This window comes from Rhinichthys klamathensis, unplaced genomic scaffold, assembly GCF_029890125.1.
Source record: "Rhinichthys klamathensis goyatoka isolate OS25496 unplaced genomic scaffold, OSU_Roscu_1.1 h1tg000436l_1, whole genome shotgun sequence".
Lineage (NCBI taxonomy): Eukaryota > Metazoa > Chordata > Actinopteri > Cypriniformes > Leuciscidae > Rhinichthys > Rhinichthys klamathensis.
In genome coordinates, this window is record NW_026606932.1 from 1133844 (window position 1) to 1205932 (window position 72089).

General features: G+C 40.0%; 2 protein-coding genes across 2 annotated transcripts; one reads left to right on the top strand and one right to left on the bottom strand.

Annotated features, from left to right (window-relative positions):
- Positions 1–3295: 3295 nt before the first annotated feature.
- cimap1b (ciliary microtubule associated protein 1B) lies at positions 3296–9118 on the top strand. The gene is made up of 6 exons (XM_056235987.1): positions 3296–3408; positions 6387–6593; positions 6688–6789; positions 6876–6997; positions 7066–7206; positions 8990–9118. The coding sequence occupies exons 1-6, from the start codon at positions 3297–3299 to the stop codon at positions 9080–9082; spliced, it is 777 nt and encodes a 258-aa protein (XP_056091962.1). The 5' UTR covers position 3296; the 3' UTR covers positions 9083–9118.
- A 31170-nt stretch (positions 9119–40288) lies between these two features.
- LOC130071281 (outer dense fiber protein 3-B) lies at positions 40289–52078 on the bottom strand. Its single transcript, XM_056235983.1, has 6 exons — positions 51966–52078; positions 48717–48923; positions 48521–48622; positions 48313–48434; positions 48101–48241; positions 40289–40417 (listed from the first exon to the last, which is right to left on the bottom strand). Exons 1-6 carry the CDS (start codon positions 52075–52077, stop codon positions 40325–40327), a joined length of 777 nt encoding a protein of 258 aa, XP_056091958.1. The 5' UTR covers position 52078; the 3' UTR covers positions 40289–40324.
- Positions 52079–72089: the final 20011 nt, after the last annotated feature.

Sequence of the window (72089 nt, forward strand, 5' to 3'; positions counted from 1 at the left end):
TAAGTTTACGCAAGCTTTTTTCACGTCTGTGTTTTTTTTTTTTTTTTTTTTTTTTTGACAGTGCTAGCTAGTTTGTGTGTCTTAGCTCATGGCTTTAACGGCATACTGTTGTACGTCGCGCTGTTGGAATCCTCCATATCTATGGGAATCCTCTACAATACAGCCACACTTTTACACCATTTAGCTGTCAGCATTTTAACTGTTTAACCGGGACAATTTCATAGTGGTTGGTGTAAACCGGACGTCTGATCACCCTACTAATAGCCTACCCACAGCGACATTTAATTGAATGTCAACCTCCGGACAACTTTGCACTTTGATAGAATTAGGCTAGCCAGCCAGAACATGATGGATTTAAACAATGGATTTGTCTTCTCAGTGGATGTTGTTTTCCATGGATTTTGACCATGTTTAAAAAAAAGAAAGAAGGTAAGCTGCGATCTAAGTTATATCTGCTGGGTTGGTTTGTGTGTGTGTGGTAATGTTTTCTCCTCGCCAGGGGAGGTGTATCGCGAGGCGTCCCCAACCCACTCGTGTTGTTTTCTGTCAGTGAGTGGACCATCAGTAGGCCTGTGGCACGAGAAAACGTGTAGCTGCTAGGCCTAGTACTAGTTAATAGTATCCAGGCTTTGATTTGTGGTGTCTTACAGCTGGCACACCATCTATTGTGTAGGCTATTTGCGGATTAGGAACAGGTGTGTTTTGTGTGTCAAGTAGCCTAGTTTAGCCCAAGTTTGCATCGCTAGCTAGCTAACTAGGCTACCAGTCTCCTAGCTGAATTTCACAATATCTGAAGTAGAATTTTTTTCTTCATGTATCCATATCATCCTTACCTTGATCTTGGTGTTTGCGTTTCAAAGCCATCTCCACCATAGTTTTCCCGCGAGAATAGGACATTCTTAATGCTAGATAGAAAATAAACACTGCAACAATTTTATTTTCACTTTATTTATGTGAATGCGTGTGGAAAAAGTGCTTCAATTACATATAGGCATAACACCGTAACTTCAGCGCGGCAAACACATTGCCGGTGGGTAATACAAAGGCAGAGTGCCTTAACTCCACTGTAACTTAATAGCAGCGTTCTAGAGTGCAGCGGAACAAAGCTAAAAGACTCTAACTGATGTTAAGGGCTTCTGCCTTTGCTTTCCCTCTGCTTTTGGAAGTTATGGCAAAAACAACATCTTATTTTTAGCAGAAAAGAACAAAATTGACGCAAGATATTTTTCCACATGATAAAACTGATGTCCATTGTTCCAAATATGGCAATAACTCATTTTGACCAAAATTGAAGTTAAGGTCTTTTGCCTTTGCACGGCAGTATAGTTATCTTATCGTCCTTGATGTGAACGGGCCTAAGTGTGCCCGTGTTTTCTTTATTCATTCATAATTCACTCATTCATATTTGCATGCACGTTAGTTGGTTTAATATTTTGTTATCTTTTGTAATGGAATTCACACGCATTTTAAAGGGATACTCCACCGTTTTTTTATATTAAACTATGTTATTCTCTTATCTAAGACGAGTTGATACATACCTCTCTCGTCTCAGTGCGTGCACTGAATCGCTCTGTCGGGCGGAGAACTTTGAGAGCAGTTAGCTTAGCCCCATTCATTGTATATGGGCCAAACAGAGATGAAGTTAGAAGCGACCAAACACATCCACGTTTTCTCTATTTAAATATAGTTACACGAGTAGTTACACGACCAAGTATGGTGACACTAAATAAAATGTGGTGCTTTTTATAAGCGGGTAAAATGGATAACTATAATGTATGGCGGAATAGCACTTATTGGGAGCACTTCGACTCGGCGCTGTAATATCTTCACTCGTGAAAAGTCCTCTCCCCCCTCTCCCTCTCCCTCTCCCTCTCCCTGTCATTTCCGTCAATAGAACCAACGTGACCTGCACGCCTGCAGTAGCCTAGTAGTTTTTTGTGCAGAGTTGACGGAGGGAGAGGGAGAGGGAGAGGGAGAGGGAGAGGGGGGAAAGGACTTTTCACGAGTGAAGATATTACAGCGCCGAGTCGAAGTGCTCCCAATAAGTGCTATTCCGCCATACATTATAGTTATCCATTTTACCTGCATATAAAAAGCGCCACATTTTATTTAGTGTCACCATACTTGGTCGTGTAACTACTCGTGTAACTATATTTAAATAGAGAAAACGTGGATGTGTTTGGTCGCTTCTAACTTCATCTCTGTTTGGCCCATATACAATGAATGGGGCTAAGCTAACTGCTCTCAAAGTTCTCCGCCCGACAGAGCGATTCAGTGCACGCACTGAGACGAGAGAGGTATGTATCAACTCGTCTTAGATAAGAGAATAACATAGTTTAATATGAAAAAACGGTGGAGTATCCCTTTAAGTGTGGCTTAAGTGTCCTAATAATTATATGGTCACTGCAGGCAAACGTTTTATGGTTGTAACTTTGAAATTGATGTGTTTTATTTAAGTGTTGTATAAGTAGTCTGTAATGGTCTATAGACAAGACAGTATGTGTATTAAACTTCTCTAAGGAGAGCATTTGTTGAATTTGGTTTGTTTAATAATTAATTATAGGCTACTGCACGGGTTACAGTGGATTGGCATGTAGAGCAGCTACTCGTGAACTTCTTGCCATTGGAATGTCACTCAAACTGACATCAAAGAATCACCAAGGCGACGGCGTCATAGAGATGCAAAAGAAAACAAGTATAAAGCTTCAAAAACAGTTGCAAGTCTGATCAGAGCTTTTCGGCGGCTTTATTTTACTTTTAGATGTCAATAATATAGTTATTTCGCGCAGATATTGTAATATCGCAATTCGATCGTTCTTATCTAACTAAGTGGAACTTTTTTTGTAGGAACGTGGTTTTAAACGAATATTTCTTTACAAAATCATCCGGAGATCGAAAAGTCTATTAAACTCACGCACTTTTGAATATTTTGCACTTAAGGTAAGTTATTGTGTTTCCTTAGTTTGTTGTATATTTGTATGTTTTGTTGTAACGTTATCACAATACGGTTAACGTTAAGGAACTCTATGACATGTTTTGACTATTTAATCAAATTAAATTAGAAATGCAAATTAAGTGCTTGTAACGTTAGCTGCCTAAACTACAAAAAAAGTGTCATACTGTGTCATCAAATCTACCATTTTGTAAGAGTAGTGAAGTTAAAGGCTTCTCTGTCTTTGCATCATAAAATGCAAATATTAATGTGTTATTGTTTTATCTAGGCTAACACGTGTAATGTTTTTTTTCTTAACAAGTCATTTTTGTAATTCTATAAAAACATTTTTTAAACAGACATCATGTCACCTGTGGATGTATGGATGGGTTCTTGGAGGCCCCACCGGCCAAGGGGCCCCATCGCTGCAATGTATAACAGTCCAGGGCCAATATATTCTCTCCCAGGGGCAACTGGTAACTTAATCTCTCTCAATCTCAATCTCTCTCTCTCTCTCTCTCTCTCTCTCTCTCTCTCTCTCTCTCTCTCTCTCTCTCTCTCTCTCTCTCTCTCTCTCTCTCTCTCTCTCTCTCTCTCTCTCTCTCTCTCTCTCTCTCTCTCTCACACACACACACGTTTGTTTCACTATTAGTGCGGACATCTCATAGACTTACCGTAATTATGTTTTCTATCACCTAACACAACCTCTATTTGTAAAATTAACCATCATAGAAACCTGTGCAAATCACTAGATTTAAATATAAACATGATTAGGTTGATGTATAAGCCCCTTTAACTATGAGGCGCCACGTAGGATTTCAATCAAACTTCGCTTATCAATACATGCATAACACACGTGCATATACACCTATAAATTACTCGCATATACATGTATACTATTGGATGTTACAATATACATATATGAAATACACGTGCACACTAATATGAAATTCATACCAATACATATTATGTTAGTAATGAATGCATATAAACTTGTGAATAACTTGCATATACATATAAACTTGACGCACGCATACACCTATAAATACTCGCATATATATAAACTTCCATGCACATACACCTATAAACACTCGCACATACATATACACTCGCTGCACACAGACACACCTATACACACTCACATACATATAAACTTCCATGCAGACACACCTATAAACACTCGCACATACATATAAACCCGATGCGCGCATACACATCCATAAAACACACGCGCATACATACAAAATAAAACGTGGATGCATGCTTAAGTGGGGAATATAAATGTATATGCGAGTGATTTCATATGTGGATGTGCGTGAACTTTTCAGTGTAAAAGGAAGTCATTTATTCTTCTTCTTCTTTTGGAGTTTTATGGCGGTTGGCAAACCAGTTAAAAGGTGCATTTACCGCCACCAACTGGACAGGAGTGTGAAGCGTCAACACAGGGGGCGGAGAGATATCACGCAACACCTGAAATAAAGCTTGCCACAAAGAACCTTTCTTTTACTGTCTATGCAAAGAACCGGCGAAAGTAATGATCATGCATGAAACATTTGAATGGTTGATAAAGTTCATAAATCGATGCAGACTCGCCATCTTCGCAGTAGTGAACGCGCCTATAGAGAGAAATGCACACTTCATATGAATTAGCCACATGCAGAAGCAGAGAGTAGCCAATTTCTTTTAGTTTTTAATTGTTTTGTTTAAAAGTACACATTTCAAGCTTTCTATAGACATACAGGTCTGTGATGCAAGTAGTTTATACGCTGAGTTTCGGTTCATTTACGCACTCCAGTTCACGCGCCGGCGCCTCCGTGTCGTGATCACTGTCCACTCTATTTGCTTCCTATTTATTAATCCAGACAAATTTGTTTATGAAACATTGATTAAAATGAAGATACAATTTATACAAAACGAAATTTTCAAGCACAGCTAATATTCGAAGATCGATGGGTATTATTTGATTATTATTTGAAAATCGCAGCCCTCCACCACACACATGCATATATAGGCTACTATAGGCTACACACCAGAGCATGTGAGCAAAGCGGAGTGGTGTGACGCTTATAAGTTAAAAAACTTAAACATACGTTTCATATTTATGTTTAAATAATATAATGTTTTTTTTTATTATTTCATCTATGTTGATTATATGAAAAGGGAACCGCATGAGATGAGTAAGATAGGATCATAAGATATAGGCTATCGGAAAACATTTGGAATGGGTCAGACATGATTTTGACCACTTACTTAAAGTTTTCTTTTGTAGACAGCCTTTCTTTAAAGTTTATTTCGTTTTTTTATAAATAGTATGTTCATTTTAATCAATGTTTCATCAACAAATTTGCCTGGATTAATAAATAAGAAGCAAATATAGTGGACAATATAATCAGGACACAGAGGCGCCGGCGCGTTCACACTTCATATGAAGTGTGCATTTCTCTCTATAGGGGCGTTCACTACAGCGGAGATGGCGAGTCTGCATCGTCAACTTTATCAATTTATGAACTTTATCAACCATTCAAATGTTTCAGACAGTAAAAGAAAGGTTCTTTGTGGCAAGCTTTATTTCAGGTGTTGCGTGATATCTCTCCGCCCCCTGTGTTGACGCTTCACACTCCTGTCCAGTTGGTGGCGGTAAATGCACCTTTTAGCTGGTTTGCCAACCGCCATGAAACTCCAAAAGAAGAAAAAGAATAAATGACTTCCTTTTACACTGAAAAGTTCACGCACATCCACATATGAAATCACTCGCATATACATATACACACAACTAAAGCATGCATCCACGTTTTATTTTGTATGTATGCGCGAGTGTTTTATGGATGTGTATGCGCGCATCGGGTTTATATGTATGTGCGAGTGTTTATAGGTGTGTCTGCATGGAAGTTTATATGTATATGCGAGTGTGTATAGGTGTGTCTGTGTGCAGCGAGTGTATATGTATGTGCGAGTGTTTATAGGTGTATGTGCATGGAAGTTTATATGTATATGCGAGTATTTATAGGTGTATGCGTGCGTCAAGTTTATATGTATATGCAAGTTATTCACAAGTTTATATTTCATTACTAACATAATATGTATTGGTATGAATTTCATATTAGTGTGCACGTGTATTTCATATATGTATTTTGAACATCCAATAGTATACATGTATATGCGAGTAATTTATAGGTGTATATGCACGTGTGTTATGCATGTATTGATAAGCGAAGTATGATTTAAATCCTACGTGGCACCTCATATTTAACTAGTGAGGACATTTTACGTGATATTAGGCCACACACACAATAAACACAGTAAATCAGGGGCTAATGGGGTGAAAGGTTGGAACGATTCTAAGAACACTCAACAATTTCTAAATGTTATTTTAAAAAAGGGTCAGGGGTCCAAAATACCTAGCTATTGCCCTGCAGTAAATCTAAATTTTGTTTTTTTTCTTTGCCCTTTATAGGAATGAACAACCATGACCCGCAGATGCAAAAAGGCCCAGCGTTTAGCTTTGGCAGGCGCCTTCGTGACTTGCAGGCCAACTTCTCCCCAGGGCCCGGATACCTCCTCGTTCCCTCCAACATCACCAGGGTGGGTCGGGACGGAACCCCTGCGTACTCTGTCTGCGGCCGGCGAAAGGATATTCAGCCCTTCCAGACCCCTGGCCCAGGTATTTCACACAAGGCTTTGTAGCTGTGTGCAAATGTAGAACAATGTAGAACATGCACAGTAAAGTTCAACTGTCTTTTGATTTTTTTAATCAGGCAGTTACTCACCTGAAAAGGCAATAAAGACCACCTATTACTTGGCCCCTGCGTTCTCCCTCTCTGCGAGAACTAAATTGTTCCGCAATGACCAAACACCAGGTAGATTCCTACAGATATACACAGCAATACTACTAGAACAGGTATGTTTCCCATGCGTTAGCAGACGTTCATTATCTTGTCTCCAGGTCCAGCTGCGTACATGCTCCCCCCAGTATTAGGGCCAAGAGTCGTGAATAAAACAGCCTCTCCAAATGTCTCCTTCAGCGGTCGTAGTCCTATTGGCAGCTTTCACGAAGATTTACGGAAGGTGCGGACACATTACAGTATGTACCTCTTAGTATGTATTTGCAAAGATGATAACAATCCTTTTCTCAGACTCCAGGCCCAGGGACCTACCAGATAGTAGATTCGTGTGTGTACAGACACAAGGCCCCTCAATACAGCATGACTGGTCGCAACCTCATGCCTGGGGACACTACCAAGAAACCAGGACCTGGAGCCCACCATCCAGAAAGGGTCTGTACTTATACATTACCGGTTGAAAAGTTTGGGGTCAGTGAGATTTTTTATTAAAAATGAAAAATCAGCATATTAGAATGATATCTGAAGGATCATGTGGCACTGAAAGCTTGAGTAAGGATGCTAAAAAATTTAATATATGAATATAAAATGTTAATATATAAAATAAATTCAAATAGAAAACAGTTATTTTAAATTGTAATAGTTTTTTCACAATGTATCTGTTTTCAGTTTATTTTTTATCAAATAAATGCAGCCTTGGTGAGCTTAAGAGAATTCTTTCAAAAACAAAAAAAAAATCTGACAGACTCCAAATTGTGAATGTGTCATGATGTGGGTTTTGTGTCTTGTCTTGTCTTTTCATGTCCAGTGGTTCCCTGACCTGTCTATTAGTTATCCCAGGTGTTTCTTATTATCCACGCCCCCTTGTTATCCTGTTAGCTCGTTTGTACTTGATTATTTAAGCCCTGTGTTTCTGCCCTAAGTTTGTGAGTTGTTGAATGTTTGATGTCAACGTTGGTCGCTTCTTCTGAGTCCTGTATCCCAGTCTGAGTCTTTGTCTAAGTTTGTAGTTTGTCTAAATAAAGCCTGTACACTGCGTTTGGATCCAGCCTCCTTCCCGTGCTTCTACCGCACCATATTACGAGCGTTACAGAATGGTAGTGTACTGTATATATATTCCGTTTTTAGTTTAGAATTGCTCTCTACTAAAACTACTGTTGCTTAAAATAACAAGAATTAGTATACTACAACTGTAAAAAAAAAGGCCCCCTTGTGGAATCTAAGCGTCAGATATTTTACTGTGACTTTCTCTCTCCTACTGGAAGAAGCCTCGCTTCACCTGGACTCTTAGCCAATCACAAGTTGATTCAGGATCGCTGCGCGCGAGTATTATTCTGTCAGAGGTTTTGTCAGTAACGCTACTAGTGTACGCGAACCGCACGGACTTACAACCCGCCTTGATTCAACTGCTTTATTCTGTGTGCGTCTTTACAAGTAAGAATCTGTATTTTGTTGATCTTTTACCGGCATTGCAAAGGCTAGATTGGTAGTGTTTCGTCTGTTTAGTATTGCTAAATGTAAGCTCAGGCTTTCCTGCTCAGCTAGTCTTTGTGTCGTGATGATTCTTTCTATTGATGTATAAGTTGCCACTCGGGCATTATTCTTTGGTTATACATTGTAAAATACCAGTTAAACACTTTCTGTGCATAGTTTGTAAGCTATCGCGGCGATATTTGCCTTCAGTCCAGTTAATCGGTTATAGGGCGCGCGCCTCCCGCATATACACTGGTCATCACGTGACACCTTTCGGAGCGGCTTGGTTTAGTTATTTATGTGACCAGCTGAGGGAGTCATTGTATTGCGAATGGTTTATCCTTTGTCATTGTTACAATTGTAGTTGTTTAGATCTACAGAACAGCCTTTTTTCATTCTGTTAATCCCAGTTTCGGTTATGTTAAAATATTACTGTATTTTATTCCTGCTATATTATTAGAATAGGATACAGTTGATACAAATAGAGATTGTTGCATGATAATCATTAGTTTGCATTTAACTAATTGTTTGTTTATTTCTTCTATTTGTTTTCAGAACCACACACACACACACATACACCTCAATGTACATTCAACCATGCAGTTGTAAATCTAATAAATGCTTTCAATGAAGACATCTTGTGTGATTCTGACCGATCACCCGCTGTGAGCTCTACCTAACGATCTGAATCAAAGAAGCCAGTCATCTTCTGCACAACAACTATTTTCTTTGTCTTTCTCAACAGGTTACTTTCACAAGAGCCAAAGCTCCCAGCTTCTCCTTTGGAATTCGTCATTCTGAGTACATCGCTCCCATAATTGTGGATGGTGCTGATTAAACAGATCCTTTCTGTATAATAAATTCAGTCCAACAAGCTATAAATTCAGTCCAACAGACTATACAGTCTGTCATAGCAGGTCTTAATATCACTAATATACAACTTGAAATGTTTCAGTAAAAAAAAAAAAATTGAACTAAGTCTACCCAGACTAGAATTTTAACACCATATGCAAGCAATACTGTATGTAGACACTACACACTACCGTTCAAAAGTTTGGGTCGGTGACATTTATTAAGGTTTCTTATACTCGCCAAGGATGAATTTGATTGATCAAAAATACAGTAAAACAATAACATTATAACAAATTACAACAATTTAAAATAACTGTTTCTGCTTTGATTTTAAAATGTCATTTATTCCTGTGATGCAAAGCTGAATTTTCAGCATCATTACTCCTGTCTTCAGTGTCACATGATCCTTCTGAAATCATTCCAATATGCTGATTTGCTGCTCAGGAAACATTCATAATTATGCCTGTTCATATGGTTGCCTGTTCAGTTTGGATGCTGACTGTGTAGGTAGCAGACAGCAATGCAGCTCACTAGGTTTTTGGAACAGAGCTAAAATGGCACAGAGGTGGGAAGCAGCACTGATGATTACTGTGTAAATCAAGAAAGAAAGTAAATCTTTGAATCAAGATACCTCGTTGTTATTGTCACTTTATTATCGACTTGGTGCAGGTAGCTACAATATTTACATAAATAGTGCAGTTGTTCATTGTTACAATTCTTTTTTTTTATATATATTTTCTCCATTCTCAAATCTTACTCCATTCATGACAAAATAATTCAGTTAGTGAGCTTTATTTACAAAATAAAATGCATTCTCTGAAAACCTTAAAGTTGCACGATGTAGCCTAAATAGGCTATGTATGTTTGTTTTTTTTGTTCAAAGTAAACGAAATTTGAATAATAAGTCAATACACCATCAATTGTTCTCCCAAAACGCGTTTTTTCTTACCCTGATTCACTATGGTAAGCCCGTTATAAGTGTTTATATTAGGCAGAGCGAGATACTTTTCACGTGAAATCGCATACTAACGTCACTTGTCTGAGTGTGCTACTTTGACACATTTGGTAGTGGCACATGTTAGTTTTCTTTTCCTTTTTTGTGGCATACGTTAGTTTTGCCTCTTCTTTTTCTTCTTTTTTTACATTTTTAACTTTCGTTAGTGTGTTGCTGTTTGAGTATGGAAAAAAAATCTGTGAAGTTACAAAGCACAAAGTCACTCCAAAATGAGTTATTCTCTATATTAGAAAACACAGTTTCTGTACTCCCTGAAACACCTTGATTGTATACTTTGTATAGTCTTGAGTTTTTTTCTGGGAACATGTCACAATATTCTATAATTCAATATTCTATAATTCCCACCTAAGGCAGAAAAAAAAGGGGCGAGGTGTGGTTGAGTAGCATTAGTAATGTGTTGTTGCCATGTCAAAGAGATGCTTGCTGAATTCATAACCGCATACTATAATACTACTCGTACTATTTTTACCATATCTTTATATGGCAGAAATAATAAGAGTAGGCTAGTATGTAGTTCCGAATCCATCCATACATCCACATTCAGAACCACATACTAGCATACTATGTTGTGACGCAGTGATGGTATGTGGTGTGAAATTGACACATGCTGCGTCCCAATTCGCATACTATCCGTCCTAAATAGTATTCGAAAATAGAATTAGTACGTCCCAAATCATAGTATGTTGAAATGAGTGTCCCACAGAGACCCGGATGGTCTACTATATCCGGTCAGAATCCGAAGTGCAGATCGATCATAGACAGTATAAGAAATGGACAGAGCTATCTCATTGGAACTCAGTTGAGACAGTTGAAGCCCATTTTTAGCGATTTTTGAGCACTTCCGTTCCTGACGCGCAGACTCAAACCGACTCAAACTAAGCTTGATGACGTGAGCAACCTGTCTGACAGACGTTACTCTTCTAGTAGCTGTGCGTGAAAATTGCCAACGTTAATCTTGCAGAGACCGGGAACTTGAGCAAAGAGTTGTTTGGCGTGAGTGAGCAGGAGTAAGTATTCCGTTGCTTTTATGGACTCATTATCTATGGGCTTCTCCCTTGACGGGGCGTCCCCCCGATTGCCTGCGAGCTTCTCCTCCGGTCTGTACGGTAATTTCTGTACAGCGCGACAGAGAGTCGCGTGGTTATGACGCAATCGTTAGCCTATTTTTACTAAAACTGTTTCTACGGGGCCATAATGTAACATAGAAGGTAATGGAGCACTTTATACATTGTCGTGTTTCTTTAGAAATAAATAATGGACAAATGGAGTCTTTAAACGCCTCAGATGTAAAGTTATTCGCTGTCAAAGTGACGCCAAAATGAATGGGAGTCAATGGAAATGCTAACGCAAGTGAAGTTCTGCTACAACATGGCGGCACCCGGCCGGCTTCAACTTCCGGTCGATGGATTACCCCCTTGAGATCGATGCGCACTCTAACGGCTGATATTGCCCACAACCCATCGCGCGTTGGACGAGGATTCGGTTAGAACTACAAACACAAGTGAAAAGTGTTCAAAAACTACAGACATGGAGGACGCCAGAGTCCGACGGTTATGTCAGGGTTATGTAGAGAGGTTTAGACAAAGGGGTTTGAGCGATTAATTGTCAGTATCTAACCTGACGAAAATGTATTTATTCAATGTTGTCCACATTATATTGCATCTGCAGCAGCATTGTGAACTTTTGCAAAGATACGTTTAGCCATTCACTTTTAAATGCATTATTATATTCAAATTCCAAACACATGAGGAGAGTCTCCGCATGAAAGACCCATGACTGGCAGATGAACGTGCGACAACAATTCTCTCCGAAATGGTAAGAAGTTATATTAGATTGAATGGAGGATTTTAACTGTGACGAGATGATTGACAGGGCAGTTTACGGTGACAGGATGCACGCGACAGATCTGTCCGTTAAAGATGACGAAGTAGTATGTCCCAAAGCTTGCCTACTCTTTTGCTACACACTCAAAAGTATGTACTTTTTCTTCACAAAAAGAGTACATACTTTTAGGGCGTAGTATAAGTAGGCGAATTGGGTCGCAGCAACAGTTATGGTAAGGGACGTGACATTTACAAAACACACTGAAGCGGCTGACCAATCACAACACACTGATCCAGCCGACTAATCGGAGCACATTGCGCTTTTCGGAAGAAGGGGCTTCATTGAGACAGGTACAAAACAGAGCGTTACTGACAGACTGGGAAGAGAGGTGAAGTATCAACAATGTAAAATATGTGGGGTTTTTGTACATTCAAGCATGAAAACCTATTCTAGTATACCCTAAAAACAAAATCAAGCCATTGTAAAAGGGCATAATAGGTCCTCTTAAATACCTTTGCAGGTGTTGTGAACTATTTTCTTCTAAAGTGTATAAAAGTGCAGAAGCGCAGACCAGGAGACGTTGAGGTATCTTTCAAGCAGAAGTTCTTTATTGCGTCGCTGTAGCATCTCAATCTCGTCTGACTAAGGGAATTTTTACATTGCAATTTATACATTTAGGGGGAGGGATTTACATAGAGGTGAAGCAAACTCGTATACAGGTTTAGGAAACCTGTATTGAAACTGAGAGTGATAACTTATTCAAACACTGAGACTCAAGAACAGGAATGCCAGGACTCTCTCTTGCTGAGACAAAAGCTCACGAGAGTCCCCAAGAGTTTCAGTAATCTATTTCATTTAACAATAGAGAGAAACAGGTCTGGCAGAGTAACTTAGGCAGACAACAGGGAATACTGTTTCACATCAACCAATCTCTTTCTGACTGGCGCACTTTATTTAAACAGACACATGTGCATTCATTCAGTCACTGATTAGGTCACATGACATACACTCTGCAATATGAATAAAAAAATAAAAAATAAATCAAATATAAATGAGAGCACAATATTTATAAATCTCAACACCCCCACTTGCTCTCACATTTCTATTTCATAATATCCAGTTCATCACTTCAATACAAGTACAAAATTCATACACCAAACATAAATGAGTTAAATTTCATTAGCTTGAGCTTTGTTGCTGGTTTTGTTAGCACATCCGCAACCATATCATCAGTTGGACAGTATTCCAGATTAATTCTGCCTTTCTTTATCACAGATCTCACAAAATGAAATTTAATGTCCACATGTTTACACCTCTGTCTATACACAGGATTTTTTGCTGAAGCAATGGCACCCTGATTGTCCTCATACACTCTCGCTTCATATTTCTGACCATCAATGTTTTCTAACAATTGCTGTATAAATAAACACTACAGTCGCAGCTAAAGCCATATACTCTGCCTCACAAGTCGACAGTGCAACAGTAGGCTGTCTTTTGGTCTTCCATGAGACCAGGGCTAAACTACAGGGCTAAACTCGGAGCTGCTGAAGGTGACATCTCGTTGGCAGAGGAGTTGAACCTCTTTTTTGCCCGTTTTGAGGTGACACCACCAGAGACAGCCACACCACAGCTCACAGCAGCTTAAGTTTCACAGTGGAGGAGCATGAGGTGAGGCGCACACTGCGGGCCATCAACCCGAGGAAGGCTACAGGGCCTGATGGCGTTCCGGGACGAGTGCTGAGGGACTGCGCTGACCAGCTGGCTGGAGTCTTTACCAGGATTTTCAACCAGTCCCTGGCCCAGTCCACTGTCCCACCCTGTTTGAAGTCCTCCACCATAGTCCCCCTACCCAAGAAACCCCATATTTCCAGTCCCAACGACTATCGGCCAGTTGCACTCATACCTGTGGTGATGAAATGCTTCGAAAAACTGGTCCGGAGGCACATCACAGCACTCCTGCCTCGAGGCCTTGACCCCAACCAGTTTGCCTACAGAGCGAACAGATCCACAGAGGATGCTGTAACCACAGCCCTCCATACTGCACTGACCCATCTGGAGCAGCAGGGGAGCTATGTGCGGATGCTCTTTGTGGATTATAGCTCAGCATTTAATACCATCCTCCCACACAAACTAGTGGCCAAATTGAGGGACTTGGGGCTGCCACACACCACCTGCACATGGATCAACAGCTTCCTCTCTGGGCGTAGACAGAGGGTCAGAGTGGGTAATCACACATCTACGGCCTTAAGCCTCAGCACCGGCTCCCCCCAGGGCTGTGTGCTGAGCCCCTTGCTCTATTCCCTATATACATAAGACTGTACCCCAACCCACCACGGCAACAGCATGGTGAAATTTGCTGATGACACCACAGTAGTGGGGCTCATTTCTGGGGAGAACGAGTCTGCCTACAGGGATGAGGTGGAGCGGCTGAGAGTGTGGTGCAGCGATAACAATCTGCTTCTGAACACCGCAAAGACCAAGGAGCTCATTATAGACTACAGGAAAAAGAAAACAATCATTCAACCACTTATTATCAATGGGGACTGTGTGGAGCGGGTGGCAGACTTCAGCTTCCTGGGAGTCCACATTGAGGAGGGTTTAACCTGGTGCAAGAATACCTCTCAGGAAATAAAGTCTCTGCTGGGCCTTTTTTATTAGCTCAGAGTACTCAGGAGGAACAACATCACACAGAGGTTGCTGGTGTCCTTCTATCAAGCCTCCATAGAGAGCTTGCTAATATACTGTATGTTGCCGTCAGGCAGATGGTACAGATCCATCAGGGCAAAAACTAACAGACTCAAAAACAGTTTTTACCCATCTGCAATAACTGTAATTAACGCTGCTAAAGTGAACTGAACTGATTGCAGGATTGGTGCAATATGTGTGACTGTGTATGTGTATATGAATTCCTGTTCAGGCTGCTTTTCTTTTAGATACTATTTATTTACTGTTTTTTAATTATATTAGGAATGATGCACTGGCTGGTCAGCACTTTAAAATCTTTTCGTTGTACCTGTGACAATGACAATAAAGTTTTCTATCTATCTATCATATCCCACAAAAATCCCCTTCTCACATCTCGAGTTCAGCTTACTTTTCTCATGTTGATAAGCGTATAACACGAAATACCAAACTTCTGCATTCTAGAAATGTTCGGTTGCCTGCTTGTAACATGAAGTAAGCTGTCTGTTTAGTTCGGTTATTAAAACATCTGTTTCTCACTACAGCAGCAGTCTGGACTGCATAGGTCCACAATGTTTTTGGTAACCCACTTTCTATTAACATGCACCTAGCCATGTCAAATAAGGTTCTCCAGTTTCGTTCCGCAGTGCCGTTTTGGTGTGGAGAGTATGGTGCAGAGGTCTCATGTCTACTATTTCTACTCAATAATGCCTGGTACTCCTTTCCTGTGAACTCTGTCCCATTATCAGACCTGATGCATTTAACTCTCCCATATGGAGCCATATCAGCAAGGAATTTCTCTGTGGAGATTGTTGTGTCATTCTTGTTTCTCAAAAAGTATACAAAAATAGCACTAGAATAATCATCTGTGGAAGATAATGCATATTTATGTCCGTCTTTGGACATTGGGTCTATAGAGGGAATGCATTAACGTCACTTTCCCGCCGGAACACGCCCCCCTCAGCCGGACTGAGTGGCAAAAGAGCTGCTGCGTGACTGGAGTTAATAGGGGACACTGCGAAAACGCGAGTAAAACAAACTATTATCAGTTTAAACTAAAAGTTGGACTCGATATAGTGTTCCTTACAACTTATCAAAGATCCAGTGATCCATGGATATTAACATGCAGCCAGGAATCGTGTTTCCTGACATTTATATGTGCCTGATTTCGACGCCGGGGAAATAAATTAAGAAAATTTGCCTGTAAACGTTTTATAAATACAATATAGATAGGTCTAAATCCGAGTGATCACTTACATTAATGTTATACTGTATATCATCATATCGTCCAGCCCTAAAACTTGTATAGTTTTTTGTCAGTGTTTATTTAAAAACATCCAATTATGCAGAATATAGTCTGTTCTGTAGCTTTTTGCAGTCTGTAAAAATATACAGTACCTCAGATTTCTGGTCAAATCTAGTTGTACAGTCAATCGCAAAGCTCTTTCCCGTTTTAGATGTGTTTTGTGTGTTTTTCACGGCATTCACGCTGAAAACAAATGCTGCCGCTCAGTCTTTTTGCAACTTGTGGGCGTGACCGCATTCACTCCGGCCGACGGTGACGTCATGCGCATACCCTCTATAGGTCCTGCTAGATCAGTATGTACCATTTCTAGAGCTGCTTTGGCTCTCGCATCAGGCTCTTGATTTCTAGTCTCAATAAACTTGCCTTGTATGCAAATCTCACATGGTGGTGTAACGATCACCAGCTGGAGTGCCCTCGAGAGCCACCAGAGGGCGCTCCACAATAGACTTTGATCACTTCCTCACTAACTACATTTCCCATCACTCACTGCCCGGATTCATCAGCATTCATCATCTCATTCACCTGTGTCTCATCACCTGGTTCGTCTCTGATTGAATTCACCTGTTTCTCATCACCCTGTTAGTCCCTGTCTATTTATTCCATGTTCATTCACTCACTCATTGCGAAGTTTTGTTTGTGTCCCACTGCATCTCTGAGCGTTTACCTGGTTTCATGTATTTTGGTTTTTGGATTTTTTGCCCTGTTTCCTGGATTACTCTTTTGCCTCTGGTCCCTCCCTGTTTTGTTTGTTTGTTTCTTTGTTTGTTTCTTTGTTTGGACTGCCTACCTGTGTTTTGACCCATTGCCTGTACTTTGGATTGCTCACAAATATAGCTGCGTTTGGATCTTTACTTGCCTGTCTCAGAGCAGTTTCGTGACAGGTGGGGTAAGTTTGTCTGCTCTATTCTCAATTTGCATACCGTCCACAACATTCTCGAGCTTAATTACATCCCCATAGTTGCAATGACCTAATATCTCATGCCATGTCTGCAAGTCATAACATTTTCTATAACATTTTCTTCTAAAATCTCTTGCACTTCACTAATAGTCTGAGGATAAATCGGTTCCTCCAAAGGCCGATAATGTTCACTGACTGCAAGTTGTCTCTTTCCTTCCCATATGTACTGGTCTCTATCAAGAATCACTGCTGCATTCCCTTTATCTGCAGGCTTAATAACTATCTCTTTATTGTTCTGCAGTTCTTTCAAAGCTTTCATTTCACCTGCTGTCAGGTTCATTCTTTCTTTCACTCCCCAATGCAAATGTTTGTAAGCATAATTATCTGCTCCAATAATTTGAGATTTCTTTAGGGAGGCTGGACAGAGCAGGTGTCCAGTCTGAGGAATGAGTAAACGGAAGTTTTCTTTTTGAGCTTTTCTTCCCTTCAAAAAAAGTTTCTAATTTTACTCTGCGATGGTACGCTTGTAGGTCGACTAATAACTTTGTGTTTTAAAGCTCTGCGGAGTGAGAATGTATGAGAGACCATTTAACAGCACTGAGGTTTGGTGGGCAACAAGTGAGCAACAAAGAGGTTGCTCTATAGTAAAAACACACAAACCTCTTGTAACAGCTCTGCAGCATATTTTGAATTTTTTAGAGAATTAGGCATATGTGAATTTAAAAGAGCGTCCTGCCCACATACATTGGAGTAAATGGATAAAAATGGTCTCATTTGACAGAAAACACTCTAAATTTTACCACAGTGGTGGAATATTGCATATATTTTATTGTATTTATTCACAATGTTTTGATAAACACAAATAAAATCTCATATTTTTTTGAAAATTCCTCATTTTGGACCTGTTTTGTCTATGTCTCTTTTTAAAGTTTCTTTTGATTCCACTAGGTGGCAGTAAACGGTGGAAAAAAGAATTTTCTTGATAACTCATTCTAAAATAAAGTTATTGATATTTATCTGAAAGGAGTCACAAGTGTACTCTTGAAGTCTCCATTTTTGATTGCTAAAAGAATTGTGCATACCTGACTTTAAAATGGTGTCCTACCCACATACATTGGAGTAAATGGATAAAAATGGTCTCATTTTACAGAAAACACTCTAAATTTTGACAGTGGTGGAATATTGCATATATGTTATTGAATTTATTCACAATTTTATGATAAATGAGGATAAAAAGTCAGATTTATATATTTTTTTAAATCAAGTTTTATTTTTAATTAAATTAAGAGTCTGTAATTTAGGATCTGTTTGGTGTATTTCCCTTCAGAAAGTTTCTTTTGATTCCACTAGGTGGCTGTAAACAGGGGCAAAAAGATTTTTTTTTTTGATAACTCATTCTAAAAAAAAAAGTTATTGAGATTTATCTGAAAGGAGTCACTGGTGTCTCCAAGTGTACTCTTGAAGTCTCCATTTTTGATTGCTAAAAGAATTGTGCATACCTGACTTTAAAATGGTGTCCTACCCACATACATTGGAGTAAATGGATGAAAATGGTCTCATTTTACAGAAAACACTCTAAATTTTAACACAGTGGTGGAATATTGCATATATGATATTGTATTCTTTCACAATTTTATGATAAATAAGGATAAAAAGTCAGATTTTGATTTTTAAATTAAAGGTGACCTATAATTCAAAATTGAATTTACCTTGGTATAGTCAAATAACAAGAGTTCAGTGCATGGACATGACATAGAGTGAATCTCAAACTGGACTGTTTTTGCGTTCTCATTTAATTCACGTTTATGAAAAACACCCCTGAAAAACGGTCGGTTCTCCACACAATACCGACTGTGACGCAATAGTCGGGATAATTAATATGTACGCCTCCAAATATTTGCATAATGCCAGCCCTCAATGCCAGGCGGAACTGCGCAGCCGAAGCATGGCAGTTGCTCAGTGTGGATGTACACATGAACACAAAAGTATTTTTTAGTTCCTTCATCTGAGCCTCTGAAGAAACAATGGGTTAATTTTATTTTCTCTGGAAATTTCCAAACATTTCACCGACGACTTTCCTCAACTTGGGCCAATACAGAGCTGGCCTCGGATCGAGCTACCAAGCAACACTTTCTGATGTGTAATTGTTCAAGTTCAGACAGGTAATCTTTCTCTCAAAATCGTTCAATAGTGTTTATGCATCAGTAAGTCAAGCCAGTGACTAAAATATCAGCTTCACATCGTTTCTTTTAGTAGGATGAAAATAATCGTATTTAAATTGTGAACAAATTATATACAGAAAGCGATCAAAGAACAATCTTTCCACACAGCGCGAGTTTATCTGGACACTTGCCAAACTCGTTATGAAATCAATGACGCACGTTACACTGCACAACGAAGCTCTTACTGTTTACATCATCGTGTTTGCATTGGCGAAAGCAGAGAGAGTGCAGAAACTGCTTTGCAATGATAAGATCTTCATTCTCGCGATCAACACACTGTCATCTGCTCAATGCTCATCACGGCAACATTTTATGTGATGGGAATAGATCTAAATACTTTAAAAACATCTCACGATTCGTTAATCTCGATAGCTGTTATAGTAAAAACGTATAATAGCAGTAGTAAAAGTATTCGGGAGAGAGTTTCACATGTAATGCGTACTAGTTCATATGCAAGCATGTCAGCCAATCACAGCAGTGGGCGGTTACACTGAATCCCACAGCAGACACGCCCCTTCAAACAGAGTGTTCAAATCAGAGGCTAAAAGCAGGCTAGGAAAAATGCCATTTATTTCTAAATTGATTATTTTGTATCTAAAAAACATACTAACATTATAAGGGTAACCCAGGAGACATTATAAAATAATTATAAAAAAACATTCTAGGGCACCTTTAAGTTTTTAGTTTAGAGTCTATAATTTAGGATCTGTTTGGTCTATTTCCCTGTGGAAGGTTTCTTTTGAATCCTCTATGTGGCAGCGAATATATATATAAAAAGAATTATCTTTCGATCACCTTCTTAACAAAAGTTATTGAGCTTTAATTGAAGGGAGGCAATGTCTTCTCTCCAAAAGTCTCCTTTACTCCATAAACCTAAATTATTGCACTTATTACAAAACCAGGCTTATTATCTGTAAAATACTATTTTTACCATGTCACACTTAACAAGAGAATAAACACTATCACCTAACTTAACCCATGTCATGTAATATATTAGCAAAATAAGTGAGGTATGAGAAAGTAGCAGTTCTTGTATTTTATTATACACAAAGATAAACTAAAATGTGCAAAAACACAATATACAATAGAAGAAAGATAGACAAACAAGGCCAACTTGTAGTTTTTTTTTATTGCAACCGTTGAAGTGTTGCAACTGTTGACGAAACAAGACATTATATTTTAGAGTGTCCATCAGTGTGCCATTTTCTAAAACAGTTTCTTGATGGCACCAAGCACAATGGTACATTGCACTTTGTACAGTACATGGGAGTCTTTACTTTGAGCCCTGAAAGTTTGCACAAAGCACAAACTCTCCTCCCACTTGCGGCATCTGACCCAAAGTACTCCGGCCAACATTGCTCACCTGCTGATGTGGCAGATGTAGATGGTTCTGGGGCATGCGATGTGGATGATGGCACCTCTGGGGCATGCGATGTGGATGCTGGCACCTCTGGGGCATGCGATGTGGATGGTTCTGGGGCATCTGAGGTGCTGGACTGTGTGGCCAGCTCAGACACAAGTCTCTCTCTAAACTCCTTCTGGCTGAGAGGACTTTTGTTCTGAGATTTGCAGAGGTGCTGGTAAAGAATGAAACTGTTTACGACCGCAATGTCAACAAAGTGAAAAAAAAAAGTCTTGTACCATTTTGTTGTTTTGTGCAGGACATTATAGTACCCAATGAGGGCATCTGACAGGTCCACACCTCCCATATGTTTATTATAGTCTTTCACTGCCGCTGGAATCGGGACTCTGTGCCTTTCCCATACACCCTCAGGATTCTTGACACGCCTCAGGACCTCATCACCGTCATATGCCTTGTGCATTGTGGAACACATTGTCACCTCTCGTGTGTCCATCCACTTTACAAACAGAAGCTTCCCGTCTCGAAGCCATCGAATGGTTCCCCTTTGGGCTCTGCGGCTGATGTCATTTACCTTGGTTTTGGGGAAGCCCCGCCGGTTGGTGCGTATAGTGCCACATGCTAGAGTCTTCTTTGAGAGCAAGTCCATAAAAAGGCATGGGCTCGTGTAGAAATTGTCCATAAAAAGCTGGTAGCCTTTGCCGAGAAGTGACAGATCCAGGAGCTGCATGACAGAATCATAACTGAGCCCTTTTCCAGTGGCCGGGGAAGACTTGTCTTCGTAGACGAAGAAGTTCCACGTGTAACCACAGGCAGAATCAGCCAGCACGTATAGTTTGTAGCCCCACTTGGTCGGTTTAGAATAAAAAAATAAAAAAATACAAAAAATGCTTGGGAGCATTTGCTTTTTGACACAATACACATGCATGATGAGCAACACCTGGAAACATTCCATGCAACCATTGCAATTGATTAACACCACGTGCAAAACTACAAATATGAAGAAAAAAAACTTTAGCACATGTGTGCACCAAACAGCACAAAAAGCTTAGCAAAAGCTCCCAAGCATATTTTAACTATGGCAAGAATATATGCATGGTTGTGCTCGTTTCTTATTGCATGCATATGTTTTTGGGTGCAAAATAAATCTCAAATATACATGCACAAACATTTACGCGACAAAAAAAAAAACGCACATGCGTTAGCAAAACCACCCATGCTACATTGAATTAGAGCGTGCATGGGTTGTGATATTTATCGATGTCTGTTGCATGGATATTTTGTACAATTGTTGCATGCATTAGTTCATGAAATACACAAATATAACGTTTATAAGTTCGAAATGTGTACTTACTCAAACTCTGGATCCTCGCCAGCGTTGTACGCAGCTTGTCTAACAGTCAAAATTGGCATTGCTGCAAGTTTCAGTGTCACTGTCTCCATGGGCGTCAGTTTGGTTTGAAATGTGGGGGGGACAGAGACGCATTCGGAAGGGCATTTTCAAAAGTGCTGGGTACAATGACGCGTTCATTCTTTTTTCTCTTTCGCGCAGGTCATGGTTTGAAAGACGCCGATGTCCTGTAGCTTACTGATTTAAATAAATAAAAATGTATACAAAGATGTGATGATGTCCGACCAAAAATGTGATGGTACTTTGGGTTTAAATTTAATATTATATTAAGATCTAATATAATGTTGTTAGTATCGTGAATTTTTACGTGAATATATATATATAGATCCGCCTGCGATGCGTATGTACTGTAATGGTCCAGTGGCAGAATTTTTGCCAAGCGTGTCGGAGGTTGAGGGTTCTAATCCGCACTCGTATAGTTTTTTTCCCCACATCAAAACCGATAATTGTATATCAAGAATCTTGATATACTTTATCACTGATAAACATTATCGGTTTTGATGAGGGGGAAAAAAAACTATACGAGTGCGGATTAGAACCCTCAGAAGCAGGGACACGTTTGTGTGCATTTTGAATTGTGATTTCTCTGGAACGAATAGAATCTCTGCAACGGATTGAAGCGCGCGTCCGAGTGAAGACAACACATTTCAGCGCTAGATCGCCTCTTATTTAACAAATGAATTAAACGAATGCTGCTAGTTAACTAGAGATTTTTTATTTGTATTGGTACATCCGTGACGCGAGATGTTTCAAAAGTGGTGGGGACAATATCGACCCTGGCAAAAAGTGGTGGGGACATGTCCCACCCGTCCCCCCCGTAAATGACGCCTATGACTGTCTCGATCAAACTCCGCCAAAACAGCCTCCACGCCGACAAAACCCTTCCTTGAAGCCATTGTCCAAAGACAAAGCACGCAATAACTCGAAAAAACACTGTCCAAACTATCCCGAACTCAACTCCTACTCGTCTGCGCTCACAGCTAGCACCCGCTGACATATCTAGATGAAGTCCCGCCTCCTCGAGTTTGTCATAGGATATCTCGGTCCCTGAATGGTCTAGAGGCATGATCGACGTGTCTATGGATTGCTGACTGTGCGTTCACACCGGACGCGAATAGCGCGTCAAATTCGCGTCTACCGCGTCTAGTTTGACCACTCTGTGAAAATTCACGTGTCAATGGCGAAATTGACGCGCGTAAAAACAAAAGTTTAAGCGAAATCCGGAGGCGAAAGTTTCGAAACCCGTTGGCGGCCATCTTTTTAGATGTTTATCGAGCATTAGCATTATTCGAGAGAGTCACCGCTCGTATATGCTCTGGAGAGCAGAAACAGCTGCGTAGGGGACATCGTCGCTGTACTCGGGTCCACCAGAACCTCTGGAGGGTTTCAGGAGTTTCACAATTTGCTCCAGGAGCTAGGTTTGGTGGACCTAATGGTGAGGACGCTGACGAGGACAGCGTAGGCCGTATAAGCCCTCGGCCTCGAGTGGTCTATGCCTGTCGAGCCCGCGCTCTACAGCCCGGCGCGAGGTTCACCCTCGCCCGCATCCACCTAATCTGTCATTTATTTTTGTTTTGATAATAAATGAAGCCAGCCTCCAAAAGTGATTAATCTGTCCTGTGATTTTTTTTTCTCTCTCTCACACATCACTGTCCAGACACGAACTTATATGTTGGTTGTCTTTACATTATAATAATATTTCATATAATCTAGATATGGAATAAATAGCATTCAATACAAAATGAATATGTCTCATATATTGAAATCAAGTTTTATGTGATAAAATATTTGCTTTGTTGTGCATTAGAACCACAGTCATATATTACAAAATAATTTATTGAAGCATCCAGATACTTCACCACGTGACAGCAGCAAGCAGCTAGGCTCCTGATTGGTTAACGCGGCGCGAATTGACGCAGAAGTTCAGATTTTTCAACTCGGGCGGCAGACGCGAATTCGCGTCAAACAAGTGAATGCACAAATAGCACTAACTAAATCATTCGCGCGTAACGCGTTTAACGCGCCAGACGCTCAATTCGCGCGATTCAGTTATGCCGTGCTGAAGTGGTTAACCTCTATAGTTATGTATGCTGGGCAACAAGTGAGCCTCATGTTAGAAGGCAACGCCAGGAACTGGTCGTTTAACGCGCAGCTGATTCTAGGTAAGTCTTCTCATCTCAGCCATTAAGGTGTCAAACGAAATAAACACCTTGGATTGGATTGGCGCAAAACTCAATCTCGCCTAGGGCAACCAAAGGGCTAGAGCCGGCCCTGCTGGCCTCCAGACCAATCCAGGTTGGTCCCTCAGAGAAAGACTCTGGAATGAGAGTGCCTGGATTAAGCGTCTGGACACCTTATACCCCAGGGGCCTCAACGAGACCTAGATCCGTTTTTAACTCTCATGGTTCTTTTCTTCCTCTTTTCTAAATGGCTACCCTCTCTTTTCTTCACTTTTAACTATGATGTACATTTCTACTAACTCTACACACACACCTTTTCTAAACCTACCCATCACTACCCTCTGGGATATTGCCCAACCTAACATAAACCCTACTCATGCCCTCAGACCTACCATTAGTAACCCTGAGACGTTACACCCCAGGCCACATAGCCCTTCTTTTCTGAGACCTGGCATTTCTAGCCCTCTTTCACTTTTTTAACTTTTTCCTCCTTCACGGCTAGTGTCCAGTAGTTTACTGAGTGGTGCTTTCTAATGGGTTTTATTAATATACTGGGCCCTGATATAGTGTTTTGTGATTGTGTACGTGTGGGAGGGAGAGTGTGTGTGTAATTGTACTCTTGGTTGGTGCTGTTGTTGACCCGGAGTGACCAGGTGTCGGAAGGACCGTGCATAACCGGGTTTGGACCTTAGGTCTGAACTCTGGAGTTCATTTCCCCTTACCAGCCAGTGCCTCCGACTCTGGGCTCCGGGCTGACGTTGTGCTGACCTTGGGGGCGATGCACGCACGCTTCTTACTCACCTTTACATAATAAATACCCCAAAATGAGGTCCACAGATAGGGTAGGATGACTGAGGTGTAGCCATTATAATAGTATACATTCATTTAGGTACATAAATTCATATAAATAAGAATAACAGATTATACATAAATAAATTGAACTATTATATTGATATCTACATAACACAGATTACATTTTATATTTCTCATTAAGTCTACATGATTGACATTATTAAAAAATATATAAATAGTATATTAAAAAACATATAAATAGGATATATAAAAATAATTGGTATAAGAGGAACTGTGAACAATATAAATGATTTTTGAACTCACACAAATAAGTGAATAACAAATTAATAAATACACAACAAACAAGATTGAATTAAGTCAGTTGTTTTTCTATACACGGACATGTACAGGCATGTACCAATAAATAGAACTCTATGGCTTAAATTCATTGGAACCTAAAATCAGTCATGTGAGTTAAAAAAAAAAAAAAAAAAAAAAAAAAAAAAAAAAAATCATCAAGGTTAAAAAAGTACTTACCAATCATGAGTTACAATAATAAAATTAAAAAAATTCATTAAGGTTAAAAAAAGTACTTACCAATCATGCTAAAAAATTCACAAGGTTTAAAAATATACATATATTGAATATACAAACAGACATTTCTTGTGGAAAACATTCAATTTATTATCAATACTTACCTGTTTACAGTTCCATCTCATACACAATTACTGGATTTATTTATAAGAACAATGAGAATTTTTCAGTGCCCATCACATCTTTTGGAAACATTATTTCATGCAAAGAGAATAGTTCATTCTGGATTAAAAAAGATATAGGATTCATCAACCTTGAAACAACAGAACACTAGACAAACAGGACTATCTATGAGTAAGATACAAATTAATTTTTTACACCACATTCTGAACACAAACACAAAGATTTTCATTCACACAACTCTTCGTGAGGGTCTTGGTCACACATACAAGCAGTTTATTAGAAAATTACAACAAAATTGGATTTTTAAAACAGTATTTTCCAGACATGGGGACTTGTGACTTGGACTCGAGTCGACTCGAGTCGCTATTTTTATGACTTGTGACTTGACTTGACATAAAATGAAATACTTGAGACTTGACTCGGACTTGGAAGTTAAAGACTCGGGACTTGACTTGACTTGAGACACGATGACTTGAATGACTTGAGTGTTAATCACATCATGTTTTCAGTTTGAATATAAAATATATATAAAAAAATGTTTTAAAGTTGATCACGACACTATCATCAGTCATACCTCGTACCTTACGCACACCACGCCCACTTAGATCAGATATCACATCAAAATGTCAGCCGGAGGGGTACCGAGGGTCATTGCTTTCGGCTTCAAGAATTATTCACACGATGGCAAAAGACGAACAGCGCTTTGCAAGACATAGGCTACAACATTAACATTGCGGACAGCCAGACGACAACCTCCAATTTCGTCCGTCATTTGAAGAGCCATTCTGCCCAGTAAGTGCTTGTCAATTTGTTAATGTTAGTTGGTAGTTAGCTAATGTAATAGCTAAAGTAGCCATTAACCCTTTCACAAGTAAGTTTAAACTATTCTAACTGATCCCCCAGCGTGAGTTTTTCTAGGCGACCGTTATTTAGAACCTGTCACTCACTTTAATGTTTCATGGTGACGCGTCATTGCTTGTCAAGTGACACAGCGCAACCACAACACAGCGCTGAATGAATGATCTGCTTTTATGTCATTTTTCCTGTTTTATTCAAAATGTTCACAAATGTATTAGCTATAACGTGCAACACTGATATTCCGATTGTCAAATATGTGTAAGTGGATGTGTTTTGTTGTTTAAAAACCTTTTATAATGATCGCGTTAGTTGAGCTGTATGTGCGAATGGGCGGTGCCATGTTAACGTTAGTTTACAACACGTCAATTTCTCAACTTCTCACGAAATACATGAAAGTAAGTGACCGGTGAACTGGGAGAAGAATAGGGTAAAATGTAAAGCTACTTACACAATGTGTATCTGATATGAATAAAACGTGCGTCTTATTATAATGGAAATGATTATTATTGACGCTTCCATAGACATCATCAGTGTATATTTTACAAACTACAAATATATTTTTTGCTAGTAGTTATGTGTATTTAAATGTCTGAAACCTAAAATAAAAATGATGTGGTTGAAAACACTGAACAGTTGTGATATATGACAGCACTGAGAGCGTATGTCTCTGGCTCAGCGCCAGCCAACGCGTTTGAATTCATTGATAAATAACTTACACGAAGCAGAATAGTGGGTCATATGTCTAATGCTTTTTGAAAACTTAAAAGGGGCATATAATGCCATTTTTGTACAAGCTAATATGATTCTTTGGGGTCTAAATTAAAAGTTTGTAATATACTTTAATTAAAAATTCTCATTAGTATTGTAAGAAAACACTTATTTTACTTGGTCAAAAACAGCTCTGTTTTCAGCACGCCGTTTCAGTGCATATGACTTTAAATGATAATTTGCTCACCCCGCCCCTCTGTTCTGTGCGTACACCGGTTGTAACACAATAACCATAACGCGTTGTTCAGTATAAACGTGGAATTATGAATTATATTGAGAACGTCATACATCGAAAACATGCCGTAATGTACCCTGAGTGTAAACCTTAGACGCATTCATTGTGAAGTGTGCAGCTAGCGATTTGCAAAGATATAAATATTAATATAAAGTTGAATAAAACGTTACACTCACTTCAGTTCTTCTGGAGATTCAGCAGGAACACGAATATCTGGTACCGATCTTTTTTCATGAGCAGCTACTTAGCAAATCCAGTTTTATACTCACCCTCGTTTATAAAGCAGTCTGGTGTGTGAAATGATTCGGGCAAACATGAGAGCATTGACGTTGCTCGTGGGGAATATTCCCTTCGAAAACAAACTCAGCCACTGCGTCTTCAGCGGTTCGGATTTAGGAACATTAAAATGACTGTGTTCGTTATTACACCCAAGAACAGAACACCACAATCGCTTAGACGCCATTCTGCTCATAGACAGTGCTCCAGCATATCAACAATGACCGCGCCGGTCCGCGCAGACTATGATTGACAGCTCGCTCTCACGAGCGAGGGCGGGTCTGTGTTGAAACGCGGCTGTCATTCAACAATCGTGGGAGGGGCGTCCGACCGTGTGACGTCACAGGCTCGAACGGCTCGATTTGAGGCAGGGGAAAACATATAAGGAGATTAAAACAAAACCACTGGATGGATTTTTATCATTATATGATGGTTGTGTACAGGCACTGCCAACACACATTTCAGTACAATCAACTTGTAAAAGTGCATGTACCATTATATGACCCCTTTAAGGCTTTCTTCTTCATAAAAGAAGTCGGACATCACATTTTTGTATACATTTTTATTTCTTTAAATTAGTAAGCTACAGGACACCATCTTTCAAAACATGACCTGCGTGAAAGAAAAAAGTGAATGAATGCGTCATTGTTCCCAAATGCACTTCCGAATGCGCCTCTGTTCATTTCAAACCAAACTGACGCCCATAGATCAAACTCTGCAGGTAAAATTACAATAATAAGGTGACTTGACTTGGACTTGACTTGACCTACTACAAGACTTGACTTGACTTGACTTGACATAGCCTGTGACTTGACTTGACTTGACTTGCCCAGGAAAAAAATACTTGGGACTTACTTGAGACTTGAAGGTTAAGACTTGAGACTTACTTGAGACTTGCACATGTGTGACTTGGTCCCATCTCTGGTATTTTCCCTCATGAGGTATTTCTACAGAGAAAGATATACCCGTGACGTCATCATAGGTCGTCACCACGAGGTACACACAAATTAAATTAAATAACACATTTAGAAAGGAGTAACACGATCCATTTCCTCATAACATTGTTCAGAAGGCCCATAGGTGTACTTACATGTCAAATTTGTCTTGTTGCAACTCTGTTTCGATTTTATATCACTGTTTTTCGTCAAGTGTCATGTCCGTCAAGTTTCATTGTCACTCTACCATGTGCGTGAGGAGAGAGTGACCTACTTTCACTATTAATTTAATTCGAAAACAACAACTAATTTCACAAAAATTATTTTATACAGGTCACAAGGACTTAATTTACTCACAATTCGCCAAATTAGATTCCCAAATTGAACTTTCTGAAGCTTATTTAGCACATTTATTCGGCAATTTTTTTTTTTTCTAAATTGAGTCTATAAAGGGAGCGCGCGCGGTGCGCGCTCTCACTCACTCTTCTCTCTGAAGAACGTGTTCGACACGGAAAAATTGCTCTGCTATCATCAACTCAAAACTAACTATTACTCATTGATTTCATATAAATATTTATATATTAACACATACAACTAGTAGATTATTATATATATATATATATATATGTGTATGTATGTATGTATGTATGTATGTATGTATATATATATGTATATATATATATATATATATATATATATATATATATATATATATATATATATTGTAGTATATATTCTATTTATTTTTACAAAAAGCCTGCCTGAGGAAGGTATTAAACATACCGAAACGTCACGAAGAGGCTTGTAAACACCGGTTTACTTTTATAAATATATTTCATTTCTTTCTTTTTTTATCTTTTTTATATTATTTTTATATTTCTTCTCATTCCACTATGGATATCTTTAGAGGCCGTGTGAGACGAAGAGATTCTCCACGTTTAAGACTCAAATTATCCAGCACCTCTCCAGTTTCACATAGAAACTACTCATCTCACAACACAAATGCACGTTTCCGTGCAGAAGAACTAAATGAAAGATTTAGAGAAAGGGAAAGAGATAGAGAAAGAGGTAGATCCACACACAGACATGACCAAAGAGGCCATGTACTGCGTGGGCCACCAGGCCTGGGTCCTCTCAGAGACCGATTGCGTTCTCTCATGATCAACAAAGACCGGTTAGAGATCCAAAAAGACCTCCCGGCAGATCTGATCGCCCCATGGTTGTAGGTCCATACAGACCTCCCACTTACAATATAGGAAAACGAAACGATAGAAAGAGACGAGGGAAGAAAAATTACAATAGAGCTCCCTTTGTTGACCAAGAATGTGATGAACACGCAGAGCGTGAATATTTTGAAGATGCTACTGGTGAGGATTGGTTTCCTCATCACCAGAGACACTTTACCGACTCACGTTCGGTACCAAACCAGCAATTTCAAAGAAGGAGCTCCTGGTACAATATACCCTCACACTCAGTTTCCAACAAAGGAAATAAGAAAGTTTCGTTCATAAATCATGGGGGCAGATTCAGAGATATAGATATCTCAATAGACAGAGAACAACCAGTGCAAAGAGCAAAAAGGGATAGAAGAGATAGAACTCCTCGCTACTTCCCCCAAGAGAAAGAGAGTTTTGGGGAAAGTCTCAACCCAAACAGGTCCACACAAAGAAATGAGTACACACCCGCACAGCCAGCTCTCAAAAAAACAATCAAATCGTTCTTTGACATCATTAAGCTAGTGCAGGGCCGGCTCTAGCCCTTTGGTTGCCCTAGGCGAGATTGAGTTTTGCACTTGAACTTAGGGAAGCCCAGTCTTATGCCATTTTTAAAGGTCAACTTAAGACATACTTTCTTAAACTTGCATTCACTTGTTGATGTGTTTTTTTTTAACAATTGCCCATTGTTTAGGCCTATACAGCGCTTTGAGAAGCTGCTTTTAAAGGCGCTTTATAAAATAAAGGTTATTATTATTATTATTATTATTATATTATTATTATTTTGTTAGTGTCTGTCTACATTACACTACTGCATAATAATAGTTATAATATTAATCCCATGACAGTTATAGGCTATTCCTTTTCTAGGCTATTCCTAAGATCTATTCCTTTTTTTTTATTATTGCATTTGTTTTACAATATATGGCTATTAGCCATATATTGTAAAACAAATGCAATAATAAAAATAAAGGAAACTTTCATAGCCTAATAAGTTTTGTACACATTTCTATACTTGAAAGCTAGTTATAACCCAGCGCCACCAATTAAACAAAACAAAAGGGCCGCCGATGTACGAGTTTTATGGGCCGTTCAGACAAAAAATAAATATATAAAAGTATTCGAGATGTATCGGCCCAAAAAGCACGTCGGCCCACCGGGAATCTCCCGGTAGTCCCGATGGCTAGTACATGCCTTTGCACAATACTAAGTAAATTTATTTCGTTTGACTTACTTAATGGCTGAGATGAGAAGACTTACCTCTATACTGGGCTTTCTTTTTATCTTGTTCCTTTCTCCTTTTCTTCCCTGTGCACGAGGGTTTTGACCGCTTCATTTTCGATCAACGCGCCAGCATTGCCTTGCCTAACCTAACGTAACGTAACGCAACGCAACTCCCCCTCCCCCCATTAGGAAATGATCGACAATAATCATCAATTCAATCTAATAATTAAGTTGACAAGTAATTAAACGTGTGGCTGAGGGGCGCCTTATGATGATCATGTTTAATGAACATGTTTTATTTCGCTTGTCATTCTAATTCTATGATTAATGGGAAGTAGGCAAAGGGCGACACTAGAGGGCGCCTGCACCCCCAACACATTTGCCGCCCTAGGCGATCGCCTATAGCAAACGCCGGCCCTGAGCTAGTGCATCATCTAAGCAAAGTGACCACAAAGGTGAATGACAACCAGCCCATTACCTTTTGCAGACTCTCACAGCTGCTCATTAGTACGATCAGACCAGCGTTCCCTGGGCAACAAGTGAGCCTCATGTTAGAAGGCAACGGCAGGAACTGGTCGTTTAACGCGCAGCTGATCCTAGAACAACATTACGAAGCACTTATAGAAGAAGCTTTACAGAAAGTTCGCAAACAAGATAACCACACAGAGTGGGCAAAAGCATTTGAGATTGCAGCTGGCTGGGCGGGTAAAAATTACCAATCTCGCGTTAGTAAGGAGACCATTGTGCAGGCTGAGGCACTGATCCTGCCAGAAATGCCAAGCACTTCTACATCACCCATTGTGGTCACTCGTGCGCCAACCTATGCTGAAGTCGTGACATTGGGGGGGCACACATCCCATACCAGTGTCGCCACTGTAACAGCACCAGCGTCACACACAACACCGCCACAAACAACCTGCACAGCGGCCCCTTCACTTCGTCCGGGGTGTATATTGCAACAACACATTGAGGTACAAACCTCACCGAGTTTACTCACAAGAGACCTAGTAACAACCCGAACCTCCTCTCCAAATAAGAGAGACTGGTCGTTTCAGGAGGAAGCCCCTCCAGTAGGCCTCCAACAGACTCTTCAGCCCATACAGGCTACAGAGCTCGGCCCCCTCGAGCAACGTCCTCAAAAAAGGACAAGAAAAGTGTTGGATTGCACCCCCTCACCAGTTAGACCCATGGAGACTCAACCCTCTGCTGCCGTGGACCAGAAAAAAGAACTGGACGCTCCACGGCAGACAGAGGGAGCCTCCAATGGGTCTCCTGGCACCAGTGAGCGACTCGGAATCCTATCTTTGTCCCTATCAAACGGCAACATCTCCTCAAGATAGTGAGATACTTTTCTCTGACCACTCTGAGCCACCGGCCAAAATGCCCTCTCCACTCTCTGAATTTTTAAACGAGGTAGACCTCTTAGCTGAGACCCCAAAAAGGGTTACTAGAGAAGAAGATCGAGTGGCTGTAGCACTGGAACAGTTGTCTCCTGTTATTGAGAGACCCAGACTTGCTCCTTTACCAGTGATAATGAACACTCCATCTCCACCGCCCACAAAGGCGGCAGAGGAAAAATCCTCTTCAATGGTTCGAACTTCTCTGGGTCTGCCCAATTGACACGTGAACACGAAGAAAAAGTTGTTTGACTGGAGCTTAACGATAAATAAGAGATTTGTGATCATTGGGGACTCTAACATCTCGAGATTTCCAGCCTCCAACTGTGCAGACTTACAAATCGAGAGCTACCCGGGTGCAAAGCTCCAGCACGCTGGGAACTTGATAGAAAAAGCAATTATTGAGACCGTTCCAGAAAAATTAGTGTTAGCCTTTGGTCTGAACAACAGACAACAGAGATATCGAATGACGGCGATCACTGAACTTCAGAAAGCGTTTAGAGTGGCAAAGAAAAGACTGCCGAATACTGAGATCCTCTTCCCCTTGATTAATTTTTCGAGAACTTTTCCACTGGGGGAACAAGGAATGATGGAGCATCTGAACACGCATATGACACATCACTTGAATTTTATCCCGGCGCTTCCATCTGAGCACTTTCACGTCGGTGAGGATGGTGTTCATTGGAGACCAGTGACGGCAAAGGCCATTTTAGAACATTGGATGATGGCGTTAAAATGCCTACCAGTGGCAGCTCAATAGAAGGCCCACACAAACTTATAATTAACCTTTCCAAGTCACTGGTTCTCAATGATGACCAAACCTCAGTGCTGTTAAATGGTCTCTCATACATTCCCACTCCACAGAGCTTTAAAACACAAAGTTATTAGTCGACCTACAAGCGTACCATCGCAGAGTAAAATTAGAAACTTTTTTTGAAGGCAAGAAAAGCTCAAAAAGAAAACTTCCGTTTACTCATTCCTCAGACTGGACACCTGCTCTGTCCAGCCTCCCTAAAGAAATCTCCAAAATTATTGGAGCAGATAATTATGCTTACAAACATTTGCATTGGGGAGTGAAAGAAAGAATGAACCTGACAGCAGGTGAAATGAAAGCTTTGAAAGAACTGCAGAACAATAAAGAGATAGTTATTAAGCCTGCAGATAAAGGGAATGCAGCAGTGATTCTTGATAGAGACCAGTACATATGGGAAGGAAAGAGACAACTTGCAGTCAGTGAACATTATCGGCCTTTGGAGGAACCGATTTATCCTCAGACTATTAGTGAAGTGCAAGAGATTTTAGAAGAAAATGTTATAGAAAATGTTTATAGAAAATGTTATGACTTGCAGACATGGCATGAGATATTAGGTCATTGCAACTATGGGGATGTAATTAAGCTCGAGAATGTTGTGGACGGTATGCAAATTGAGAATAGAGCAGACAAACTTACCCCACCTGTCACGAAACTGCTCTGAGACAGGCAAGTAAAGATCCAAACGCAGCTTTATTTGTGAGCAATCCAAAGTACAGGCAATGGGTCAAAACACAGTCACAGGTAGGCAGTCCAAACAAAGAAACAAACAAAGAATCAAACAAACAAACAAAACAGGGAGGGACCAGAGGCAAAAGAGTAATCCAGGAAACAGGGCAAGAAATCCAAAAACCAAAATACATGAAACCAGGTAAACGCTCAGAGATGCAGTGGGACACAAACAAAACTTCGCAATGAGTGAGTGAATGAACATGGAATAAATAGACAGGGACTAACAGGGTGATGAGAAACAGGTGAATTCAATCAGAGACGAACCAGGTGATGAGACACAGGTGAATGAGATGATGAATGCTGATGAATCCGGGCAGTGAGTGATGGGAAATGTAGTTCGTGAGGAAGTGATCAAAGTCTATTGTGGAGCGCCCTCTGGTGGCTCTCGAGGGCACTCCAGCTGGTGATCGTTACACCACCATGTGAGATTTGCATACAAGGCAAGTTTATTGAGACTAGAAATCAAGAGCCTGATGCGAGAGCCAAAGCAGCTCTAGAAATGGTACATACTGATCTAGCAGGACCTATATAGGGTATGCGCATGACGTCACCGTCGGCCGGAGTGAATGCGGTCACGCCCACAAGTGGCAAAAAGACTGAGCGGCAGCATTTGTTTTCAGCGTGAATGCCGTGAAAAACACACAAAACACATCTAAAACGGGAAAGAGCTTTGCGATTGACTGTACAACTAGATTTGACCAGAAATCTGAGGTACTGTATATTTTTACAGACTGCAAAAAGCTACAGAACAGACTATATTCTGCATAATTGGATGTTTTTAAATAAACACTGACAAAAAACTATACAAGTTTTAGGGCTGGACGATATGATATACAGTATAACATTAATGTAAGTGATCACTCGGATTTAGACCTATCTATATTGTATTTATAAAACGTTTACAGGCAAATTTTCTTCATTTATTTCCCCGGCGTCGAAATCAGGCACATATAAATGTCAGGAAACACGATTCCTGGCTGCATGTTAATATCCATGGATCACTGGATCTTTGATAAGTTGTAAGGAACACTATATCGAGTCCAACTTTTAGTTTAAACTGATAATAGTTTTTTTTACTCGCGTTTTCGCAGTGTCCCCTATTAACTCCAGTCACGCAGCAGCTCTTTTGCCACTCAGTCCGGCTGAGGGGGGCGTGTTCCGGCGGGAAAGTGACGTTAATGCATTCCCTCTATAGACCCAATGTCCAAAGACGGACATAAATATGCATTATCTTCCACAGATGATTATTCTAGTGCTATTTTTGTATACTTTTTGAGAAACAAGAATGACACAACAATCTCCACAGAGAAATTCCTTGCTGATATGGCTCCATATGGGAGAGTTAAATGCATCAGGTCTGATAATGGGACAGAGTTCACAGGAAAGGAGTACCAGGCATTATTGAGTAGAAATAGTAGACATGAGACCTCTGCACCATACTCTCCACACCAAAACGGCACTGCGGAACGAAACTGGAGAACCTTATTTGACATGGCTAGGTGCATGTTAATAGAAAGTGGGTTACCAAAAACATTGTGGACCTATGCAGTCCAGACTGCTGCTGTAGTGAGAAACAGATGTTTTAATAACCGAACTAAACAGACAGCTTACTTCATGTTACAAGCAGGCAACCGAACATTTCTAGAATGCAGAAGTTTGGTATTTCGTGTTATACGCTTATCAACATGAGAAAAGTAAGCTGAACTCGAGATGTGAGAAGGGGATTTTTGTGGGATATGATAGATAGATAGAAAACTTTATTGTCATTGTCACAGGTACAACGAAAAGATTTTAAAGTGCTGACCAGCCAGTGCATCATTCCTAATATAATTAAAAAACAGTAAATAAATAGTATCTAAAAGAAAAGCAGCCTGAACAGGCATTCATATACACATACACAGTCACACATATTGCACCAATCCTGCAATCAGTTCAGTTCACTTTAGCAGCGTTAATTACAGTTATTGCAGATGGGTAAAAACTGTTTTTGAGTCTGTTAGTTTTTGCCCTGATGGATCTGTACCATCTGCCTGACGGTAACAGTTCGAACAGGGGGTGGCCTGGGTGAGAGGTGTCATTTAAAATGTTTTGGATTTTTTTGAAGCAGCGGGAACTGTATAGTTCTACCAGTGTGAGGAGAGGGCAACCAATGATCTTCTGTGCGGTGTTGATGACCCTCTGGAGCGCTTTCCTGTGTGCCACTGTGCAGCTGGTGTACCACACGCACATACAGTATATTAGCAAGCTCTCTATGGAGGCTTGATAGAAGGACACCAGCAACCTCTGTGTGATGTTGTTCCTCCTGAGTACTCTGAGCTAATAAAAAAGGCCCAGCAGAGACTTTATTTCCTGAGAGGTATTCTTGCACCAGGTTAAACCCTCCTCAATGTGGACTCCCAGGAAGCTGAAGTCTGCCACCCGCTCCACACAGTCCCCATTGATAATAAGTGGTTGAATGATTGTTTTCTTTTTCCTGTAGTCTATAATGAGCTCCTTGGTCTTTGCGGTGTTCAGAAGCAGATTGTTATCGCTGCACCACACTCTCAGCCGCTCCACCTCATCCCTGTAGGCAGACTCGTTCTCCCCAGAAATGAGCCCCACTACTGTGGTGTCATCAGCAAATTTCACCATGGTGTTGCCGTGGTGGGTTGGGGTACAGTCATATGTATATAGGGAATAGAGCAAGGGGCTCAGCACACAGCCCTGGGGGGAGCCGGTGCTGAGGCTTAAGGCCGTAGATGTGTGATTACCCACTCTGACCCTCTGTCTACGCCCAGAGAGGAAGCTGTTGATCCATGTGCAGGTGGTGTGTGGCAGCCCCAAGTCCCTCAATTTGGCCACTAGTTTGTGTGGGAGGATGGTATTAAATGCTGAGCTATAATCCACAAAGAGCATCCGCACATAGCTCCCCTGCTGCTCCAGATGGGTCAGTGCAGTATGGAGGGCTGTGGTTACGGCATCCTCTGTGGATCTGTTCGCTCTGTAGGCAAACTGGTTGGGGTCAAGGCCTCGAGGCAGGAGTGCTGTGATGTGCCTCCGGACCAGTTTTTCGAAGCATTTCATCACCACAGGTATGAGTGCAACTGGCCGATAGTCGTTGGGACTGGAAATATGGGGTTTCTTGGGTAGGGGGACTATGGTGGAGGACTTCAAACAGGGTGGGACAGTGGATTGGGCCAGGGACTGGTTGAAAATCCTGGTAAAGACTCCAGCCAGCTGGTCAGCGCAGTCCCTCAGCACTCGTCCCGGAACGCCATCAGGCCCTGTAGCCTTCCTCGGGTTGATGGCCCGCAGTGTGCACCTCACCTCATGCTCCTCCACTGTGAAACTTAAGCTGCTGTGAGCTGTGGTGTGGCTGTCTCTGGTGGTGTCACCTCAAAACGGGCAAAAAAGAGGTTCAACTCCTCTGCCAACGAGATGTCACCTTCAGCAGCTCCGAGTTTAGCCCTGTAGTTTAGCCCTGGTCTCATGGAAGACCAAAAGACAGCCTACTGTTGCACTGTCGACTTGTGAGGCAGAGTATATGGCTTTAGCTGCGACTGTAGTGTTTATTTATACAGCAATTGTTAGAAAACATTGATGGTCAGAAATATGAAGCGAGAGTGTATGAGGACAATCAGGGTGCCATTGCTTTAGCAAAAAATCCTGTGTATAGACAGAGGTGTAAACATGTGGACATTAAATTTCATTTTGTGAGATCTGTGATAAAGGAGGGCAGAATTAATCTGGAATACTGTCCAACTGATGATATGGTTGCGGATGTGCTAACAAAACCAGCAACAAAGCTCAAGCTAATGAAATTTAACTCATTTATGTTTGGTGTATGAATTTTGTACTTGTATTGAAGTGATGAACTGGATATTATGAAATAGAAATGTGAGAGCAAGTGGGGGTGTTGAGATTTATAAATATTGTGCTCTCATTTATATTTGATTTATTTTTTATTTTTTTATTCATATTGCAGAGTGTATGTCATGTGACCTAATCAGTGACTGAATGAATGCACATGTGTCTGTTTAAATAAAGTGCGCCAGTCAGAAAGATATTGGTTGATGTGAAACAGTATTCCCTGTTGTCTGCGTACCGGTAAGTTACTCTGGCAGACCTGTTTCTCTCTATTGTTAAATGAAATATATTACTGAAACTCTTGGGGACTCTCGTGAGCTTTTGTCTCAGCAAGAGAGAGTCCTGGCATTCCTGTTCTTGAGTCTCAGTGTTTGAATAAGTTATCACTCTCAGTTTCAATACAGGTTTCCTAAACCTGTATACGAGTTTGCTTCACCTCTATGTAAATCCCTCCCCCTAAATGTATAAATTGCAATGTAAAAATTCCCTTAGTCAGACGAGATTGAGATGCTACAGCGACGCAATAAAGAACTTCTGCTTGAAAGATACCTCAACGTCTCCTGGTCTGCGCTTCTGACTTTTATACACTTTAGAAGAAAATAGTTCACAACACCTGCAAAGGTATTTAAGAGGACCTATTATGCCCTTTTACAATGGCTTGATTTTGTTTTTAGGGTATACTAGAATAGGTTTTCATGCTTGAATGTACAAAAACCCCACATATTTTACATTGTTGATACTTCACCTCTCTTCCCAGTCTGTCAGTAACGCTCTGTTTTGTACCTGTCTCAATGAAGCCCCTTCTTCCGAAAAGCGCAATGTGCTCCGATTAGTCGGCTGGATCAGTGTGTTGTGATTGGTCAGCCGCTTCAGTGTGTTTTGTAAATGTCACGTCCCTTACCATGTCAATTTCACACCACATACCATCATTGCGTCACAACATAGTATGCTAGTATGTGGTTCTGAATGTGGATGTATGGATGGATTCGGAACTACATACTAGCCTACTCTTATTATTTCTGCCATATAAAGATATGGTAAAAATAGTACGAGTAGTATTATAGTATGCGGTTATGAATTCAGCAAGCATCTCTTTGACATGGCAACAACACATTACTAATGCTACTCAACCACACCTCGCCCCTTTTTTTTCTGCCTTAGGTGGGAATTATAGAATATTGAATTATAGAATATTGTGACATGTTCCCAGAAAAAAACTCAAGACTATACAAAGTATACAATCAAGGTGTTTCAGGGAGTACAGAAACTGTGTTTTCTAATATAGAGAATAACTCATTTTGGAGTGACTTTGTGCTTTGTAACTTCACAGATTTTTTTCCATACTCAAACAGCAACACACTAACGAAAGTTAAAAATGTAAAAAAAGAAGAAAAAGAAGAGGCAAAACTAACGTATGCCACAAAAAAGGAAAAGAAAACTAACATGTGCCACTACCAAATGTGTCAAAGTAGCACGCACAGACAAGTGACGTTAGTATGCGATTTCACGTGAAAAGTATCTCGCTCTGCCTAATATAAACACTTATAACGGGCTTACCATAGTGAATCAGGGTAAGAAAAAACGCGTTTTGGGAGAACAATTGATGGTGTATTGACTTATTATTCAAATTTCGTTTACTTTGAACAAAAAAAAAAAAACATACATAGCCTATTTAGGCTACATCGTGCAACTTTAAGGTTTTCAGAGAATGCATTTTATTTTGTAAATAAAGCTCACTAACTGAATTATTTTGTCATGAATGGAGTAAGATTTGAGAATGGAGAAAATATATAAAAAAGAAAAAAGAATTGTAACAATGAACAACTGCACTATTTATGTAAATATTGTAGCTACCTGCACCAAGTCGATAATAAAGTGACAATAACAACGAGGTATCTTGATTCAAAGATTTATTTTCTTTCTTGATTTACACAGTAATCATCAGTGCTGCTTCCCACCTCTGTGCCATTTTAGCTCTGTTCCAAAAACCTAGTGAGCTGCATTGCTGTCTGCTACCTACACAGTCAGCATCCAAACTGAACAGGCAACCATATGAACAGGCATAATTATGAATGTTTCCTGAGCAGCAAATCAGCATATTGGAATGATTTCAGAAGGATCATGTGACACTGAAGACAGGAGTAATGATGCTGAAAATTCAGCTTTGCATCACAGGAATAAATGACATTTTAAAATCAAAGCAGAAACAGTTATTTTAAATTGTTGTAATTTGTTATGTTATTGTTTTACTGTATTTTTGATCAATCAAATTCATCCTTGGCGAGTATAAGAAACCTTAAAAAATGTCACCGACCCAAACTTTTGAACGGTAGTGTGTAGTGTCTACATACAGTATTGCTTGCGTATGGTGTTAAAATTCTAGTCTGAGTAGACTTAGTTCACTTTTTTTTTTTTTTACTGAAACATTTCAAGTTGTATATTAGTGATATTATGACAGACTGTATAGTCTGTTGGACTGAATTTATAGCTTGTTGGACTGAATTTATTATACAGAAAGGATCTGTTTAATCAGCACCATCCACAATTATGGGAGCGATGTACTCAGAATGACGAATTCCAAAGGAGAAGCTGGGAGCTTTGGCTCTTGTGAAAGTAACCTGTTGAGAAAGACAAAGAAAATAGTTGTTGTGCAGAAGATGACTGGCTTCTTAGATTCAGATCGTTAGGTAGAGCTCACAGCGGGGGTGATCGGTCAGAATCACACAAGATGTCTTCATTGAAAGCATTTATTGGATTTACAACTGCATGGTTGAATGTACATTGAGGTGTATGTGTGTGTGTGTGTGGTTCTGAAAACAAATAGAAGAAATAAACAAACAATTAGTTAAATGCAAACTAATGATTATCATGCAACAATCTCTATTTGTATCAACTGTATCCTATTCTAATAATATAGCAGGAATAAAATACAGTAATATTTTAACATAACCGAAACTGGGATTAACAGAATGAAAAAAGGCTGTTCTGTAGATCTAAACAACTACAATTGTAACAATGACAAAGGATAAACCATTCGCAATACAATGACTCCCTCTGCTGGTCACATAAATAACTAAACCAAGCCGCTCCGAAAGGTGTCACGTGATGACCAGTGGAATGCATTAACGTCACTTCCCCGCCGGAACACGCCCCCCTCAGCGGGACTGAGTGGCAGAAGAGCTGCTGCGTGACTGGAGTTAATAGGGGAAACTGCAAACGCGAGTAAAACAAACTATTATCAGTTTAAACTAAAAGTTGGACTCGATATAGTGTTCCTTACAACTTATCAAAGATCCAGTGATCCATGGATATTGACATGCAGCCAGGAATCGTGTTTCCTGACATTTATATGTGCCTGATTTCGACGCCGGGGAAATAAATGAAGAAAATTTGCCTGTAAACGTTTTATATAAATACAATATAGATAGGTCTAAATCCGAGTGATCACTTACATTAATGTTATACTGTATATCATCATATCGTCCAGCCCTAAAACTTGTATAGTTTTTTGTCAGTGTTTATTTAAAAACATCCAATTATGCAGAATATAGTCTGTTCTGTAGCTTTTTGCAGTCTGTAAAAATATACAGTACCTCAGATTTCTGGTCAAATCTAGTTGTACAGTCAATCGCAAAGCTCTTTCCCGTTTTAGATGTGCTTTGTGTGATTTTCACGGCATTCACGCTGAAAACAAATGCTGCCGCTCAGTCTTTTTGCCACTTGTGGGCGTGACCGCATTCACTCCGGCCGACGGTGACGTCATGCGCATACCCTCTATATGCGGGAGGCGCGCGCCCTATAACCGATTAACAAAGGGGGGGCTCAAGATGGCGCCGTGAGGTTTTGCAAGCTGAGAAGCAATATCGGGTATTTCCCCACAAATGAAGATACGGTTTTCGTAAAGTTGCTTAATTATAGGTTTTTACGGGTTGCAGCAATTGATTAAATTTTGATTTTGGAGGGGTGCGAACAGTATTTAATTACCAGAGCATCAGCACGTTTGGAAAAATGGCTGAGGATGCTAACGTTAATCTTGGTGCAGAGATGGAGGTTGAGACAGTAAAAGAGAAGAGAAACTTCAGCGATACCCACTCGTATGCCTGTAAGGTAAAAAACGGAGGAAGTTGTGATTCGTGTCCAAACACACCAAGCAAAAATCAACCTTCCAAAAGGCAGAAAAATGTTGTGACCTCCTCTGCCAAAGAAAATGAACTCTCTTTAAGTGAAGTACAGGAGAATATCATCCGAATTCTCTCTGAGAAGATTAACGAGAGATCCGACCAGATTGAAAGAATGGTGAAGGAGAATTCTTCTAACATCGAAGCGTTGGGCAAATCTCTTACCACAGTTCATGACGATGTAATGGAGTTGCAGAATGAAAATAAAATCCTAAAAAATGAAAATGCTCTCCTAGGAAAAAAAGTCAAAGAAATGAACACGAAAATTCATGACCAGGAACGTTACAGCCGCAGATGGTGTCTGCGTTTATATGGATTGTCCGAGCAATCCAGTGAAAACGTGAAAACGAGAGTCATGGAAATATGCAAACAAGTGTCCGGCGACACACCGGACAGGCGTATGGTAGCGGATGCTTTGGATGTGGCACATCGTCTTGGCAGACTTAAAACCTCGGATGATGGCAGAAAAGTTCTACCAAGACCGGTGATCATGAGATTCATTTCTCGCACAGCCAGAGATTTGATCTGGAAAAATTCAAAAAACAACGAGTATCTGACCACCAAAGGGCTGCGGTTTAAGGAGGACTTGACTGCTTTTGACATTGAAGCACGGAATCGTCTTTGGCCGGCTGTGGAGAGGGCGAGGAAGGAGGGCAAAAGCGCATACTTCAGCGGAGCGAGGGCGTTCGTTGATGGTAAAGGGATTTATCCCGAAGAGAGCAACGGATCTTCATAGACTTGTGGTCGTTTGGTAGGGTTCTGCAGTTCGTGGTGTCCTGAAAAAGTCAAGGTTAATCATCTTTATTAACGTTAGAGACAAAAAGTGGTTGCTTCTAAGTTCTTAATCGGATGGTTAAATAACGGATGCACTTTAAGGTTTATATTTAAATGTTTGCAACTGTTACCATTTTTGAAGATCGTTTGTGGGAATCCCATTATGTTAAAATTTAAATTTTAGGCTATTTGGTTTATTTGTCAGTTATTGGCTACTTTTGACAAGTTATGTCTCTTTCTTTATTTTCTATCAATGCCAGAGGTATTCGTGATATTCTAAAGAGAAAAGCTTTATTTTTGTATTGCAAAGGGAAATGTGTAGATTTATGTTTAATTCAGGAAACGCATGCATGTTCTTCAGATGCTAAGTTCTGGAAAAATCAGTGGGGAAAAGAAATTTGGTTGTCATTTGGCAGTAATCGATCAGCGGGGGGTCGCTATTTTACAGGATAAATTTACAGGGCGGATACTAAATTATGAAAAAGATGATTGTGGTAGATGGATATTACTTGTGATAGATAAGGATAACGAAATATTTGTATTAGTTAATTGTTATGCCACCAATAACAACAGGAACAATGAAACACTCTTTTTGCATATTGAATCTAGAATTCAGCATTTTATTTTATCATATCCTTTAGCTAAAGTTATTTGGGGAGGAGATTTCAATACTGTGTTTGATGCAACCATTGATAGATGGCCTCCTAAAAGCAGGCCTGGCCCTTCGAGTGAACTAGTTAATATATGTTTAAGATTGGGCCTCACTGATGTGTGGAGAGATAAGAATCCAGACAGGGAGGAATATACATGGAGTAATAAGAACTCATCTCTTCATTCTCGTATTGACTATTGGTTAGTGTCCAATGATTTAGCTAATAATGTGGCCTCTGTACTGATAGAACCTTGCATAATGACAGATCATAAAGGAATATTCATAAGAATAATTATGGTGAAAGATAAATCGGTCAAAAAAATTAATAGTTACTGGAAATTAAATAATAAATTGCTTGAAAGTGAATGCCTAAAGAAAAAAATCAAACACATTATTGAAAAATATAGAACAATTGCAGCTATGGAAAAGACGTATGGAAAGTACTGGGAATTAATGAAGTTTGATATCAGAACGGCATCAGTTAACCAAGGAAAATTGGAAGCAAAAAATAAAAAAAGGAAAGAAAATTCAATTATTGAGGAAATATTAAAGTTGAATAAAAAGAAGAAAGAAGCATTGACTGATTTTGAGTTAAGTAAATTAAATGTATTACATACTGAACTAGATCATATTTATGAGGATAAAGCAAAAGGAGCATTTATTCGATCTAGACTTAAATGGTTAGAAAAAGGGGAAAAAAATACAAAATATTTTTTTGGCCTTGAAAAAAGAAACAGTGATTTTGCCTCAGTCTCAAAACTAATGATTAACAACAAAATAGTAGATAATTCTTTAGATATTTCAAAATATGTTTCTCAGTTTTTTAGTAATTTGTATTCTTCCACAATGGCTACTTCCAATATTGATATTTTTTTAAATAACTTTATGAGTGATACCAAAAAAATAGATCAAAACTTCCAAAATGTGTGTGATAAAGAAATAGTTATTGAGGAGTTGAGAGAGTGCATTAACTTGCTAAAAAATAACAAATCTCCAGGCAATGACGGGCTAACAGGAGAGTTTTATAAGACATTTTCTAAAGAACTTTCACCCTTTTTATTATTAGTATTTATAGAAGCTATAGAAAAAGGCGAATTGCCTGCTTCATTAAAACAAGGGGTTATAACACTGATTCCCAAACCTAGCAAGGACAAGTTACTTATTGAAAATTGGAGGCCTATTAGTTTGCTTAATAATGACAGTAAGTTGTTTGCAATGATTTTTGCTAGAAGAGTGAAACAAGGTTTAGATCAAATAATTGATATGGAACAGTCTGGTTTTATGCAAGGCCGTCATATTAGGAATAATATTAGACTGATCTTAGATATGGTAGACTATAATAATTTTATTGAAGATGATAGTTTTATTTTATTTATTGATTTCTATAAAGCATTTGATACTGTAAATCATGATTTTATTTTCAAAGTTATTAAATTGTTAGGTTTTGGAGATGTATTTTTGAAAGCAGTCAAAACATTGTACAATGGTTGTAATAGTTCTGTCAAACTTGCATTTGGTACTTCACAAAGGTTTGATATTCATCGTGGCATTAGGCAAGGATGCCCCCTCTCTCCTTCTTTATTTTTGTTGGTCAACCAGGTTTTGGCAATGCATGTAAAAAGAAATAAGTATAATGGTATCACAGCTTTAGGATTAGAATTTAAACTTAGCCAGTTTGCTGATGACACTGCAATATTTTTGAAAAACAAATTCGAGGTACCAAAAATAATTAGATGTATTGAGGCATTCACTGCTGTATCTGGCCTTAAAATGAATTGTGATAAATCTGTATTGTTTCCCCTTAAAGATTGCTCCTATACAGAAATAGAGAACATCCCAGTTAAACACCAATTAACATATCTAGGTATAGTAATCTGTAAAAATGAGAAACAAAGGAGTCAGTTAAATTTTGAACCAATTATTGAGAGAACAACAAATAAATTTAATTGGTGGTTAATGAGGGATATATCAATAATTGGGAGGGTATTATTGTCAAAGGCGGAAGGTATATCTAGATCAGTATATACATCTTTATCATTAGATGTGCCTCCTAAGGTGATTAAGGAATTAGATAAGATACTTTATGACTTTATATGGAGAAAAAACCCACATTATTTAAAAAAGGAGGTAATATGTAACACCAAAGAACAAGGGGGACTTGAGGTTTTAGATTATAATACACTTAATGACACTTTTAAAATTAAATGGTTGATAGAGTTTTTGAAGAATAGAGAAAGTCTTTGGAACGTATTTCCAAATTATATATTTAATACTCTTGGAGGCATAGATTTTTTGTTGAAATGTAATTTTTCTGCTGACAAAATTCCTGTAAAATTGGCCAGTTTTCACAGACAAGCCCTGCTGGCATGGAAATTGGTATATAAACACAATTTTTCACCACACAACTATTTCATATGGAATAACAAAGACATACTTTTTAAAAACAAATCACTATTCTATCACACTTGGTTCAATGAAGGGATTATATTAGTAAGACAATTGGTTAATTCCAATGGATATTTGTTATCATATACTGAATTTCTACAAAAATTTAAATTACCAGTTAAACCAAGAGAGTTTGCTATTGTTCTTGACGCGATTCCAAAGAATGTGATTTTACTCTTAAAAAACGCTGATTCAGTGGAAATCAACATGGACATTATTTGTGGTAAAATTTTCATTGATAATGTTGATGTTTTACAACAAAAATGTAGCAATATGATTATAAGGAAAGCTCTTGGCTCAGTGTCTTTTCCTGCAGCAAGATTCTTTTGGTCTTCTTTATTTGGTGATATCTCTTGGGTTAAAGCATGGAAATTACCAAATAAGTTTTGTGTCAATAACAAAATTAAGGAAGTGTCTTACAAAATACTTCACAGAATTTATCCTGCTAAGCATGTTTTGGAAAGATTTAATCTTAATATTTCGTATACTTGTGAATTTTGTGGACTAGAGAAAGAAACAATTTTGCATCTGTTTTTTCACTGCATCTACTCAAGATTGTTTTGGAAAGATTTAGAAACCTTTATTAATAGAAAACTGAAGTGTATGATGGAAATTTGTGTTTTTGATGTGCTTTTTTATACTCAGGAAGACAATTTAGAATGTAAGGAACAGCATATTATACAGCTATTTATTTTATTAGGAAAATACCATATTCATAAAAAGAAGTGGGCTCAAGGTAAACCAAATTTTCCACATTTTATAAATGACTTTAAATTATATGTACATCTTTTGGAACTAACTAAAAACAAAAAAGCAACGAAAACATGTAATGCTTTGAAAACATTGGATTTTATGTAAAAAATATTATTATTATTTTATTTTTTATTTTTATTTTTTTCTGGCAGTTAATGTAATATTGTGAATATGTGATACCTCTGATGTGATACCTCTGTTCTTGTGGCATTGAATAAAAAAAAAATATATATATATATAACCGATTAACTGGACTGAAGGCAAATATCGCCGCGATAGCTTACAAACTATGCACAGAAAGTGTTTAACTGGTATTTCACAATGTATAACCAAAGAATAATGCCCGAGTGGCAACTTATACATCAATAGAAAGAATCATCACGACACAAAGACTAGCTGAGCAGGAAAGCCTGAGCTTACATTTAGCAATACTAAACAGACGAAACACTACCAATCTAGCCTTTGCAATGCCGGTAAAAGATCAACAAAATACAGATTCTTACTTGTAAAGACGCACACAGAATAAAGCAGTTGAATCAAGGCGGGTTGTAAGTCCGTGCGGTTCGCGTACACTACTGACAAAACCTCTGACAGAATAATACTCGCGCGCAGCGATCCTGAATCAACTTGTGATTGGCTAAGAGTCCAGGTGAAGCGAGGCTTCTTCCAGTAGGAGAGAGAAAGTCACAGTAAAATATCTGACGCTTAGATTCCACAAGGGGGCCTTTTTTTTTTTTTTTACAGTTGTAGTATACTAATTCTTGTTATTTTAAGTAACAGTAGTTTTAGTAGAGAGCAATTCTAAACTAAAAACGGAATATATATACAGTACACTACCATTCTGTAACGCTGGTAATATGGTGCGGTAGAAGCACGGGAAGGAGGCTGGATCCAAACGCAGTGTACAGGCTTTATTTAGACAAACTACAAACTTAGACAAAGACTCAGACTGGGATACAGGACTCAGAAGAAGCGACCAACGTTGACATCAAACATTCAACAACTCACAAACTTAGGGCAGAAACACAGGGCTTAAATAATCAAGTACAAACGAGCTAACAGGATAACAAGGGGGCGTGGATAATAAAAAACACCTGGGATAACTAATAGACAGGTCAGGGAACCACTGAACATGAAGGGACAAGACAAGACACAAAACCCACATCATGACACATTCACAATTTGGAGTCTGTCAGATTTTTTTTATGTTTTTGAAAGATTTCTCTTAAGCTCACCAAGGCTGCATTTATTTGATAAAAAATACACTGAAAACAGATACATTGTGAAAAAACTATTACAATTTAAAATAACTGTTTTCTATTTGAATTTATTTTATATATTAACATTTTATATTCATATATTAAATTTTTTAGCATCCTTACTCAAGCTTTCAGTGCCACATGATCCTTCAGATATCATTCTAATATGCTGATTTTTCATTTTTAATAAAAAATCTCACTGACCCCAAACTTTTCAACCGGTAATGTATAAGTACAGACCCTTTCTGGATGGTGGGCTCCAGGTCCTGGTTTCTTGGTAGTGTCCCCAGGCATGAGGTTGCGACCAGTCATGCTGTATTGAGGGGCCTTGTGTCTGTACACACACGAATCTACTATTTGGTAGGTCCCTGGGCCTGGAGTCTGAGAAAAGGATTGTTATCATCTTTGCAAATACATACTAAGAGGTACATACTGTAATAATGTGTCCGCACCTTCCGTAAATCTTCGTGAAAGCTGCCAATAGGACTACGACCGCTGAAGGAGACATTTGGAGAGGCTGTTTTATTCACGACTCTTGGCCCTAATACTGGGGGGAGCATGTACGCAGCTGGACCTGGAGACAAGATAATGAACGTCTGCTAACGCATGGGAAACATACCTGTTCTAGTAGTATTGCTGTGTATATCTGTAGGAATCTACCTGGTGTTTGGTCATTGCGGAACAATTTAGTTCTCGCAGAGAGGGAGAACGCAGGGGCCAAGTAATAGGTGGTCTTTATTGCCTTTTCAGGTGAGTAACTGCCTGATTAAAAAAATCAAAAGACAGTTGAACTTTACTGTGCATGTTCTACATTGTTCTACATTTGCACACAGCTACAAAGCCTTGTGTGAAATACCTGGGCCAGGGGTCTGGAAGGGCTGAATATCCTTTCGCCGGCCGCAGACAGAGTACGCAGGGGTTCCGTCCCGACCCACCCTGGTGATGTTGGAGGGAACGAGGAGGTATCCGGGCCCTGGGGAGAAGTTGGCCTGCAAGTCACGAAGGCGCCTGCCAAAGCTAAACGCTGGGCCTTTTTGCATCTGCGGGTCATGGTTGTTCATTCCTATAAAGGGCAAAGAAAAAAAACAAAATTTAGATTTACTGCAGGGCAATAGCTAGGTATTTTGGACCCCTGACCCTTTTTTAAAATAACATTTAGAAATTGTTGAGTGTTCTTAGAATCGTTCCAACCTTTCACCCCATTAGCCCCTGATTTACTGTGTTTATTGTGTGTGTGGCCTAATATCACGTAAAATGTCCTCACTAGTTAAATATGAGGCGCCACGTAGGATTTAAATCAAACTTCGCTTATCAATATATGCATAACACACGTGCATATACACCTATAAATTACTCGCATATACATGTATACTATTGGATGTTCAAAATACATATATGAAATACACGTGCACACTAATATGAAATTCATACCAATACATATTATGTTAGAATGCATATAAACTTGTGAATAACTTGCATATACATATAACCTTGACGCACGCATACACCTATAAATACTCGCATATACATATAAACTTCCATGCACATACACCTATAAACACTCGCACATACATATACACTCGCTGCACACAGACACACCTATACACACTCGCATATACATATAAACTTCCATGCAGACACACCTATAAACACTCGCACATACATATAAACTTCCATGCATATACACCTATAAACACTCGCACATACATATAAACCCGATGCGCGCATACACATCCATAAAACACTCGCGCATACATACAAAATAAAACGTGGATGCATGCTTTAGTTGTGTGTATATGTATATGCGAGTGATTTCATATGTGGATGTGCGTGAACTTTTCAGTGTAAAAGGAAGTCATTTATTCTTTTTCTTCTTTTGGAGTTTCATGGCGGTTGGCAAACCAGCTAAAAGGTGCATTTACCGCCACCAACTGGACAGGAGTGTGAAGCGTCAACACAGGGGGCGGAGAGATATCACGCAACACCTGAAATAAAGCTTGCCACAAAGAACCTTTCTTTTACTGTCTATGCAAAGAACCGACGAAAGTAATGATTATGCATGAAACATTTGAATGGTTGATAAAGTTCATAAATTGATAAAGTTGACGATGCAGACTCGCCATCTCCGCTGTAGTGAACGCCCCTATAGAGAGAAATGCACACTTCATATGAAGTGTGAACGCGCCGGCGCCTCTGTGTCCTGATTATATTGTCCACTATATTTGCTTCTTATTTATTAAACCAGGCAAATTTGTTGATGAAACATTGATTAAAATGAACATACTATTTATAAAAAAACGAAATAAACTTTAAAGAAAGGCTGTCTACAAAAGAAAACTTTAAGTAAGTGGTCAAAATCATGTCTGACCCATTCCAAATGTTTTCCGATAGCCTATATCTTATGATCCTATCTTACTCATCTCATGCGGTTCCCTTTTCATATAATCAACATAGATGAAATAATAAAAAAAAACATTATATTATTTAAACATAAATATGAAACGTATGTTTAAGTTTTTTAACTTATAAGCGTCACACCACTCCGCTTTGCTCACATGCTCTGGTGTGTAGCCTATAGTAGCCTATACATGCATGTGTGTGGTGGAGGGCTGCGATTTTCAAATAATAATCAAATAATACCCATCGATCTTCGAATATTAGCTGTGCTTGAAAATTTCGTTTTGTATAAATTGTATCTTCATTTTAATCAATGTTTCATAAACAAATTTGTCTGGATTAATAAATAGGAAGCAAATATAGTGGACAGTGATCAGGACACGGAGGCGCCGGCGCGTGAACTGGAGTGCGTAAATGAACCGAAACTCAGCGTATAAACTACTTGCATCACAGACCTGTATATCTATAGAAAGCTTGAAATGTGTACTTTTAAACAAAACAATTAAAAACTAAAAGAAATTGGCTACTCTCTGCTTATGCATGTGGCTAATTCATATGAAGTGTGCATTTCTCTCTATAGGCACGTTCACTACTGCGAACGAAGATGGCGAGTCTGCATCGATTTATGAACTTTATCAACCATTCAAATGTTTCATGCATGATCATTACTTTCGCCGGTTCTTTGCATAGACAGTAAAAGAAAGGTTCTTTGTGGCAAGCTTTATTTCAGGTGTTGCGTGATATCTCTCCGCCCCCTGTGTTGACGCTTCACACTCCTGTCCAGTTGGTGGCGGTAAATGCACCTTTTAACTGGTTTGCCAACCGCCATAAAACTCCAAAAGAAGAATAATAATAAATGACTTCCTTTTACACTGAAAAGTTCACGCACATCCACATATGAAATCACTCGCATATACATTTATATTCCCCACTTAAGCATGCATCCACGTTTTATTTTGTATGTATGCGCGTGTGTTTTATGGATGTGTATGCGCGCATCGGGTTTATATGTATGTGCGAGTGTTTATAGGTGTGTCTGCATGAAAGTTTATATGTATGTGAGTGTGTATAGGTGTGTCTGTGTGCAGCGAGTGTATATGTATGTGCGAGTGTTTATAGGTGTATGTGCATGGAAGTTTATATATATGCGAGTATTTATAGGTGTATGCGTGCGTCAAGTTTATATGTATATGCAAGTTATTCACAAGTTTATATGCATTCATTACTAACATAATATGTATTGGTATGGATTTCATATTAGTGTGCACGTGTATTTCATATATGTATATTGTAACATCTAATAGTATACATGTATATGCGAGTAATTTATAGGTGTATATGCACGTGTGTTATGCATGTATTGATAAGCGAAGTTTGATTGAAATCCTACGTGGCGCCTCATAGTTAAAGGGGCTTATACATCAACCTAATCATGTTTATATTTAAATGTGATTTGCACAGGTTTCTATGATGGTTAATTTTACAAATAGAGGTTGTGTTAGGTGATAGAAAACATAATTAAGTCTATGAGATGTCCGCACTAATAGTGAAACAAACGTGTGTGTGTGTGTGTGTGAGAGAGAGAGAGAGAGAGAGAGAGAGAGAGAGAGAGAGAGAGAGAGAGAGAGAGAGAGAGAGAGAGAGAGAGAGAGAGAGAGAGAGAGATTGAGAGAGAGAGAGAGATTGAGATTGAGAGAGATTAAGTTACCAGTTGCCCCTGGGAGAGAATATATTGGCCCTGGACTGTTATACATTGCAGCGATGGGGCCCCTTGGCCGGTGGGGCCTCCAAGAACCCATCCATACATCCACAGGTGACATGATGTCTGTTTAAAAAATGTTTTTATAGAATTACAAAAATGACTTGTTAAGAAAAAAAACATTACACGTGTTAGCCTAGATAAAACAATAACACATTAATATTTGCATTTTATGATGCAAAGACAGAGAAGCCTTTAACTTCACTACTCTTACAAAATGGTAGATTTGATGACACAGTATGACACTTTTTTTGTAGTTTAGGCAGCTAATGTTACAAGCACTTAATTTGCATTTCTAATTTAATTTGATTAAATAGTCAAAACATGTCATAGAGTTCCTTAACGTTAACCGTATTGTGATAACGTTACAACAAAACATACAAATATACAACAAACGAAGGAAACACAATAACTTACCTTAAGTGCAAAATATTGAAAAGTGCCTGAGTTTAATAGACTTTTCGATCTCCGGATGATTTTGTAAAGAAATATTCGTTTAAAACCACGTTCCTACAAAAAAAGTTCCACTTAGTTAGATAAGAACGATCGAATTGCGATATTACAATATCTGCGCGAAATAACTATATTATTGACATCTAAAAGTAAAATAAAGCCGCCGAAAAGCTCTGATCAGACTTGCAACTGTTTTTGAAGCTTTATACTTGTTTTCTTTTGCATCTCTATGACGCCGTCGCCTTGGTGATTCTTTGATGTCAGTTTGAGTGACATTCCAATGGCAAGAAGTTCACGAGTAGCTGCTCTACATGCCAATCCACTGTAACCCGTGCAGTAGCCTATAATTAATTATTAAACAAACCAAATTCAACAAATGCTCTCCTTAGAGATGTTTCAAAGTTTAATACACATACTGTCTTGTCTATAGACCATTACAGACTACTAATACAACACTTATAAAACACATCAATTTCAAAGTTACAACCATAAAACATTTGCCTGCAGTGACCATATAATTATTAGGACACTGAAGCCACACTTAAAATGCGTGTGAATTCCATTACAAAAGATAACAAAATATTAAACCAACTAACGTGCATGCAAATATGAATGAGTGAATTAATGAATGAATAAAGAAAACACGGGCACACTTTAGGCCCGTTCACATCAAGGACGATAAGATAACTATTAAGATAACGATAAAGATATATTTCTAAAAATCGTTCTCGATATAGTATAGCAGAGTTCAACGTCACAACATAGCTATAATGATAACAGTAGAGAAACAATTTAGTTGGAATCACTTTCAGAACGATTTTATCCAGCTAATAAAGCTTCACAGTCCCGCCACAGCCCGAGAGAGCTTTGGTGCCGGAAGTAAATTTCCCATTCATTTCTCCCATTGACGTTTTGGAAAAAACGTATCTAAAGAGTTTTAGAGCATGTCTGAGGATAACCAGCTACGGCTGAACTAATAAGCATACAACATATCATTTCGAGTGAAAAAACGAAGAGAAAATCCAAAAAAAGTCAAAGGTACAAGACTGTGTACATATTTTCATTTCCGAGCGAAGGAACTACTCATCCCATAAACCACCGCGCCTCACTGAAGTCGACTGAAGCCACAACCGCGAAAGAGCCTTTTGAGCGACTTCCAAATCTGACGACGGCCACGTGAACTTTTTCCTCCAGTGAATTATATAGTAAATGTGCAGGGAAACGTACTCGGTTACCTAACGTAACCTCGGTTCTCTCTAGAGAGGGAACGAGTATTGCGTAAGTTTAGCTTACGCTACGGGTAAAGTTCATCTTTGCTCGAGATATTGAAGCCAAAATTATCCTTAATTTTGTATATATTGTCAATGCATTGCAGCAGCTGCAGACCTAGAGCAGGCTGTCTAGCGTGCTCATTGGCTGCCTTGCGGCAACTGCAGCAGCCTACCAGTGAGCCTGGCGTGACGTCACGCCCAATGGTGGCGCTTCGCGCCCACTACGCGTCACAGCCTGCGCAAAGGGGTGTGGCTTAGCATATAAAAGCGGGGCTCAGAGGCTGCTTCCCTGGTTTTCATGATCTGAAGCGAAAATCGCTCGAGGCGCTAGCACGGCCGGTTACGCAATACTCGTTCCCTCTCTAGAGAGAACCGAGGTTACGTTAGGTAACCGAGTACGTTCTCTTACGAGAGGTTCTCTCGTATTGCGTAAGTTTAGCTTATGCTACGGGAACACTTTGTCAACGCCGTGCGCGCCCAGCATCCACTCTATGAGTCCCAACCCGGGGAACACTGAAAGTGGGAAATTCAGGCGGCCAGCAAGCGGGCCGACACATGTATAAACATAAGCACCCATGGGGAATGCAGAGCGGCGGCGCCGGGCTGCATGTACATGTATATCAACCCATATTAGTGCAGCTCAACCAGGAGAGCTAACGTTGAGGTAGCCTGCGCAACAGTGATGTGGGCAGATCATACACACATAGTCTGGCCTGCAAGGCGGGAACTTCCAGATTATAGAATCTCACAAATGTAGACGGGGAGGCCCAGCCCGCCGCCATACAGATGTCGTGAATGGAAATTCCACTGGACCATGCCCACGACGAGGCCATGCCTCTTGTGGATTGGGCCCTGATGCCCAGAGGGCATTGCAGACCTTTTGACGGGTAGGCAGCAGAAATCGCGTCCACTATCCATCTGGATAGGGACTGTTTCGAGGTGGCGAGACCTTTGGTGCGTCCGCCAAATGAAACGAAGAGCTGCTCGGAGCGTCTCAAGGGGGCGGAGCGCGTAACGTAAGCTCTCAGTGCCCTGACAGGGCAGAGGAGGCTGTCGCTGCTCACGCTGTCGGATGCTGGCAGAGCCGACAGAGAAATGACCTGCGCTCTGAAGGGAGTGCCAATCACCTTCGGGACATAGCCATGTCTTGGTTTGAGGATGACTTTAGAGTCATTCGGGCCAAACTCAAGGCACGCTGCGCTAACAGATAGCGCGTGTAAGTCCCCCACACGTTTAACTGATGACAGAGCCAAAAGAAAAACGGTTTTGAGCGAGAGGTATTTTAGATTCGTTGAATCTAATGGTTCGAAGGGATGCATCTTTAGGGCCTCTAGGACCACGGAGAGATCCCAAATAGGAACCGAAGGTGGGCGCGGAGGGTTCACCCTTCTGGCTCCTCTTAAGAAGCGGATGACCAGCTCGTTCCTTCCTAGCAACCGGCCTTGCTTCGACTCAGCGAAGGCTGCAACGGCTGCACGTATACTTTGAGCGTGGATGGGGACCTGCCCTTATCCAGCAGCTCTTGAAGGAAACCGAGCACCTGCGAAACCTCACCCGTTCTGGGGTCCAGATTTTTGTCGATGCACCATTTGGAGAACACAGACCATTTAGACGCATATAGCCGTCTCGTAGAGGGGGCTCTAGATTGCGTGATCGTGTTCATAACTCCTTCTGGCAGGATAACGGGTATCCGTTGATCAACCACACGTGCAGAGACCAACGCTCTGGGTGGGGATGCCAGATCGAGCCGCAGGCTTGAGAGAGGAGGTCCCTCCTCACCGGAATCGGCCACGGGGCTGTGTGTGACAGCCGTGTTAGTTCCGGGAACCAGGAAGCGCTGGGTCCAAACGAGGAGGCGTTCTGCCAGATCGCAGAGGCTCCTGGATCTGACACCGCCCTGGCGGTTCACGTAGGACACAACCGACATGTTGTCCGAGCGGACTAGAACGTGTTGGTCCTGTATGAACGGGAGGAAGCGCTTCAGCGCGTTCTCGACCGCCAGCATCTCCAGACAGTTTATGTGAAGGCATTTCTCTCGGTCTGACCACAGGCCAAAGACCGGTCTGCCCTCGAAAAGGCCGCCTCAACCTGAGTTGGAGGCGTCTGTCGAGATGATTTTCCGGTGGGAAATCGCTCCCATTGTCACCCCCTGCTGGTACCAATTGGCCTCTAACCAGGGCTGCAGAGCTGAAATGCAGCTCTGAGATATCCTGATCCACTTGTAGCCACGCGTCCACCCCTGACGGGGTACGCGGGCGTTCAACCAGCGTTGTAGCGGGCGCATGCGCAGTAAGCCCAGCTGAAGCACTGCTGCAGCTGAGGCCATACAGCCCAGCATCATCTGAAATTTGTTCAGGGAGGCGGTTCTGCCCTTCTGGAAAGATGCGGCTAGGTGTCGAACACGGCGCGCGCGCTCTGTCGACAGCTGAGCCTTCATAGCCACGGAGTCCAGTTCCATCCCTAAAAAGGAGATTGACTGGCTGGTAGGGGTGGGAGAAAAAATCGATCCATTGATGCATCGCGATTCTCTCTCCAACGATTCTGGATCGATTCTGAGAATTCCAGAATCGATTCTGAGCTTAGTTTTTAACCAGATGTGCGATGAAGTTGAGTTTGCTTTAGAAACACCCGTATTCTGCTTGCTTCCAATTCCTCACACACATACACCACTCGAACCTTCCGTAAAATAATCTTTCATAAAGTTCGGAAAGGTTTAAGCGAATTACAAGGACATTCACAGGCTTCATTGCACAGGATACGCTGTGAGAGACGCGCGCATTCTGTGATGTTACACTTGAAGTGTGCTGTCTCAGCCGTCGGTATTTTCCTTACAAATGCTCTACGAAGTCATCATTTATGTGGTTTGGAATGCAGTGGACTTATATATTTAAAATATGAACCTCACTAACAGAAGGCTGCTTTCAATTTCAAATGCTGACGCGCGCTTTGTTTGTGAGACTGCTCGCGCATGCGGCTGTGCGACTCCGTGTAGTGGTTTAATGCACTTGTGCAAAATTAACGTAAACACAGCCAGTTGTGTCTTCAAAAGAGATGCGTGCATGAATGCAGCTTAATAGATCTCCCCCAGTCTATGATGTCATAGTAAAAAACAACAGTAAAGATGAAGAAAAATCACTCACGGTTCTTGAATGGAAAACGTTCAGATAATCTATAGGCTACTGAAAGCACTTTTTGTTTGTTGTTTGTTATATTTTTCTATGCTCCTCTTTATTATTTGTTATATTAGTTAGGCCTATATTAGTTTAAAATTCTTAACATACAACGGTTTTAATAAAAACTACTTAATTTGTAATTATTTTTTAAAAAGTACTTAATTACTTATGTAAACTAATGAATTAATAAGGGGGGGGGGGGGGGGGGGTAGATAAAGAATCGTTCTGGAATCGAATCGTGACTCCCAGAATCGGAATCGGATCGTAAGGTGACCAAAGATTCCCACCCCTACTGGCTGGGCCGTAATGAGCTCTTGGTCCAGTTGACCGTAAGGCCCAATCTTTCCAAGTGACTGAGAAGCATAGTTCTGTGAGATACGAGCTCTATCTCTGACTGTGCTAGAATCAGCCAGTCGTCCAAGTAGTTCAGAATTCGCACACCCTGACATCTGAGGGGGGCGAGCGCCGCGTCCATGCACTTCGTAATGTACGGGGTGCCAGGGACAGGCCAAACGGGAGGACGGTGTACTGATATTCCTGGCCGTCGAAGGCGAATCTCAAGAATGGCCTGTGACGGGGTATAATCTGTATCTGAAAATACGCGTCTTTCAGATCGAGAGATATAAACCAGTCCTTCGGGCGAATTTGCGCGAGGATCTGCCTGGTTGTAATCATTTTGAACGGTCTCATGAGAGCTTTGTTCAAAAATCTCAGATCTAATATAGGCCTCAGGCCTCCGTCCTTCTTCGGTACGAGAAAATAACGGCTGTAAAAACCTGACTCGCTCAGAGAAGGCGGCACCGGTCTATAGCTCCTTTGCACAGCAGTTTGGCTATTTCTGCGCGAAGTAGATGTGCTACTTTCGCGCTCAATGTCGACTCGGTCCGAGCGTGAAAACGCGGGGGACGGCGAGCGAACTGTAGTGCACAGCCCTGTCTTTTTGTGCTTACACCCACTCTGAAACCCCTGGAATGGCTTCCCATGCTTGTGCATGTGTGGCCAGGGGGAGAATGGCCTCCGGGTTCCGGTCGCCGCACACTGTGGGCTTCGGGAACTGAAACGGAGATGTGGGCGCGGCGCGCGCCCTCGGTGCTTGAATGAAGCGGCTCGCTGACAGCCGCTTAGGGCTGGTTCGCACGTATCAAGCGCCTCATCCCCTGAGCGGGAGCCCGCGCTGAAGATTTCATCTTCCCTGATGAAAATCAGGGAAGCAGCCTCTGAGCCCTGCTTTTATACGCTAAGCCACACCCCTTTGCGCGGGCTGTGACGCATAGTGGGCGCGAAGCGCCACCATTGGGCGTGACGTCACGCCAGGCTCACTGGTATGCTGCTGCAGTTAGACTAGACAGCCTGCTCTAGGTCTGCAGCTGCTGCACTGTGTTGACAATATATACAAAATTAAGGATAATTTTGGCTTCAATATCTCGAGCAAAGATGAACTTTACCCGTAGCGTAAGCTAGACTTACGCAATACGAGAGAACCTCTCGTAAGAGAACTCCTTTTCCTCGATTTACTGAAGCTTATATGTAAAATGCATTTGCAGCTGCACAGCTAACACATTTAGCATCTGGCTCGCTCATAGGCTGTGCTGCGCCAACTGCACATCCAATGGCGCGGGCGCCTCTGACGTGCGACCAATGGAACTAGACCTACGTCATTACACGATCTTCAAGGTGTGTTCGACTTCATGCAGCTCTGCGCAGACCGATCGGCAACTGACTTGAAACAGTGCATGCCGGTTAGAAATTTTGTCCGACTTGATACAGCGCCGACGCCACATGACTGTGACGTATGCCATCGAAGTACCGCGAGAGCGTTTCGAGAGTAGCCGGAGAACTCAGCCAGCGCAGCTTCTCAAGAGCGGCTGCACTGGGCTGCACAAGCTCTGATGACGTCACAGCTGTTCCACGATTCGCCGGGTTCACCGCATGACAACGATCACGTGCGTTTCGTGTTTATTCTCACATCTTTAGTTCTACTAAAGCTCACAAATCATTTTTTTATAACATTAAACAGTCTTTTCATATAGTCGCGATGTTATATTGTGTCATGTTTATCAAAATAAAACTGATTAAAAAACGTTCACTCCACTTCATTGATATAGGCTTATTTTGAACTTTATTCTTATTCAAACAGATGGTGTATGAAGCAGTAAAGTATTGAATGAAAATGTGTCTGAAATATCTGTGTATTTGGCAAATATTGCATTTATTTCACTTCAGCTGTGGTAAAGTATGCAAACACGCTGTGAGCGGTCACTACGGGAACCAGAAAGTGTCCGACTTCACGTCTCCATTCGCCGATCGGTTACATCCAGCCGCAGCCGATGTCGAACACACCTTCAGTCTTCACGGACCTTCGCAGGGTTTAACCATAAGGTGTGTTCGACATCGGTTGTATAGTTGTAAAAAAATTCACCCCCCTCACAGTTGTCATGAAGGGCAAAATAAGCTATAAAGACCAAAACCACTTTTTGCTCCAGCCTGTAAACATGTTTTTTTCTGCTGTAAAGTTTGGCATTTTAACATGGGGGAGATGCAGATTTGACTCACTTCTGCAGCCTGCCTCAAGCGGTCAGTAGATGAATTGCAGTTTAATTCACTTCCGTGTTGGTTTCAAGAGAGAGACAGGGAGGTTGCCGCTTGGGTTTAACCCTTTTTACAGTCTATGGTTTAACCAGACACGTTACACGACTTCCACCAATCAGATGCATCACTGTGGGATTGTGGGATTGTTCAGGATTGTGGGTAATGAAGTACTTATCCAATACATTGCCAATAAAAGGCATTTAACAAGGTTAGTGCCCCATGAACTTTTGGCGTTTATATGAGCATACAATCATTTAGTACAGCCGTAGCTGGTTTTAAGTCTTCCATGTATGGTTACGTTTTTATGGCTTATACCCCAACTGTCAATGGAGAAATTGTATTGAATTTTTACTTCCGGCACCGGCTGTGGGCGGGACTGTGATGCTCTATGAACAATAAAAAACATTGGCAGCCAATCAGAATCCATCCTGCTGTAACAAGCTCTATCGTTTAAACTTTAAAGTGACAGACAAGCACGCGCTTAGAATAAACAAAACGATATCATCCGATGATGTGGATGCTAATATCTTCATAGTTATCGTTCTTGGTGTGAACGGGCCTTAAAGGGATACTCCACTTTTTTTGGAAATAGGCTCATTTTACAACTCCCCCAGAGTTAACCTGTTAAGCTGCAAGCCCATTTTTGAAAAATCCCCAGATATGGCATTTCCAAACTGAAACAGATACAGTTCATGAACCCTTTGTACTAAAAGCACAAGTAAGATCTCATTTGAAAGCTGACACCTGGAAGTTTATTGTAAATGTAGAATTAATTATTGTCATAATGAAAAAAAATAGTTATAAATAGCTTCAAAGTTTTGTAAAGTTATTATACATTTATTTTTATGAAACATCTTCATGAAAATAAAATTGAAGTTGGCATTGTAGCAATCTAGAAATGCACTGCAGCTAAAGCCACATGTCTAACCATGTTATATTTAAAATCTGAAGATAAGTCTAAAACTCTGTATTTAGTTCAATGTTTTTCAAGATCATGTCATATGACTTTATTTTGATTAGACTGGTGTTTATTGTCATCTTATAAGCATCTATTCAGTCTATTGCCTCTATTGTTTTGTGATGCAAAAACGAGCCCCATTCAGTCTCAGTCTCCCCTGCACATATTCACACCTCTCCAGCCTGTTTATTGCTCTAAATATGCTTTTCTTTTGTCTGCATTATAATCACTAACGACTAGCAATTCACACTGTTTCAATCCCTCATTTATTTTATAAAAGTTCTCACTTCACAGTGAAACTGTATCAAATGCCCTTTTTGAAAAACGAAACATTTCAGTAAGCATTCTTATTTAGAAAAAAAATCATAAAAATTACACCGAAGTTAGGTAGCAGGTGCTCAGTACTAGCTAGCATGTTAGCTTAGCACACCATCAATACACGACAATTTATGAGAATAAAACTATGTTTGTGCTCCAAACTTACTTTATAGCGCAAGTCGAGTGTTTTAAATAACTTTCTGTAATCTGATTTGGCTTCAGATAAAAAAATCAGATAGAAAATATATTATTTTATTGTATTCTGCACAATTTGAAAGTCTATCTCGATTAGCATTACATTATACATATAATCTATTATTATGAAAATACCTGACATGACTCGAAGAACACAGGTAAATCAAATATCATTGCAATCATGTTTATTGTCTTCAAAACATCTTTATCTGCACTTTACAGCGATCTCGGATAGCTTTGTTGTGTCAGGACTTCCTGAATGTCACATGATTATGGCTCTTCTTCATGTGATCCATATATGGACTTTGCTGTGCAAACAGCGCCCTCAGACTTTCAGTATGAATTGATAACACAGTACATCAGAGTATCCAGCGCTCAAAATGATTACATCGACGCATTTGGGTATAAATTCAATAAATATTATTCCTGTCTATAGAAGTCTGATGTAAACCTATGAGAATCTATCAATATTTCTCCAAATCTGCACATGTTTGAGCTAAAAGCCCTGATGGACGTTGTTTTGTCAAGCACTGTCATGGCGATCGCACGGGAGTTTTTTTTCTGAATGAGAGCAGCTGACGCTCATAATTCATATTAAAGGTAACGACTCATTTTTTAATTTCATAACTCCTGACACAAATTAAGACATAACTGTCACTATAAGTTTCTCAGAATACAATAGTGGTCAAATACTGAAACTTGAGTCTTATTTCGTTTTAATGATGTATAGTTTGTCAAGTTAAGAAGATTAAAGGGATACTCCACCAGTTTTTCTTATTAAACTATGTTATTCCCTTAACTAAGACGAGTTGATACATACCTCTCTCGTCTCAGTGCGTGCACTATATCGCTCTGTATTGCCGCAAAACTATGTTAGCACTTAGCTTAGCCCATGCATTAAATATGGGCCAAGCAGAGAAGCGACCAAACACTTCCACGTTTTCCCTATGTAAACACAGTTACTCGAGTAGTGTAATTTGACCTGGGCTGGTGACACAAAATAAACCGTTGCGCTTTTCTAAGCGTTTAAAATTGATGACTATATTGTATGGCGGAATACCATAACAAGTGCTTTTGAGCACTTCGACTTGGCGCAATAATATCTTCACTCGTGAAAAGTCCTCTTACCGGCTCCCGCTTCCCCTCCCCCTCCCTCTGACATTTCCGTCAATACAACCGTGACTTTTACTACCTGTGCTATTAGCAAACTGCAGATCATTTGCAAACTGCAGATCATTTGCAATGGCGGACTTTGTAGATGATTATGACTTCTTTGTAGAAGACCCAGAGCCATATCTGTTTGAACCCGAGTACACGGAGGAGGAATTAGCTCTTATGGACCGTGAGAGGCAAGAAAGATATGATCCAGAACAGACCGGAGCTGGCGAAAGACCACGGGCAAACAGCAATTGGTGGTGCAAGTGTGACTGTTGCGAACAGATGCCGACCGAAATTGACAGCCTGTGCTGTTTAGAATGCTAACTAGCTTCCAACAACCTGTTACTTCGTCAACTCCGCTCGAACTACTACTACCGGCGCATGTCACGTTGGTTGTATTGACGGAAATGTCAGAGGGAGGGGGAGAGGAAGCGGGAGCCGGTAAGAGGACTTTTCACGAGTGAAGATATTATTGCGCCAAGTCGAAGTGCTCAAAAGCACTTGTTATGGTATTCCGCCATACAATATAGTCATCAATTTTAAACGCTTAGAAAAGCGCAACGGTTTATTTTGTGTCACCAGCCCAGGTCAAGTTACACTACTCGAGTAACTGTGTTTACATAGGGAAAACGTGGAAGTGTTTGGTCGCTTCTCTGCTTGGCCCATATTTAATGCATGGGCTAAGCTAAGTGCTAACATAGTTTTGCGGCAATACAGAGCGATATAGTGCACGCACTGAGACGAGAGAGGTATGTATCAACTCGTCTTAGTTAAGGGAATAACATAGTTTAATAAGAAAAACTGGTGGAGTATCCCTTTAAATATGATAGTAACTTTGAACTATTTAAAAAAAAAACGCTTCAGAGCGCCGACGCACTGGCGACGGTTAACAGGTTAAACTGTTGAGTTTTACCGTTTTTGAATCCATTCAGCCGATCTCCGGTTCTGGCGGTACCACTTTTAGCATACATCATTGAAGTGGACAAGACCATTAGCATTTCTCAAAAAAAAATGACCAAAGTGTTTCGATATTTTTCCTATTTAAAACTTGACTCTTATGTAGTTATATCGTGCACTAAGACCGACGGAAAATGTAAAGTTGCGATTTTCTAGGCTGATATGGCTAGGAACTATACTCTCATTCCTGCGTAATAATCAAGAAACTTTACTGCCGTACCATGCATGAGTCCAGCAGGCGCAGGCATTTAGGGTGTACTCACACTAGGCACGGTTGCCATGAACCGGGCCCGAGTACGATTGTCCCCCCTCCCCACTCCCCCTCTGGCCTGCACTCACATAGGGTTTCAGCATTCGTGCCGGAGCACGCTTACGTCATTATGGTGCGACGGTTTCGGGATAAACAAGAAGAGCGGCTGTGCCGACTTTAAGTGAAAGTAAGCCTCGTACTTTGGGATATGGCCCAACACCATGAGTGCAGCAGGCATAATTATATGACGCAGCGCCTGAAAATAGTCCCCAGCTCAGTAACTTCCAACGTGACCGGGACTAAGGGTGTACTCACACTAGCCAGTTTGAACCGTGCCCGAGTGCGTTTGACCACCAAAGCGCGGTTCGTTTGACTAGTGTGAGTGCTCCGAACCGTGTCCGGGCACGGCTCGATTAGCCGGCCCTGGCCCGCTTGGAAGAGGTGGGCCAGAGCACGGTTCAGTTGGACTCGGGCGTGGTTCGCATGCAGTGTGAGCGCTAACCGTGCTGGAGCACGGAACAGGCACGGCTTGCTCGGTCTCTGCGCATGAAACTTTAATACCCGCATTGAAAAGAACAGTGGGGGCGTGAACGCGCTATTTATATCGCGGTAACGTTATTCCAGTGCGCGCGCGTGCACTGTGTTGGGCCATATCCCAAAGTACGAGGCTTAGTTTCACTTAAAGTCGGCACAGCCGCTCTTCTTGTTTATCCCGAAACCGTCGCACCATAATGACGTAAGCGTGCTCCGGCACGAATGCTGAAACCCTATGTTAGTGCAGGCCAGAGGGGGAGTGGGGAGGGGGGACAATCGTACTCGGGCCCGGTTCATGGCAACCGTGCCTAGTGTGAGTACACCCTAAGTGCCTGCGCCTGCTGGACTCATGGTACGGCAGTAAATTTTCTTGATTATTACGCAGGAATGAGAGTATAGTTCCTAGCCATATCAGCCTAGAAAATCGCAACTTTACATTTTCCGTCGGTCTTAGTGCACGATGTAACTACAGAAGAGTCAAGTTTTAAATAGGAAAAATATCGAAACTTTTTTTTTGAGAAATGCTAATGGTCTTGTCCACTTCAATGATGTATGCTAAGCTATGCTAAAAGTGGTACCGCCAGAACCGAAAAATCGTCTGAATGGATTCAAAAACGGTAAAACTCAACAGTTTAACTCTGGGGGAGTTGTAAAATGAGCCTATTTCCAAAAAAAGTGGAGTATCCCTTTAAGGTTAAACAGTTCATAAAAAAATATATACTCTTTAAAGGAACACTCCGACTTTTTGGGACTTTAGCCTATTCACCTTATCCCCCAGAGTTAGAAAAGTCCATACATACCTTTTTCATCTCCGTGCGTGCTATAAGTCTGTTTGACGCACCCACCGCTAGCCTAGCTTAGCACAAAGACTGGTTGTAAATGGTTGCAGCTAGCATACTAATCCAAATAAGTGACAAAATAACGCAAACATTTTTCTATTTACATGTTGTGATTTGTATAGTCACAGAGTGTACAAAAAACAAAGTCACATGAGACACAGACATATTTTAACCGTATAAATACTGGGAACTATATTCTCTGAAGGCGACTATATTCTCTGAAGGCGAAGCACTGCTACTTGGGCGGAGTGATAACCGCAGCACCTGAGACGCGCTCTCTGCTCCTCACCACGGTGCGTCTCAGGTGCTGCGGTTATCACTCCGCCCAAGTAGCAGTGCTTCGCCTTCAGAGAATATAGTTCCCAGTATTTATACGGTTAAAATATGTCTGTGTCTCATGTGACTTTGTTTTTTGTACACTCTGTGACTATACAAATCACAACATGTAAATAGGAAAATGTTTGCGCTATTTTGTCACTTATTTGGATTAGTATGCTAGCTGCAACCATTTACATCCAGTCTTTGTGCTAAGCTAGGCTAGCGGTGGGTGCGTCAGATAGAGTTACAGCACGCACGGAGATGAAAAAGGTATGTATGGACTTATCTAACTCTGGGGGATAAGGTGAATAGGCTAAAGTTTCAAAAAGTCGGAGTGTTCCTTTAAAAAAAAAAAAAAAAATTCTGCAGATGCAACTAGGCTTGATATTTTGCTAACTAATGCGAAACAGAGAAATGTTATAGGCTATGTATGTGATAAGTGTTTATGCTTTTGGGGACAGCTGTACACATTGAGATACATACAGGGCCGGCTCTGTAAATCTGGGGGCCCTAAGCAGGATAATTTTGGGGCCCTGCCTTGCAGTAAATAATGGAGTATTTATGGCGTTATTATCCTGTCAAATGTCGAGAGCGCATTATTGTAGCGCGAAAGTACATTAATATTATGCACGAGCGTGAATCTCTCTGCTCGCGCGCGGAATATGATGTGCCGAGCGTGAATCCCTCTGCTCGCGCGCGGAATATGATGTGCCGAGCGTGAATCTCTCTGCTCGCGCGCGGAATATGATATGCCGAGCACGAATCTCTCTGCTCGCGCGCGGGAACTGGGCGCGCGCTCTCAGATACACTTCTCTTGTAAGAATTCTCTCTCTGGGCTGAGTGGGCTCGCTGCCTCGCTCAGAGAATATGCCTGCACTTAAAACGTGTTCAGTGCAATCGCGAATTGCTCCTCTTCCCCAGCTAACAATTTTAGGTTATAAGAACGTTTTCATAACGTTCCCATTAAGTTATAAAAACGTCATTTCTGAATGTTCTAGGGAATTTCAAAAAGTCCAGTTTTTTAGACGTTGTATTAACGTTATTTCTTGGTTATAAGAACGTTCAATTCTCCCGTTATGTAAACGTTGTATTAATGTTAATTCCTGGTTATAATAACGTTAGAACGTTCAATTCTCCCTTTATATAAACGTTGTATTAACGTTCTTGTTTGGTTATAAGAACGTTATTCAAACGTTCAATTCTCCCATTATATAAACCTTCTCTTAATGTTTTTCTAAGATAATGAAAAACGTTTCATTCAATAAAAAAACATTAAGAAATGTTTTAATAATTATTAAAACCTTTCTTAATGTTTTTTATATAACAAGGTAGCCTATATAATAGGCCTAGCCTATATGAAGAACCTAAAATTTTTAAAAAGACCCATGAATCATGTCTATAATATGTGTAATGTAGTCCACTGAAGTCGAGTTGAATTGAACCCAAGTAGGCCTATAGTTTATTCCAATAAACCGATTTGGGTTGAAGTGACCATATGAAATTAACATAAACATAAACTTGGAAGAATCACCAACAATGGTACAGGGAACAAAGCTAGACAAGAGACAATGGGAACACAAGGACAAGGATTATGACCAAAAACAACCAATGACATTCACAAGTTAAAGTTCATTTAATTTATATAGCTCATTTTTACAACAATTTCCAAGTTTATGTTCATGTTAATTTCATATGGTCACTTCAACCCAAATCGGTTTATTGGAATAAACTATATTCCGCGCGCGAGCAGAGAGATTCACGCTCGCGCATAATATTAATGTACTTTCGCTACAATAATGCGCTCTCGACATTTGAAAGGATAATAACGCCATAAGTATTGCCACCGCAAACCAGCAACTGTATACAATCTAACCCAATCTAACAAATCTTCAATAAAGTTGTTGCATATACAAACCCAGCTAACAATGACCTGGCGGTCCACCAGCGTTTTTTGGGCGGCACAAAGTCAGCGGCTTGACACGGTCGGACCTCCGGCGGCACACCATTGGCAAAACGACCAATCTGAAAATGCGGTCGGTCCGCCAGCGTTTTTTGGGTGGCACGCCACCGGCGGCTTTCCGCGGCTGGGCCAACGTCGGCACACCAGTGGCAAGCCGATAGTCGGTCCAGTGTTGCTGAGCACTTACAGAACATCTTTAATTTATAAATGTATATTTATTTTTAATTTATTTTTTACAGTTAAAAAGAATCTGAAAGCACTGAATAAAAAAAATGTGAAACTGGCAAGTAGCTATATCAAAAGCAAAGTGTTGGTGGTATAAAAAATACTGCCTATAAGCATTTTTAGCACGCGTTCAAATGAAATGGCTTGAGTGTTCGTAAAAACAATAATAAAAAAATCTGATATTATAAAAGTGCCACAATTGTCCCACTATCACGTGCTGGAGTGGTAATTTGCACCTATGAACGGGGCATATAACTTCAAAATAAGTTTTAAATTCATGATTTAATAATGAGATTTTTATTCAAGTAAGGTTCTAATTCTAGATGTATATGTTTGTAAATGCTGCGTGACTTTGACGCGTTTTAATGGACGTGCGCGTGAATATTCGAGTCGCCTTCAAACACTGGAGCAGAGATGAGTTACCATGGAAACGGCGCAGGACGCGTCACCAGTGCAACAGACAAGCAGCAAAACTCCGACTCTCGCTGTTGATTTCACTGCTTTCAGGTGAGTTTAGTCTCTAAAATCACACACATAATACACACAACTGTTCTTGACACTTCTCTTACTTGTAATTGACACGCTTCTGTTGAATATTTACTTTATAGAAATGGTTTACTGTCTTCGAGAAAGTCCGTTAGCATCTCAACCGTTTTCAGAAGAGGTAACGTTAGTGCTAACGTTGTTAGGCTAACGTTATAGCTTGCTTTTGTTTATGAAGGTTTGGGCTTTTAATCACATCTTATGTGTAGATGAGAGGTTTTGATAGTTTTGTAAAGATTTTGCTTGGAAGTGAGCTAATTTATTTAACATAAACGTATGTATTTAACATAAAAGTGCTGTTAATCGATGACGTCACTTACACGACTGACACTAGCTCAATGGTTAATAAATATTGATAAAAATTGTTCTGTGATTTCAGCAGCAACAAAATAATCCCTCTACAACAGAGGAAAAGTTCCACTACTTCAACATTTCTGAAGAAAGCTGCTGCTGGAGAAGTGGGAAACACAGGTGAAGTGAGGAAGCTCTTTAAATAATCTCATATCAATTTTTTCACTATATTTTTCACCTATATCACCATGCATCTGTTCTCATTTTTTAAATTTAATTTATTTTAAGGTTTTGACATCCAAATGTAAGTGACACTGTTTGAGCAATATTAACCCTCATTTTGTGTTTGGGTCATTTTGACCCAGAGAAGATTGTATTTTTCCCTAAAATACTAGTTAATGTCATCGCATTGGACTGAAACTTGGTGACTTTGTTCACAAAGGATATAATTAAGTTATATATCTATGCACAAACTGGTTTTAGTCCGCAGTGACCCTGTTTCAAAAAAATCTTTCTTTCATGTTCTTAGTTTCATCACAGTTTTCAGACAAAATATTATGACATTGTGTTTTGGGACTAAAATGTAAAAATATAGATGTTATAGCACAGACACATATAAATGCTTCACAGTGTCTTGCTTGGCATTCATTTTGTAGCAGCACAATGGCGAAGAAGCTCTCTGTGCATGATGTTCTTCATCAGATCATTGATCGAGACACCAGTGAGGAGGAGGCGATGCAGGATGAATCTTGCAGTGAAGGAGCATTAGAAAGATGTTTTAGAAGAAGCCACCACTGAGCTACAGACCTTGAAACCACTGATGAGCAGCATCTTCTGATGATGAGGGCCAGCTGATGCTACGGTTACATTCTGGTCGAAAGATGTAAGTTTGTCCTGGTCTTCATCCCCACGAGGCAAGGTAGTTTTTCTTCTGAGATTCATCCTCACTAGAATCTCGATCAATGATCTGATGAAGAACATCATGCACAGAGAGCTTCTTCGCCATTGTGCTGCTACAAAATAAATGACAAGCAAGATACTGTGAATCATTTATATGTGTCTGTGCTATAACATCTATATCTGTAAATTTTCATCTTTTTCTGTGTGAGAACATCTAGTCCCAAAACACAATGTCATAATATTTAGTCTGAAAACTGTGATGAAACAAAGAACATGAAAGATTCTTTTGAAACAGGGTCACTGCAGACTAAAGCCAGTTTGCGTGTGTGTGTGTGTGTGTGTGTGTGTGTGTGTGTGTGTGTGTGTGTGTGTGTGAGTGTGAGAGTGTATGTCAGATGGATGAATGGATATTAGATGCAGTTCAGGGTAGGATCAAGTTGCTTTCTGTGGAAAAGAATGTGTAATACTCAAAATAGTTTGTGTGTTTTAATGTGTGTGTTTGTTTGGGAAGCGCATTTGCATGTATCGACACATGCACAGATCCAAGGGCTCAATGTTTGCAAGCACACATGTACATATGTGTACATGCAGATGTTCATATTGTATTTAATATTTTCAAAATTATTTATAAATAATGCTTTTTTTACAAAGAAAATGAGATGCCTACTCTTAGATAAATGAGGCCTATGATTAATCAGATGCAAACAGAATTATAAAACCAGTACTAATTAAAAGAGAACAAGTTGACAAAAAGATTGAATCCAATATTGGGTGATAATATGCATAACAAGTGATTTATAAGCTATTTCTTTAAAGGCCGGTCATTTTTTACCAGGAAGTGTTATAGGGGTTTGAACACAACATAATGGATAAGTAAACCTAAAAACATAAATTCTGTTATCCTAATTAAGAAATCATTTTCTGTATATTCTTTCTCTTTTCTGCGATTCACTTCTGCTGTAGCTTCTTTCCTTTTAATAAACCTGTTATTGTATAATATTGTTGGCTCTGTAACAAATGGTTTGTTGTGTTCCTAGATCTTCCATGCTGATGCCCTGCACCGTAGCAGAGTTGAGCTGATCATCATCTCTAAGGCACCATCAACCATACATGACTAGTAAGTAAAACTAAACCAAAGACAAATTTCCACTTGTGGACAAAGGAACTAAACTAAAACTTCAAACATACACTAATGTTAAACACACTAATGTTGTTGGTACAATTTTTTTATGTTTTGAAAGAAGTCTCTTATGCTCACCAAGACTGCATTTATTTAATTAAAAATACAGTAAAAACAATAATATTGTGAAATAATATTAAAACATTTAAATAATTGTTTTCTATGGAGAAGCATCAAATTATCCTTCAGAAATCATTCTAATATTATAATTTGATGAAACATTTATGATTATTATCAGTGTTGAAATCAGTTGTGCTTGTCATATCTTTTCTTCCTTAAGCAGTAATGACCACTGACGACTTGAATTACATAAAACGAACTGTTTACTGAAGTTTACGAACAGGATTACAAATGAATACAGCGCACACACATGGATGTCAATCTCATCACTCTTCTCTCTATTCTATCTGCGCGCTCTCGCCCTCTATGCATTTTGGGTAGACTTTTCTTAAAGCTGAACAACCTTGTAAATGACAACACTGTTTCTGTTATTATTAAAGATATTTAATTAAACATTTCTATTCGAATTAATTCACAACAGTGCTGCTTCATATTTTTGTGTTTTTCAGGATTATTTGATGAATAGAAAGGAAAAAAGCAGCATTTATTTGAAACAGAAATCTTTACTCTCTCTTCTGGTCAATTTAATGCATCCTTGCTGAATAAAAATATGAATTTATTTAATTTTTTTAATTCTATTGAACCCAAACTTTTGAACAGTAGTATAAACTACCATTTACATATGTTGGGTCTATTTAACAATTAATTCTGGAGAGAGAAAAAAGAAAATGGAATAAATTGTTACACTGGTTTACACAAAAATATTAATCAGCACAACTGTTTTTAACATTGATAATACTCAGAAATGTTTAGGACGTTTGCATTGTAATAATGTATGGTGTTCAAATATAAAAATGCTGACTCGTTAGTCATGTTTTCTCATTAAAATCAGACAAGTTCCTATTAATTCAATTGAATGTGAGGGAATAACTCTAGAATAACCTTCCTGATAATGTTTGGGGCCCAGAAACACAATCCTAATTTAAATCTAGATTAAAGACGCATCTCTTTATCCAAGCATTCAATTAACACATCTCATAATCTTGCACTATAAGACTATAAAATAGTAAAAAGTGCACATGATCATCTTTTGCCTGAAATATTACAGCAGCTATGCTAATCTTTCTCCTGTTGTTTCCCTGTTTCTATCTCAGGATGCTCGGCAAGTTTACTAGATATTACAGCAGCTCCAGTTTGGATCCAGCCTCACTTGTGAAGACTTCTAATGACACCAACACTCTTGAAGACTTCAGATGATGACAACTATAGATGGACATAAAAAACTGCCAGATATTAACCTTATATTGCAATGGCCCGGTTTCACAGACAATCTGCAAACTTGCCCTTTTGAAATGTTGAAGGATAGCAAAAATATGTCTGTTTAAAGCCTGGAACACACCAAGCCGACGCTGACGAACTAGCGCCGATGAAAGCCGACTGTGTTGTCGCCTCTCGTCGGGGTAAAAAGCTGCACTTGAACACACCGAGAGAACTACAGCCGACTGTCAGCTAGAATGCGCGTTCTGCGCCTGCGTGTAAATGAGACAATTAACTGTCTATTTCTGCAGATATATTCTCTATATTCGTCATTCAAAAAGGGAAACCGACGCTGTCGGCTGCAGATACACAAACCATAAACAAAGCAGTGCGTGCTTACCGTTTTAAATATCAATCCTGCTAAACACTTTCTTTATTCCACTCCGCTCGTGTTAATATTGAAATATTCAAAGAAGTTTTGACTTCTTTGCTCGCTGTTTTGCTATTATTCTCGTGCATTGACTCTTTCACTAAGCTGAACAGCCAATCAGAGTTCCCTCTTTCACCGACGGCCCGACGCCGATTCAACATGTCGAATCGGCCGAAACAAAGCCGACGAGGACCAATTTCAGCCGACGGCACGG

Bases quoted from the DNA above. Each gene is read 5' to 3' on its own strand.
- LOC130071281 (XM_056235983.1), bottom strand. From the start codon at position 52,077: ATGTCACCTGTGGATGTATGGATGGGTTCTTGGAGGCCCCACCGGCCA. The intron at 48,623-48,716 runs GTATTTCACACA...TTTTTTAATCAG, and splicing joins CTTCCAGACCCCTGGCCCAG to GCAGTTACTCACCTGAAAAG. The intron at 48,435-48,520 runs GTAGATTCCTAC...TCTTGTCTCCAG, and splicing joins CCGCAATGACCAAACACCAG to GTCCAGCTGCGTACATGCTC.
- cimap1b (XM_056235987.1), top strand. From the start codon at position 3,297: ATGTCACCTGTGGATGTATGGATGGGTTCTTGGAGGCCCCACCGGCCA. The intron at 3,409-6,386 runs GTAACTTAATCT...TGCCCTTTATAG, and splicing joins TTCTCTCCCAGGGGCAACTG to GAATGAACAACCATGACCCG. The intron at 6,790-6,875 runs GTAGATTCCTAC...TCTTGTCTCCAG, and splicing joins CCGCAATGACCAAACACCAG to GTCCAGCTGCGTACATGCTC.